Source organism: Rattus norvegicus, chromosome 19, assembly GCF_036323735.1.
Source record: "Rattus norvegicus strain BN/NHsdMcwi chromosome 19, GRCr8, whole genome shotgun sequence".
Taxonomy (NCBI): domain Eukaryota; kingdom Metazoa; phylum Chordata; class Mammalia; order Rodentia; family Muridae; genus Rattus; species Rattus norvegicus.
The window spans coordinates 36958710-37030798 of record NC_086037.1 but is presented as its reverse complement, the minus strand read 5'-3'; the positions used below and the strand labels follow the sequence as shown (position 1 = coordinate 37030798).

The following is a 72089-nucleotide window of genomic DNA, read 5'->3' as shown; positions in this document are numbered from 1 at the left end:
GCTGGATTCTGCACAGACATGTCAGTCAGTGGAGGCTATCTACCTAACTTACTTATCCATGTCTGATCATAGATCATCTAGCTGCTACTCTCCCTCCCAGGAACTGGGCTACAAACCGTTGCCTTGCAGTCTGCCTCCCTGAACAGAATTGATATGAAAGTGTGCTGTGACTTGTAGCTTTCATGACAAATAAACATCTCTCTTCCTATTACCAACACAGCTTTGGGTTATATATAACTACTTTTATTAGGATCTTGTGACTTGTAGCACATAGGCTAGGTCACATTCTATGGACACACACACACACACACACACACACACACACACACACACACACACACACCTGGAAAAACAACAAAACCCACACACATAAGAGCAAGAAATTCCCTTACAGAGTTGAAGTCTCTCTCTCTCTCTCTCTCTCTCTCTCTCTCTCTCTCTCTCTCTCTCTCTCTCTCTCCAAGCTCCTTCATGCAGCCTATGACACAATGTTATAAATCTCCAAATATTATAGGAATTGACGAGTCTGTATCTCCCTCAAGGGCTCCATCATGCTGTTTATGATATGATGCTATAACTATTGTAATATTCCAAAAATGAGGTTTTTTCCCCCTCAGGACCTCTATCATGCTATCCATGGTCACAGGCCCTCCCACTGCAGGGTCTTATGATGCCTATAACTCTCCAAACAAACCTGTTCTGGGATGTGATTCTACTTTAGCTCCCTTTCTATGAATCTGCCCTCTTTAAGGTACAATCCCCTTCTAAGGCTCAGGGTTCAGCAATGAACATTGTCTCAAACTTGCAGTTACCCTAGATTCTGGGAAGAGCAAATCCTACAGGACACACCATCCCTAGGATGAGAGCAGTGTTCTGTGGTGATGAGGGCACACCCAGGGGTAGCTTATTTTGTAGAGACCAGGAATTAACAGATTAGTAATTTGTTAGATATCTTGTGGTGCTGAAGCTGACATAATGATAATTGGGCCATATTTGACTAGCACTACTTAATTATGCATTCTTCTTGTCTCCGTGGGAGGCTTGGAGGTTCTGTGCTCACAGATAAGCACTAGAAGAACCAGGAATGTTAAACACACAGGTCTGTTCCTTCAAAGCGATGGGTACATAACCTGTTATCACCCAGAAGCTTTCTGTTGTTGATGGCTTCCTTTGCTGCTTAATCTTTCCTTTAATTCCTTTTCACAAATTGGAAGCTTAGCTGGCTGGAGTCTTACCCCGAGGGTACCACTCCTTTTACTGTATTTTGAATCAGCCTTTCCTTTAAACTTCTAATCTTCTTGAGCACAGGACTTCACTCCAACACTGCATTTCCTGGTGCTCCTTTTCTCCTCTCACAATACAGTTTATATTTCCCTTTGCTTGACTTTCTCCTTTACATCATAGATCTGCATAAGAGTGATCACGAATAACCATGTGCCGTCATCAATAATAGGCTATCTTAAAATCTACTCTGTCAAGGCCATTAAGCCCAGTCTTCTGTTTAGCCTCAAGCAGTTTCTTAGGACATGGGCAAAATATGTCACATTCTTTGTACAAACACTACAAAAAAATAGTCTATAAAGCCACTTGCTAATATTCTTCCCCTCTGAACTGTATTGAGCCAGGCCTTCCCAGTTCACATTGCCTTTATTACTATAGTATCCTATGCTCCTACTAGGGTGTCCCATTAAGCTCACTTAAAGTGTTCAGCCATTTTTTTTCCTAATCTGAACCCTAAATCTTTCAGAGTTCTCCAAAGAACAGAGAGACACCATGACCAAGGTAACTTTTATAAAAGAAACCATATAAATGGGGGGGGGGGCTCACAATTTTAGAAGGTTAGTCCATGATCACCATAGCAGTAAACTAGAGCAGTAGCTGAGAGCTCACTGTAGGCAGCAGACAGAGCTTGAGACTCTGGGCTGGCATGGGTTTTTTAAAGCCCACCCACAGTGAACTAATCCTCTAATATGGACCCATCTTCTCCAGCAAGGACACACCTCAAATCCTTCCTAAATGGCTCTACTACTTAGGGACCAAGCATTCAAATATATGAGCCTAAAGGGGACATTCTTATTTAAACCACCACAAATAGGACCAGTAATGTCTGCTGGGTGAATGAAGGACAGGTAATACTGACTGAGACCATCATGCCTTAGTCAAATCTTACCTGTGATATGCTTGTTAGTAGGTGGCTCACAGAATGACCTTAGGTAGCATCTAGAATTCATCCACTAAAAATGTAGTTATGAACTTGTTTTACTGTGCTCCAGAAAAACTGCAACCAGGTTTCAAGCCCTCAGTGTCTGCAACCATGTTTCAAGCCTTCAGTGTCCTCTGGCCTCATTCCTTTTCATGAGGCAAAGTGAAAAACAATGAGTTTAACAAAGTGAATTAAATATCATTACAGTTTGTGTATGGGCTTGGAAAAAATTTCAAATGGCCAAAGATGGGGAAATACTGGGCTGGTCTTTGACTTTATCCTTGAGAGTGAAAGTATAATCCTTTGACCGGAGAGGTGGTTCAGTGGTTAGGAGTACTTATTGCTCTTGCAGACAACCCACATGTTGGCTCATAGTGCTTTGCATCACCAGTTCCATGTGCTCATACAAGCATATGATACACATATGATATAATATATAATATAAATAGTATGTATGCGCACATATACAGAAAATTAAACTATAAAGATGTCTAGAGAGTGCTATTTTCTACTCAGAAGAGTAGAGTTGGGCAGAAAAAAAATATCCCGAACTATGCTTCTGCCTGTCTTCCAAGATGCTGTCTGTGGTTTGTTGCAAGTGAGGGATGAGGAACCAGTCCCTCAGAGCACAGTAGCGAGTTCCTTTCACAGCCCAGCTCATCAGCACTTATGCTGATTGTATATTGTGGGCTCTGTACGCCAGTGATGTGTCTTCTGTACACCTCTCTTCCACGGTGTTTGTAAGACACGTGTTTTAAAAGACGGGCCTTTGGCTTGCTTCCCAGCCACAAAGATGCGAGCACTTTAAAAACTGGTATGTATGTCTAGAGCTGACCTCACAGAAGGGTAGGGGCAGGTGACAGGCACGAGGGGCCAATGAGGAGGGAGATACAGCTGGGGACAGGTGGTAGTGCCATTTTAGATCACATAGGACGACTCTTCACTCTACAAAAGGATTAATCACAGCGTTCCCGTTGAATAGAAAGTTCTGTGCATTTTAGAAGGATTTGATTTATAAGAATCTTTTCAGCAATGCAGCTGCTGGGCGAAGCAAGCTACTCACACTGACTTGAAATCTATTTCGTGAGCCAGGAGTCCGGGGTGTTGTGGAGCGATAAAACCCTTTTAGTTTCTAATTGATGAGCATTATTGACTAGCACAGTTAGGAGTCCAAGAATTGGGCCCAAGCCAGTATGTTCCTGTGGTAAATATGCCTGGATATACAGAATGCCTAAGTATTGATTCATTTATGTCCTTATGGCCGCTGTTCTGAAGAGCTTGGTGCTTTACAACTTTAGAGTCAAGATCCCTCCAGAGAAGCTGTTAGAAGGCACCTGGCTTCACGGCCTACAACATGAACCACCTGACTCCACGGTCTCTGGTGAAGACACTTGGCTCCACACATTGCTACAAGGCACAGACTTCATGCATCTGTGGATGGGAAGAACACAGGGTTAAAGGAGCTGCACAAATGAGGTCTAAGATCTTTTTGAAGCCAACCCCTGCCTGAGTTTTCTTTCTGGTGAGATAGCTTTGATTCAGACTGCTGATGGTTATTTCCTTCCCTTCCATGGTCTGTCTCTTCCGTTGGGTTTTTCAATAGGACTTGTAGCCTAGAGAAATTTCCCAAGAGTTATAGGGTCCTTAAGAGCTTTTGCTCCCCAGGTCCCTGCTGTAGTGGCACAATGGCAAACTGTCAAGGTGAGAACTCCCAGAAACACAGTTGCCACACTCCTGAGCCCAGGACCTCTGCCTGGCAAAGAAAACAATGAATGGCATTTGTCTCACAGGTTTGAAGACTCACTATTCATAAAGATAGATAAGACAAAAGCAATCATTACTATTGGCAGGTGTTGACTGGGTGTCTGAAAGAGAAGAGAGAAAATATGGTTTTCTGAGATCACAGTTATGAGAGAAAACATGAGGAGAGTGACCTTGAATTAACCACGAACAGAACAGGATGCCCATTCCCTGTGTGTAGGCAGCAGGCCATGCAATGGCTCAAATGTCGCACCCTCCCCTTCCTTCTCAGCTCTGAGGTTTGCTTTAACCCAGTGGAATGGGAAGAAACATGAAGCACACCAGGACCTTTGCTGACCTCTCTTCTGTGGTCCAGGGGATGGAAAATGGCTCTCTGCTATCTGGATCCCAAGATAGCAGAGATCCCAAGAACAGCAACACAGATGACCGTGCCAAAGGTGACACTGGCGAGAGCCCTAGCCAACCTGTGGTGATACAGAATCCTGGCAGAGGACAGTCTTCTAGAGGATTAGTCTGAATTCCACTCATGATTGCCACTACAGGACGTGTGTGGCTTCTCTCAGAGCAGGTGCCCAGGTTACTCTTTTTCTTAAGCTGACTCACGTTAACTCACCTTCATTTTACAGCAAGTGTCTAAGTATCTGAGAATTGCTAAGGGGACAAGATAAATACAGAATTCGGGGAAGTGAGAGAATTTTCAAGGTCTGTCCAACCCAGGCATTGACATTCTGCTCCAGTTGCTTACTCTTCCTCCTGCCATCAGCCATCGATCAACCCATCGATCCACTGGGAAGTGCACATTTCAAGCAAGTTTCTCCAGCAGCGCTCTGGAGTGGTTAGTGTTTCTACAACTCATTTTGTAACGGACAACAATTGTCCGGTTGGGTTTATGTAGTTGTGAAGCTGGAGTGAGGTAAGGGGGTGAATTGTTAAGAGCAGTGCACAAGGTCGTCCATCTGATAAGTGCTTATTGGGAATGCCAGTGACGGAAGCAATTTGCTTGTTTGCTGAGGTTTTGAGAACATTAACTTTCAAGAGCATCATTTTGGGGATGAAATTGATTTCATTGTTCTGTGTTGTTCATAATCTTAACACATTCCTTTCAAGATCTCTGTGACCATTGTTGATTATTGACATAGATGTAGACACCTGAGCTTGTACCTCTCCTACCAACACCTTCCTTCATAATTCCATGGTCTTTGGTGTTCGCAGCATAAATATGACGCATTTTCTAAGAACACAGTTACGCTCACCCACACAAGTTCACGCTCATGTGAATGCATGGTGTACAGCAGCATTTGAAAGGAACCAATTATTGAAATGATGGCGCGGAAGGGAATGAGTTCTCCCCGATTCCGAGTCTTCAAAACCCATTTGTACTTTAAGGGCCCATTTGGAGAAGTGGGAAGAAAAACCCACTCTTTCCCAGGATGACTCAGGGCTGAAGAGCAAAGCAGTTTTAGGACCAAGAGGCAGAAGAAATACCAGGTTGGGTTAGTGGTATCCATGGCAACTTCAGAGTCTGGTAAAGTTAATAACCCTGTTTTCAGAACTCAGCTGCTCTCCTTGGTGAGGATGGGGCCTGGCTTGGCTTCTCTTAAGGCTTTTATGACTGTCTCAGCTGATGCCTGTGTTGGAGGCACCGATCCCTTCCTATTGCATAACTGAGCAGGGGCGAAGGCAGCTGAAGTGGAATGGGTGGCCATGAGGGGGCCTTAGTGTAGCCTTTGAGTGCCCCTGTGAGATGCAGAGTTATCAGCCCCATTCTAACAGTGCAAGGTAAAGACTTCTTTACTTAGTCACGAGGTCAGTTTTCTGGGGTACTGATCAGCCTTGCCTTCTGTTCTTGCCCTTTCAGTGCATACCTGATGGCTCTGAGTGCCTCAGATACTCCATGTAAGCAATGAATGTTCGAATCCCTGCTCAGCCACTCAACCCTTAATTCTTCCTCTTTGTGATGCAGGATATTTGATCCCATAGTGAGCCCCAAGATTGTGAACTGGAAAAACCTTGTTGTGGTGTGGCTCAGTCCTAGCTCATGGCTTTCACCCAAGAGCTTTCTGTAAACACGAGCTAAATAGAGTCAGAGAGAGGTCAAGAGGCAGAGCAAGCAAACAGTTGACAGGAAGTGAGCCTAAGACAACCCAGGAAAGAGAAAGGAGAGTCTTGGAGTTGAAGGGTATTTAAGACGGGGTGGAGGAGAGAGGGCTTTTTCCTTCTGGGACATCAGTAGTGTAGGAAGGTCAGCTGGGTGCTTTCTCTGCCTCTCTGAACTAGTGGGCTTTCACCCTGATGTCTGGCTTCCGGGCTTTCATTGGTAAATTGAACACTTAGGATTTTGTGTTTTAAAACAACATCTGTGCCTCAGTTTCCTCACTTTTAGGAACGTTAATTGAGAAGAGAATCTTGCTAATATTTACAATGGTGCTTGCTTCTTTTTTATTTTATATTTTTTATTATTTCACTCCTGTTTTTGAGCAAATTTCACTCTAACAAAGGCTAACTTAGAATCCCATTAGCCCAGGCTGGCTTAGAATCAACTCAGTAGCCTAGGCTGCCTCCAATTCCTGATTTTGCTTCCCAAGTGCTTAGGTTACAGGTGGCTGTGACTGTACCAGACCCAGCAGGCATTTTAATTTTAACTGAGGATCAGGGTTGCGTGGGGACTGGAGAGTAGAGGAGGGCTTACGGTTCCTGCTCACAGGAACTGAGGATGATTCAGAGAGATGAGAGGCATAAATAGCTCGTTTATCAGCTCCTCCCTGACTCTACCCAGTCTGCAGACCTGTCCACCCCTTTCCTCCCCCCCAGTCCCAAAGGCATTCTTTTGGCTCATCTGTAAATCCTAACCAAACCCTATAAGCAAGTGTATTAATAATTCCTTCAGTAAATGGGAATTGAGTGTTCCCTGAGTATTAGAGGAGGAGGAACTCCTATTGTGCATACGAAATGGAAAATGGTTAGGGTGTTGTTGAGAGTAACAGGGTTTGCTCAGCTTTTGGGTGGGCTTTTAAATCAAGAGTTAGGATGATCGACACTTGCAGTCACCCAAAACTTCTACAGGGTAAGTGGCCTTCCAGTTCTTGTCTGGCAGAGTTGAAAAATAGAATTATTGTACCACAGAGGTGAGCTTTAAAAAGAGTATTTTGTTATAGAAAGCTTCAGAGACAGAAAGAGGCAGAGCTCGTGCAGCAAGAGCGGGTCCCTGGCAGCGCGTTCCTGGGAGCGGGCACCACAGGTCACTGCATTCCACTTTGTAATGCTTCACACAGATGAGCTGGCCAGTCCAGCTCTCACTCCAGGTGTCTAAGTGCCTCTGGGTTTCAGTCAGTCCCCATTTAGGAGTCCAAGGAAAGGGATTCTCCTTTAGGAGAAAACGATGAAGAAACACCAGAACCCCCTCTTTCCTCCTTTCTAGCACCCCTGGATTCTGGCGGGGGCAGGCCTGAAGACATTCCTAAACACTTCTGGCGTTTCAGGCCTCAGGCCACGATAGAGTTGCCCATAGAGTCAAGGACATTTCCAGCTTTTAGCTAAGGAAAGAATCCATTCCTTTCATAGGGTCCCTGCCTTTGAAATGCCCAACCACTGCAGTCTGCTGTTCTCATTAGATAACACCAGTTAATAAAACTCTAAAACTGGCCTAATCTCCCTGAAGTGGCAAAGTCAAACACAAATGATGTGTATGGTACTGTCAGGACCTCTGCCCCCCACCCGCCAGGAGCACAGGTATTCTTGTACATTGTAATGTAGGGGACAGACTATAGGTTTCCCCCTTTTGGTCTTCGTCATTGCAACCATTATAAACTGACCATGTTCCTGGCGGTCTGTAGACAGTGGGCACTGGCAACACGTAAGGAAATAAAGTGTTACACAAAAAGCAAAGTAAGATATCGGTGTGCTGGATAATCTTAACTTTGCAAGGGTCCATGGTTTGCCAGACAATGATACCCCAGCAGCCTGGAAGAGCTGTTTCAAGCAGAACACAGTTTGTCAGCCACGATTTGACTTTGAGTTGTTTTTTTCGCTGCTCCCAGAGACTTCTCTCAGAACCCATCTCCAAACCGAGGCTGGTCCTTGGCACTGTGGGACTGGAAGATTGCACCTGCAGGCCCGTTTCCTGCAGTCTGGAAGTGGTAGATCCTGGTGGGTTTGGTATGTTAGAAGCTTCCATGGGGGTTACTGGTCAAGTCAGTGTTCCTGTCCAGCACTTCTCTGTCCACCTTTTAGGTCATTAAATCCCCAGGAAGGTAGTCTGTCAGAATGTGACAGTCCCACATGCTAGCTGGGCTGTGTCAAATGTTCACTAATATTTTAATAAGTTAATTCACACGAGGCAGTAGACAACAGCACAGTTTAGAATGATATGGCATCCTGGAGGAGTTGGAGAGTACCCTCATGACACAGAGGATGAAATGGAGCGGAGAGGCCTGTGTCGGCTCTGAGAATCGGGGTTGCTGGGCAGCTTCCCAAGAGCAGCTGGAGGAAAGCACCCAGGTGTGTTTGAACGCCATCACTCTGTTCCCAGCCCTTCCCCCTGTGCGCTCGGAAGCAGCAGCAAGAGGCCCTGGTCCCAACAGAAGAGGCGTCAAGTTGCTCACCAAGCCCACTGATTACACAGTTATGCTAAAGGCAAGGAGGGGGTAGGCTGAGTTTGGAGCACAGTCCCTTGGCCTGTTACTGGATCCAAGGTCCACAGGCTGGGCTTGCCACACGGACACAGTGCACTCCTGTGCACATTGAGTATCTGTGATTGTCCCGAGGTCTCAAAGGGCCTCTCCAAAGTTCTTCCTCCATTGTTCTGAGCCCTCCACTCATCTTTTCTGGGTTGTAAAACCTCTCTAACAAAATTCTATGTATGAATAAAAATTTTACCTTTAAGTCTGGCTCAAATTTGGTCTCTTCCTGGAACTTTTTCCCCCCTCTCCTTCCTCTTCCAGGAGAGTCTCTCATGACGTTTCTTTAGCAGAAAAAGCCAGGAAATAAGGCAGATTTTACAACAGGGAATGCCGTGTCCTGTTCATTGGCTGCCAGCAGACCTCTGCTCAGACTCATTGATTGCATGGAAATGGGGACTTAGTCCCCTACCTCTGTTATGTTTAGGGGAAGCCCCCAAAATGGTTTTGACTGAGGAATGCCCTGTTTTCAATATAGTAAACAAACTCACTTTAGAGGAGACAAAAATGCCATGTGGACTGAGCAAATTATGCCTAGGACTAAACCATGCTGTGACTCTCTTTTCATTCATCTTATTCTCAGGGGTGGCGTCATGGGGAGGAGTCAAACAGACATTTCGAATGGTGACATCACTCCTCGTGGGGATCTGTGTCCCTCACAAGACCCCAGAGTCTTAGCACAGCCACATTAAGCTTTGGGTAGGAGTCTATGGGGAGTATGGGGGCCAGGGCTTGGCACATCTATGGCACAGGAATACGGATGCATCTTCCTGAAGGAAGCCGTCTTGCTTTAACCTGATGGGGCTGTGTGGCCACTTCGGCGCTGTGAAAAGGAGAACTAGAGAACCGGGCCGAAATTTGAAGATTTCTGTTTTGGGATGTAAACTCTCGGTAGATTATTTAATCCTAGCTCATTATCCGAAAGAGTTCGTGGTTTTGTCACAGTAAGCAATAACTCTCAGTCTACACACAGTGGAACATTAAGAACATTGACTAAAATGGGGATGGTGTGGGGTTATCCTACGTCCCTGTCACCGTGGTAAGCAAGGGCAACTAGGAGACTCAATCACAGCCAATCAGGTCCCTGGGATTTTCTGCTGGGATCTTGGCTAGGATAGTGGGGAGGCTAAACTGAAGAAGGGTTAGGACAGGCTGTGGGGAGTTCATCCTCACAGTATTTATCAACAGAGGACCAAGCAAGAAAGAAGCCAGTGTCTACCTAGGGACACCAAGAATTGACTATGAATTCAGAGCCTGAATGCATTGGGCCCAAAGCTAAGTTGCCACAAACCTCTTGGCTGTGGAGACCTCCCCTTCTCCCCTCTCACTCCGGTTATTGTTAGTCGGATTCTTCTACCTGCGTCCTGACTCTCACTATATAACCCTCTCTAAAAAAGGAGCTAAGGGACAAGAAGCCAGCAGGGAGCTATTTCTAAATATCTGTCTGGGAAGTTGGACCGTGAAGCAGAGGCCTGGCTTGTGCTGTTGCTGCTGCTTGTGGAAGGGACACAGAGACTTCCAAGGAGGCCGATACAGGTCACATGAGCGCTCTGGTTTTACAACCAACACAGCTTTCGCGGCCAGCACAAGAAAGCAAAGGCCAGCGAAGTGTGCTCGTGAGAGAGTGGGTGAGGCTGTCTCCAAACATTTCTGACTCAGGAGGCAGGCCTCTGGTTTACAAGATTCATCTGAAGACCAGACGTGACAGAGAATCTGTGATGTGTCTATAACAGGGCCGGGCAGCTGCTGCTGCTCTTGGCGTCTCCGTTCACCATGAAAGACCCGATTCAAGGTACACAGGTGTCCTCCTTCTCTCTCTACCATCAACGCGCACGGTTTCAGAAGCTGTGAGTGACTCAAGACTCTGCAGATATCGCCCTTGCCTGCAGCTCCCCGATACTGTCTGAACCTTCTTCTCACATCTCCACCCTTGGGGCTCCTCCTGGGCTCTGCGGAGGCAGCTAAAATAAGCTTCTGCTTCTAAACCATTCAAGCCCAGCTGGCACAATACCGCAGCAGAGGGATTGGATTAGGCGGGGTGCAGGGAGAGGAAGTATACAGCAAAGCCCTCCTTCTCCGAAAGCGCTTGGCAGGAAGCCCGCGGTTCCGGTTTGTACTGACAATTCCAGATCAGGAAGAATATGGTTGGATCTGTAGAAAGCCTGAGAAACACACTTTTATTATTTCATCAAAAACATTCCTGGGGAGCGGGAATATTGTTGGGGCAGCCTACGTGCCATTCATGATTGGCATCGAGGGAGGAAAGGAGAGAGCTGGTCTGGCCCAGAGGCTGGGGCTTCTATCACAGGTAGAAATGACATTTGCAAGGCTCCTGAGACGACAGATATTCACTGGCCATTTGCTGGGCACAAAACCAGGGAGCCTCTGCCTGTCCTCTCCATTGGCTCTAAGCATTAGGCAAACAACACTCAGAGGAGACAGGTAATATGTGCGGTTGCACAGCGGTGGGCTGCAAGGAGTGTGGGAGATATGGAGGTCCTGGGTTTGAAATAGTTTTCCTGTCTTAGAACACTCACTCCTGTGTCTGAACGGCAGGATACTGTGGCTGCGAAGAGGGTGTGCTCATACATGTAGACACGTAGGCTGTGTACTGGGTGAGACACTCAGCATCTCATTTAATCTTCAAAATCCTGAGGCATAGGGATAGCTAGGGTTAAAAAAAACCTGGAGTACAGAGAGCCTTGGCGATACCCAAGTCTGTATTTCCCATGAGTAGCAGGAGTCGGTGTTCATCCGAGTTTCCTGAGCTAGATTCAGTCCCTTCTGTGTCTACTAACATGGGAGACAGGAAGAACTTGTCCCAATATGGCCTAACTCAATGTTAGATGTGCAGAATTTCCTGCCATTATATCAATTTGTTGGCAAGGTGACGATTTAAACGGTACCTTATGTACGTGTGCTGGGCAAGGACTGCATCCCTTGTCAGTTTTTAGACAAGGTCACTATGTATCATGAGCTAGCCTTTAATATACATTTATAATTTCATACATCCATAACCTACGACATAACTTCAGCCTCCGCCAACTGAATGCTAGAGTCGCAGCCATGTACCACAATTGATATATATATATATATATATATATATATATATATATATATTTAGTTCATAAAGGATTCTCAGGTTCCTCTTTGGAAATGTGCTATGCCAAGAAGGATATTTCTTCAGCTAAAGGTGATTTTCTTGCAAACAGCACTAGAGATGTTAGATATATTGAACAAAGAGAGGTCCATTAGAAAGATGAGCGCTTCATTGTTCTTACTCATCGAATGGCTGTTTATTGAGAATCTCATTGGTGTCAGGTATCATTTCACATGCTCCGATACATCCAAGAACAAAATAAAGATTCTTACATTTAATAGAATTCAGTTTCTCATTAGGAAGGGGGAAGGGTTGGTGAAAAAGGCAGGAAATAAACAATAAAAGAAGTCAGTAAGGTATGTGGTGTTTGAATGAGAAATGTCCCCCAATAGGTTCATGTACCTGAGCACTTGGCCTTGAAGGTCTGAGTAGAGGGGTGGCAGGCTCCAATTTCCAATGGGAAGATGAATTCTGGCTGCTGCAGAAGCAGGACCATGGGAAGAAAATGACTAGAGAAGCCTGCAAGCCACTTGTGAGGCTTGGTCACACATCTTGTAAGATGCCAATAGTAAGGTTAGGGAATTTGGACACAAACTGAGGTGAAAGCCTACAAAGATTCCTCAGTGGTTGCATGAGCCATGAAGGGAGAAGGCATGAAGGAGTCCACAAGACCCAAGCTATTCATCCAAGCAGCTGGAGAATAGACCTGAATGTGATGGGCGGTGAGACCTCTGATTACAAGTCTGAGGGGTCAGGACCGAGCTTAGGAGAGCTGCTGAGTTGTCAAGAAGAAGGTGGACTTGAGCTGAAGCTGAGGAAGAAGACTGAGAAGGAGATAAAGGAAAATTTTTCCCCACCAAATCCAAGGTGATTCCTGGGCTGCCCACTTCCAAATATAGTGGTTAATTTTCTGTTACTGTGATAAAACACCATGTCCAAGGGCAACATAAGGAAGAAGATTTTGGCTTAACAGTTGTAGAGGACTAAATGTCTAGAATGGCTGAAAGGCATGGCTGGAGACCACATCTTATACATAAGAAACAGACGGAGTGGGGAAGGGGGAAAAAAAAGAAACAGACAGAACTGGAAGTGGGAAAAGTCTATAATCTCACAAAGCCACCTCAGTGACATACATGCTCAAGCAAAACTGCATGACCTAAAGATTACACACACACACACACATGCACACATACACACACACACGCACATGCACATGCACACACATACATACACACACACGCACATGCACATACATACATACACACACATACACACAGACATGCACACACATGTACATGCACATGCACACACATACATATACACAGATACACACACGTACATATATATACATACACACAAACACACATGCACACATACACACTCATACATGTACATGGACATGCACACACATACATACACACAGATACACACATACACACACATACGCACATACACACAGATACACATACACACACATACACGCACACACATACACACACATGCACATGCACACACATACACACACACATACATACACACACAGATACACATACACACAGATACACACATACACACACGTGTACACACACACGCACACATACACACTCATACATGTACATGCACATGCACACACATACATACACACAGATACACACATACACACATACGCACATACACACATACACGCACACACATACACACACATGCACATGCACACACATACATACACACACATACATACACACACAGATACACATACACACAGATACACACATACACACACGTGTACACACACACACACACACACACATAACACACCAAGTAGCATCATCGACTGGGGACAAAGTGTTCATTCAAATACATGAGCCTATGGGAGGACACTGCTCATTCAAACCACAACAAAGGCACTGGGAAAGGGCAGGAACTACGACAGCTTTTCAGTAGCTGGATCATCAGGGATTTTCCTCAAAGCAAAATCAGAACAGGGTACTGTGTCTCTAGAGGTGTCCTGGGCAGGGTTTGCCGTGGGCATTGGCAGGGATCCAGAGCAGGGCTAGCTGTGGACATAGCTGATGTTTCGTTCTTAGCCTCCCTGCTGTTGTCAAATCAGGGTAAGTGATGTTCCTGGCAGCCTGCTTTCCATCTGCTCAGAAAAATGTCCGTGTCTATGTGGAGAGTGATAGCGCGTGCGGGCTATCTCATTAAACACTATTTATCTCCTAAAAAGCAGTCGGCAGCAGTTTAATCAAAGTCAGGGCAGATGAGATTTGCAACACCCCGGTCACTTTTCATTCTGTTTTCTCTTCTTTAGAGAACAGCTCCTCCCACTCCCTGCATCTGCAAAGAAAGTGGCCTGTGAATTACAAGGCCCACCTCCATCTGGGGGAGGGACTGGAGGGTCCAGCCCTCACTGCAGCTCTCACTGGCTCTACCAATTCTACCCCTTGTCAACCGTCTCTGATTATTTTGGAAATGGAAAAGAATGGGGGAAATTAGAATGTAAGCAGAATGAAGTCTATATACACGGGGAGGGAGGCTAAACCAGGGAGTGATACGATATTGTCTTTCTCCATTTTAAGTCTTCCCACCACAGTTCATCCCGTGTGGAACGGCAGATTCCATTTCTGGTGGGTTTTCAAGAGATTATAGATTCTATGTTTTCTACTCTAGTCTCTCCCCCTCTCTTCAGTGTGTGTGTGTGTGTGTGTGTGTGTGTGTGTGTGTGTGTGTGTGTGTCTGTCTGTCTGTCTCTTTCTTCCTCTAACCATCATCCTAATAATAGGGATTGAGCCTGGAGCCTGTTGTATGTTAGGTAAGCATTCCACCACTGAGCCCCAGGTTTCATTCTTGAAGAAAAGTATCCAGTGTGTTTGTGATCCTGTGCCTTGCATTCCCACTCATGAATACCTCAGAAAAGAAACTGTATCTTGACATTATGGATTGTCTTCTCCCTGTTTCATATGTTGAAGTCTCAAGTCCTGTAATTCAGAGTGCGGCTATGTTTTTCTTCAAGAGGTAAGTAAGTTAAAGTGTGGACATTGCAGTGGATGCTGTCTAATAGAGCTGAGGACATTACAGTGGATACCATCTAATAGAGCTGGGGTCTGTACAATGAAAGGAACTCGACATAGCTGACAAAGGAACTGAGAGATGATGGCCTTTGTGATGCCGGAATCATGATTGTCAGCTTAAGAATGCTGTATCCCAGGGTGTTTCCAGAGATGGTTACACCAGGAGGGTTCTCAGTGGCTTAATCTCAAATTTGAATAGACTATGGGAGTGTGTGTGTGTGTGTGTGTGTGTGTGTGTGTGTGAGAGAGAGAGAGAGAGAGAGAGAGAGAGAGAGAGAGAGAGAGAGAGAGATGGAACTATGGAAGGTGGAGTCTAGATAGAGAAATTAACTCCCTGGAAATGTGTCTTGGTGCTATGCCCTACCTAGATTTTCTCCTACAGTCTCTCTCCCTCTCCCTATCCCTCTTCCTCCTCCTCCTCCTCTCCCTCCCTCTCCCCCTCCCCCCTCTCTCATGGCTGTACACTACTCAGGTCCCTTCCTGCACCACCACCTCTCAGCTTCATGTCTACTGTAATGTTAGCTACTCCAACCTTCAATACTCCCCCTCCCAGGATGGGCTGAAGCCTGTGGAGGAATGCTTTCAGCCCCTTAGGTTGTTTCAGTCAGGCAACTGGAGATGACAACACATAGAGCAACTGATACAGCCATCCACAGGCCAAGGAGAGGGGCATCAGAAACAAAAGCAAACCAGACCGTCCACCCTCCACCTCATACTTCCTGTTTCCAAAACTGTGGGAAAAAATGAATTTAACAGTGTTTAAGCCACTCACCTGTGGCCTTCATTACGACCTCTCTAGAAAATGAATATATCTGGTTTGAGGATGAAGGATCATCATAATCAACTCCTGAGTGAGGTGTAACCATTACAACTTCTTGACAGAGGTGGTGAACTGAAACACCAAATGTGCTCCTAGTTGGGAGGGTGGGAGGCTGTGCCTTTCTGTCTGGCTACATTGCAGAGAGAGAAAGGCAAAGCCTAGGATTACTAGCAAACACTCTTGCCTTCATGTTTAGAAAGCATTTTCAGGATAAATTTATCTTAATAGCCTAGCTGAGGAAAATATTTATAGATACACCCTGAGTGGGCAAGGCTGTGGGACAGCATTTGCACAGCCCTGCAGTTACAGGGAATGCTTCCCTTTTTTCCAACCATCACCTCATCCACTTTTCTCCAGGAAATATTTGCTGAGGGGAAAAAAATTCTCTCTCCTGGAACTAAATGATTCAGTGTTTGGGAAACCAGCCAATTAAATGTGGTGCCAAGAATGTATTTAACCTTGAAAAACACCTTCATTTAACCAGAGAAGAGCCCAGAGCAAGGAAGCAGCCTTTTGCCTCCAGAAAAGCTGTGATGGTCTATGCTCTGTTCATTCAGTCAAAAAATAGTTATTGAGCTCTTACCACATACCAGACACATGTCAGGCAAGCTGTATCCAATGCCAGGTGACATGAGGTCAAGTGGGAAAGATGGACAATGAACTCTGACAGGAGCCATAGTCATGGGGTCTAAAGGATCAGAGGAGGTGGCAACTGAACGGACTTATGGATGGTTACGAGTTAAGAGGATAAAATGTCATGACGGACAAGAATAGGGACAGGCTTGTTCAGGGGACTCGGTACAGAGCATGTGACTGAGCCAGGCATCTTCAGTAAGTCCTACCTCATTCTGGATGGCAAGACTCCATTGGTGCTCAAGGTCAAGTCTGAATTCCCCAACAAGAAGCTTCTTGCATCTGGGGAACAGCTGACACAAACACTCAGGGCTGTTCCCACACAGCATGTTAGGTATGTGGTTGTAAGAAGTGTCAGCAATCCAGTCTATATCAGAAAGCTCTTCCCAGATGAGCTCAGCTTCCTTTCATCATGCCCTGTTCATTCTCTACTGGGTAAGAGTCTTGAATAAAGATTCTCCTTGCCAAGAAACAGCATCTGGTAAGAATTCTTCCTGCTTCCTTCTTTTCTGTGGCAGAGACGGCTTCCTATGAACATGTGCACACAAAGGACAATGAATATTTCTGGCTGATTTAGGAGCTGTGAGTTTCATTCTCTACATTCAAAATGAGCCATTCACAGCAGGGTCCCCGAGATCCAGCCAGGAGGCTCCAGAAGCATCTAAGGGTAAAGGTGCTGGGAGCTAAAATTAACAGGCTGCACTCACTCTCTAGCAGAATTTTCAAAGCCCTCATTTTCCTTCTCCCCTTTCCTCCCTCCTTCCCACCAGCCTTTTTTTTTAAAGTTTAGATGGGTTAAGTCAAATACAAGAAAGGTGAACATGTTTCAGGAGAGCAGTTTTCACTCTTGAAATCTTTAAACTCCTCCTGGATAGGTGTCTCCAAGCAAGCTGTGGTATTACTTTTCCGTTGGTGGGAAGAGTCTGTTCCTAAAGGGGTTAAAGATCCAGAAATCCTGTCTGTGCTTTCAGAGAGCAAGGTGGGGCTCTTTGCCATACTGTCTTTTTGCAAGGCTGAAGGATAGCACTTCCTGTATTCTTAAAGCTCATTGGTGGGGATGTTGTTTCAGAGTTTTCCTGGGTAAAAGGCGGGGATCCCTGCACACTATTGGTTACTGTGGCACGTTAGCAACAGACCAGCTATGGAGTCAGCCTAGATGTCCAGATGAATGGGTTAACAACAACAACAACAACAACAACAACAACAACAACAACAACAACAACAACAAAATGTAACAAGATCAAGCTAGTCAGCACCCCAGCACTGATGGGGGAAGAAATGAGCTTATTAAGTCCTACCAGCTTAGAAGTTATTGGGAATTGATGACTGTTACGGGAGTGGAAGTTGTTTTTCTCAGGGATGTGGGCACTGGTAGATTGCCCATTGCCTTGGTTACTTTTCTATTGCTGGGGTAAGATTCCCTGACCAAGGCAATTTATAGAAGAAAGGTTTTATTGGGGTCTCCAGTTTCAGAGGAGTAGAGTCCATGATCATCATGGGAGTAGAGGCATGGCAGCTGGCAAGTAGGCACAGCACTGAAGCATTACCTGAGAGCTCACATTTTGATCCACAAGCTCAAAGCAGAGCTAAGTGGGGATGGTATGAGCATCTGAAACTACAAAGCCCACTGCAGTGACACACCTCCTCCAATAAGGCCACACCCTCTGATCCTTCTCAAACAGTTCCACCAACTAGATATCAAGTATCCCAATGTATGAGCTGATGGGGGAGGGTATTTTTACTCAAACCACTCTATGTTCATTCAGATGGCACTTACTGGATTTATTGAGTTATTTTAAAAAGTGGAGGTAGATGAGTTGATAAAAACAGGAGGAAGGCATGTGGAAGAGGTAGGGTTAGGGGACTATGGCTGGGAGGAATGGAGGTGAACATATAAAATATATGGAATTCATTTATGAAATTTTCAAAGAATACATGAAAATACTCAAAAGTTTAAAAGAGGCAAGAAGGAAAATGTTTATTTGCATGTAAAATAATTTTATGGATATATTTGCAAATATAATACTTTTATTTAACCATAAACCAGAGCAATATTATGTCACCTGAATAAGCTAGATAGAACTGGAGATTATATGAAAATAGGTGGTGTCAGAGAGACACGTGCTGTGTATCTTCTCTCAGGCAGAGCCGAGGGTTTTGCTTTTTAAGTCATGGATGGAAATAGAAGGGAGCTACTTGAGAGAGGGAGGGGAACAAGGATGGGTAAGAAGGACAAGAGAGTAATGCGGGTGCATATTATCAAGATATAAATGTATGAAAAAAAAAGAAATATGTGACTATCTGCCACTGATATTTGAGGTTGCTATACTTGGATTCTTTTTTCTATTCTAAATAAATAAAATTTAGCAAGTCAGGAAAATACATTAAAATAGAGATTTCTTTTTTAAAGCAGTTTCCTGGCTGTTAGAGTAGAGGTAGAATAGAAATATTTAAGAGGAAAATTCTATATTTTTTAATTCTTTACATTCCAATCTGTCTAAATTACTTAAGACCAGAGTAAAACATACATAATATGAAGAAATAAATTACAGAACTACAAAGAATTTCAACAGGAAAGTTAGAATTTAACCAGAAAAATTGAGAGAATTCTTTAGGACATTGTTCTTGAGGGATACCTCACTGTTACAGGATATTTATTCATTTATTCAATTTATGTATTTATTCACTTTACATGACGATTCTCCTCTCCTGATCCTCCCTCCCATAGCCCTCCCCCATCCTTCCCTCCCCTTCTCCTCTGAGAGTTTGGAGCCTCCCGGTATCTCCCACTCCAGAACATCAAGTCTCTGTAGGGCTAGGCACATCCTCCCCCATTGAGGCCAGACAAGGCAGCCCAGATAGAACTATTCCACAGACAAGCAACAGCTTTAGAGCCAGCCCAAGCTCCAGTTGTTCCAGATCCACATGAAGACCAAGCTGCACAACTGCTAAATATGTGTGTGGAGGTAGGGGCTGGGGGCTAAGTCCACCTAGTGTATGCTCTTTGACTGGTGGTTCAGTCTCTAAGGATCCAGGTTAGTTGACTCTGTTGGTCTTCCCGTGGAACTTGTATCCCCTTCAAGGCATTCAATCCTTCCCCCAACTCTTCCATTAAGAGTCTCCGAGCTCCATTCAATGTTTGTGTCTCTGCATCTGTGTGAGTCAGGTGCTGGGTGATGCCTGTCAAGGACAGCCATGGTAGGAGGGCTCTTGTCTGCGAGTATAACAGGGTATCATTAATAGAGTTAGGGTTTTGTCATGGAATTGATCTCAAGTTGGTCCAGTTATTGGTTGGCTATTCCCTCAGTCTCTGCTCCATCCCCCATCCCTGCATTTCTTATAGATGGGGTGAATTCCGGGTCAAAAGTTTTGTGGGTGGGTTGGGGTCCCCTGGGGCTCCTTCCTGGCTACAGGAGATAGTATCTTCAAGTTCTACACCCTCACTGCTGTGAGTCTCAGCCAAACTCACCCCCATTGATTCTTGGGCGCCTCCCCTATCTCAGGTCTCTGGCATGTCCTCAAGATGCCCGCTCCTCCCCTCACTTACCAGAGGAAGCTTTCCACTCATTCCCATGGCCATTTCTTCTGACTCTCTGCACACCTGATCCTGACCTCCCTCCCCACTCCTCCCCCCACCCAGCTCCCTCCCTCCATCTGCTTCCTATGATTATTTTATTCCCTCTTCCAAGTGCGATTCAAGCCTTCTCAAGTATGTTTTGCTTCTTGTTTAACTTCTTTGGGTCTTCCGAGTGTAGCATGGGTATTTCCGTATTTTAGGGTTAATATCAACGTATCAGTGACCACATACCATGCACGTCCTTTTGGATGATATTCTCAAGTTCTATTCATTTGCCTGCAAAATTCATGATGCCTTTGTTTTTAATAGCTGAATAGTATTCCATAGCATAGGTGTGCATTTTTGTTATCCGTTCTTCAGTTGAGGGACATCTAGGTTGTTTTCCGTTTCTGGCTATTGAAATAAAGTTGCTATGAAAATAGTTGAGCCCCTGTGGTACAGCGGGGCATCTTTTGTGTATATGCCCAGGAGTGGTATGTTGCAGTAAATATTAAAAAATGGGTTACCTTTTATCCTGTGTTAGCTCCAGCACTGTTGGGCCACACACACTGCAGGGTATCTTTATCTCAGCAGCTCCATGCTGCCCCAAGTACTCTCAGACCCAGGCAGTCTGCAAGCCGTTCCAACATGGCACCTTGCCTTGCCACACTGGTCCCTAGAGTTAGTTCCAGCACCAGAGGGCTATATGGAACTAAACATAATTTATCTCATAATTTATATCTCTCCCAGCAGCTCTCTGCTAATGGTGAACTCTCTGGTTCCAGCTACCTGGTAAAATCAGGACTCAATAACTGTAATTTATCAATCAAATTTATATGTTAAATTCTCAATCCACAATACATCCACACAATAAACTCACAACCAATTGATAAAGATATAAACTGCCCACATAGATAAGATAAATTGACCTGTAGAAATCCATCCCTTAAGAACGTCATAATGTATCCATCCCAGTCATAACGACCTGTATCTATGTAAAGATGCATGGCGAGGATCATTTATGTCTGCCTGCATGTTGTCTCTTCCTCCTTTCTGCTTCTTCCTCTCCTTCTAAAACCTCTGTTCCCACTTCCCTTCCTTCTTATCCAATGACAGGCTTTATTTTATCTTCTGTCTGCCTTCAACTGTGTACACATTAACCTACAGAGGTATAAATGGGTCTTTGGGTAGAACTGTTCTCATTTTTTTGTGAAACTGCTAGGTTGATGTCCAAAGTAGTTGTACAAATTTCACCTCCAACAGCAATGGAGGGGTGCTCCCTTTGTTCAGCATCATTGCCAGCTTGTGCTGTCACCTGAGGTTTTGATTTTAGCCATTCTGATGGATGTAAGATGGGATCTCAGAGTCGTTTTGATTCGAATTTCCATCAGGACTAAGGACTCTGAACTTTTTTTAAGTGCTTCTTGGCCATTCAGATTTCTCTGTTGAGAATCCTCAGGTTAGCTCTGTACCCCATTTTTAATTGGGTTATTTGGGTTATTGGTGTCTAACTTCTTGAGTTCTTTATAAATTTTAGGTATTAGCCCTCTGTCAGAGGTTGGTGAAGATCCTTTCCCAATCTGTGGGCTGCCGATTTGTCCTATTGATAATGTCCTTTGCCTTAGAGCAGCTTTTCAGTTTCATGAGTTTCAGTCTCATTTATCAGTTGTTGATCTTAGAGCCTGAGCCATTGGTATTCTGTTCAGGAACTTGTCTCCTGTACCAATGAGTTCAAGGCTACTTCCCCACTTCCTGTTCTATTAGATTTAGTGTATCTGGTTTTACAGTGAGGTATTGGATCCACTTGGATTTTTATTCAAGGTGATAGATATGGAAAATCCATCAATGTAATCCACCATATAAACAAACTGAAAGAAAACCACATGATCATCACAATAGAAGCTGAAAAGCCTTTGACAAAATCCAATGCCCCTTCATGCTAAAAGTCTTAGAGAGATCAGGGATATAAGGTACATACCTAAACATAATAAAAGCAACATACAACCAATAGCCGACATCAAACTAAATGGAGAGAAACTTAAAGCAATTCCACTAGAATCAGGGAAAGACAAGGTTACCCACTCTCTTCCTATCTAGTCAATATAGTACTTGAAATGCTAGCAAGAGCAATAAGACAACTAAAGGAGATGAAGGGGACACACATTGGAAATGAAGAAGTCAAGGTATCAATCACTATTTGTGGATTATGTTAGTATACTTAAGTGACCCCAAAAATTATACCAGAGAATTCCTACAGCTGATAAACACCTTCAGCAAAGTGACTAGATATACAATCAACTCAAAAAACAAAACAAAACAAACAAACAAAAAACCAAAACTGTCAGTAGCCCTCCTTAAACAAATGATAAGTGGGCTGAGAAAGAAATTAGGGAAACAACACCCTTTAGAATAGCCACAAATAATATAAAATATCTTGGTGTAACTCTAACCAAGCAAATGAAAGACCCATATGACAAGAACTTCAAGTCACTGAAGAAGATAGCTGAAGAAGTTGAAGAAGTATCTGAAGATGGAAAGATCTCCCATGTTCATGGATTAACCTAGTGAAAATGGCCATCTTACCAAAAGCAATTTACAGATTCAATGAAATTCCCATCAAAATTCCAACATGATTCTTTATAGACCTTGAAAGAGCAATTCAACTTCATATGGAAAAACAAACAATCATCAAACAAAAACCAGGATAGTTAAAACAATACTGAACAATAAAAGAGCTTCTGGGGAATCACAATCCTTGACCCCATGCTGTACTGAAGAGCAGTAGTAATAAATAATGAATGCTATCAACAGGCAGGTTGATCTATGGAATTGAATCAAAGACCCTGAAATAAACCCACACACCTCTTGCCACTTGACTTTTGACAAAGAAGCCAAAACCATGCAATGGGAAAAAGAAAGCATCATTAACAAATGGTGCTGGTCTAACTGGATGTCTGCATGTAGAAGAATGCAAATAGATCCATATCTATCACTGTGTTGCAGGATATTTGATTACCCTGTGATTATTTGTGTTATATACTAGAAAAATCTGTTTTGGTTGTGGTATGGATCAGCCTTAACACACACCTTTAGTCCAAGAGCTCTCTGCTTGAATATTGTAAACAGGATTAAAGTAAGTCAACCATAGGTCAAGAGGCAAAGCAAGGAACCAGTTGACAGGAAGTGAACATAGGATTACTAGGAAAAAAAACAGAGAGAATAAGAAAGACTCAGGAGGAAGGATAGAGAGATACACAGGAAGTAGAATAGAAGAACATTCCATTTGAAGGTTCTAGAAGGTATGAGAGAGGGGCTTTTCTTCTGGGACATTGGCTCAAGAGGAAGGTCAGCTGGGTGCTTTCTTGGCTTCTCTGACTAGCAAGCTTTCATCCCAGTACCTGGCTCCTGAGTCTTCATTGGTAAAATTGAACGATTAAGATGTTGATTAAACAAACAAACAAAAAACCCTTGCCTGGCTAAATAGTGCCTAATTACTTGAAAGATAAACTCTGAAGTCCAAGTACTCATTCTATAAAATGTGCTAAGTACCTATTTCATACACTTGTTTGCAGGTGATTCCCAGAAAATCCAAGGGAATTCAAGTAGTTATTACTTCTAATTCTAATAGTAATTGGGATTATTAAACTGAAAAACTGTTAGTAAACATATGACCAACATCAATTGGAAACCCATGAGAAAGAATGTCATGTTTCACAGGAATATCAAAATAAGACACAAAACTATGCAGGACAGCACTGAAATTGTCTGATGAACAATGAGGTCAAGGTAGAGACACATATGGCAATCTTATATTAATTCATCTCACATAAGCTATAGGTTTCTAATTATAAATTCTTTATTACAATCATAAAAAAGTCAGGTGTGGTGGCACACACTTATAATCCCAGAATTCAGGATGTTGAGGCAAGAGGATTGTAAATTTTTAGCCAGTTTTATCTACAAAGTGAGACTCTGTCCCCAAGCAAGTTAAATAGTCACAACAGAAAACCCAAGATGTCTTATACGTCTTGCATGCAGAAGAGGAAAATACCTCAAAGTAGCCAAATAAAGAAAGATGGAGAGGGAAAAAATGATTTGGCATATAAAATGGCTAATGTTACAAGTCATTCATTTACAAAATTCCTTTAATCGCATTTTCATTTATTTTGCATGTGTGCCCACGGGTGCTACAGCACATGTGAGGAGGTCAGAGGACAACTTGCAGGAATCAGTTCTCTTCTTCCAACACATGGATCTCAAGGGTCAAACTCAGGTCACCAGACTTGGTGTGCCACCTCTTGCACTCTACAAGCCACCCTTAATGAATGATGATAAAAGCACCACATGTCAAAACCAATAGGACAGAGCCAAAGGAGCATTTAGAGGAACATGTTTAGTGGTCAGGGCAAGGTCCAACTCGTTCAGAAGAGAAGTTTGAGGCTAGCTGAGGTCAGTGCCCAAGGTTTGAGGAAAGAGCAAGAGTGAAGAGGGGATGCTGTTGCAGTTTCTCCAGAAGATCCAGCTGAGGAACCTCACGAAAGTGGACACACTGAGCAACACACTTCCAACAGAGTGGAAAAGTCTTGCACTGGAAGGACATGCCATTTAGGACTAGAATATTTAGTGAGAGCAATGCTTGGCTTCAACATTCAAAGGGAGGGGCAATGAGGCTGAGAGCTTGAAGTGGAAGCCAGTGACCATTTAGTACTCCAACCAGTTCACAGGCTAAAGAATACTAGTAATTCTCCACTCTGCAAGCAGTCCAGAGTCTATGTTTGTCACATGGTTTTGTGCCTGCTGTGAGGACTCGATTCTCAGAAAAACAAGCAAACCAACACACCTCCCCTCCAAGCCACTCCCATCCCTCCCCTTCCTCTCGCTTTCTCCTGCCACTTCCTTCTCCCCAATTCCATGAAAACTCTTACTGTTCACCAACAGAACCCCTGGTCATACAAGCTAACACAACAGCCATTCTACAGCACACAGGAGTCATTGGCTTTCAAGTTTTGTTATTTCAGAAAGACATTTTTATATCCTTTATAAATTGCCTAATCTGTAGAGTTCAGTTACAGCGACAGAAAATGAATCAGGAAACTCACCTTTAACACAGGAAACTAGAACGACAACAAACCAATTCCCCCCAAAAGTTAAAAGTCTATATAGATAATGAAAATTAAATTCTGTTAATAAGCAAAGAATTAATTAAACTTGGTTAAAGATAAACTTAATTTGAGTTTAATAAAACTGTGGCAGGTCGTGCTTCCTCTGCTGAATCAGGAAACTGAATTACGAAGCTTCTGGAAAGATTTATATTCTAGAGGCTATTAAGAACTTTCTTGGTTCGTGAAAGGAGGTCAAAATATCAGCAAAAGCAAGTGATTCCAACTTTCCTGGATGACTTTGAGGAGTTCAAGGTCCCAGTGGAGGAAGTCACCACAGAATGGTAGAAACAGGATACATTGGACATGGGTTGGGGGCTAAGATTAGAGGTGGAGCTTTGCAGCCATGGTGTGGTTCAATCAACAGAGCCTAGTATAAACAAAGCTGGGCATGTTGGGCCACACTTCTAATCCAGCTCTGGAGTTAAAAGCAGTTGGCTCTTGCATTGACTGTTTTTTTAAGTTAATTTTTTTGCACAATAAATTTTGATCATGTTTTCCCCTCCCCCAACTTGATCCTCCCCCACCTTCCATACCCACCCAAATTCATGTTCTTTTCTCAACCTCCTGAAAACAAACATTTTAAAATACAAAAAGAAAAAAAAAAGGAAAGTCTAAAACAAATAAGAAAAAAGAGAAAATCCAAAATGAAACAAAACTTGCACAAAAACACCTCAACATGATGTAACTTCTGCCTGGCATTGGAGATTTTACCTGGTGGCATAAAATATTCTGTTGGGGTATTTTCCCCCACTATATGATATTACTTGAATTCATTTCACATATGCATATATTTTAGGAAGTTCTATAGTAGTAAGTTCCTATATAGCTTTTCAAAAGGTTTTAGTGTTAGTTGTCCTTATCCCCTCCCATATCCATATCCCATATCCCCTCCTTTATCCTTCTCTCCAATCCTCCACCCTATTTAATCCTCCTAGTCTCAGATCCCCTTTGTTGCTCTGTAGTATTAAATTCTATTTCTCCTTTGGGAGAGCCTCTCCCACCCTCCTGGTTCCTTACTAGGTACCTAACCTCTGTGGCTATGTGGATTGTATGCTGGCTACTTTTTTATGACCACGTGACACTAGCTAAGTCGTCAGAGAGGAGGGGACTTCAACTGAAAAATTGCTTCTATAAGATCAGTCTGTAGGCAAACATGTAGAGCATTTTCTTAATCAGTGATTGATGAAGGAAGACCCAGCCCGTCATGAGTGGTGCCATCCCTGTGCAGGCGGTCTTGGGTGTTATAAGAAAGCAAGCTGAGCAAGCTGTGAAGAACAAGTCACTAAGAAGCACTCGTCCATGGCCTCTGCATCCGCTCCTCGTCCATGGCCTCTGCATCCGCTCCTGCTTCCAAGTTCCATCAATGTTCGAATTCCTGTCCTGACTTCCTTCGATAATGGACTGTGATGTGGAAGTGTAGAAGGAAAAAGAAGAGGGAAAGGAGGAAAAAGAAGAGGGAAAGGAGGAAAAAGAGGAGGAGGAGGAGGAAGAGGAGTAGGAGGAGGAGGAGGAGGAAGAAGAGGAGGAGGAAGAGGAGGAGGAGGAGGAAAAGGAGGAAGAGGAGGAGGAAAGTCCTGTTTGCCCCAAGTTACTTTTTGATTGTGGTGTTTTATCACAGCAGTAGGAACCCTAACTAAAATAGATCTGGAGGTCACCATCATCCATGGCTACATAGCAAGTTTGAGGTTAACCCCCTAAAGATGTGACTGAATTGCTGAAATCACAAGATGAAACTGATGGTTAAGAAATTGCTTCTTACAGATGAACAAAGAATCTGGGAACAGATGACAACAGAAAAATCAGAATGAGGCAGACTTAATTGATAAGGCATCAAGCTTTGAGAGGATAGGCTCTGATTTTTAAAGCCTACAGTAGATAAAATGTTATCAAATAGTATCAGATGTTATAGACAAATGTCTCCTGAAAGAAAGAGTAAATTAATATGACAAGTCTCACTCATGCTTTACTTTAAGAAATTGCCACAGCTAGCTTAGACGGCAGAGACAGGCAGAATTTTGTGAGTTAGAGACCACCCTGGTTTACATACTAGGTTCCACAACAGCCAAAGCTACATAGTAAGATCCTATATCAAAAAGAAAATAATAACAGTAATAACAGCAATAATAATTGTAGGCTTATTATTTTTCAAAACCTACTTTAATAAGGGTTCTTAAATGCTTCAACCTCCCTTATAGCCCACTGACCAAAGGTGTGGGAGGAAGATGGCTGATAAGGGGGCATGGACCTGTTTAGAAGTAGTTCCTTGGGGGTGATTCCAATCTTTGTTGTCTACAGTTCAGTCTACTAGAAAAACACCAAACACAAATCAGCAGTAATGGCTCAATCTAGAAGATTGTCTGTTCTCAGCAAAACATCCTCCCACAGGTCTGCTTCTGCAAAACAACCTGTTATGAGACAGCTTCCAGAAAAACATCACATGACACAATTGAGTCTCCAATTAAACCAGAAATTCCCACTTTGAATAATAATAATAATAATAATAATAATAATAATAATAATAAATTGCCACAGCTCTCCTAACCTTCATTAGTCTTCATCCTGATCAGTCAGTACTCATCAACATTGAGGCAAAGCCAGCCACCAGCATTAAAATTGACTTGCTTAAGATTCAGGTAATATCATTTTTAGTAAAAAAATATTTTAAAATCAAGTCTATGTACCTTTTCAGGCATAATACTATTGCATAATTAATAACTACAGTCTAAGCACAATTATATATATATATGTATATGGAATTTTACAAAATGTATAATCTATTGTGACTTTTTAGCTTCATTCTGCCAGTCTATAACCAACCCTACAATGTCTGAACAGTATGTTCTGTTAAAAGGAAAGAAAGAAAGAAAGGAACAAAGGAAGAAAGAAAGAAAGGCATGTCAATACAGAAATGACTCCTCCATGGAAACAAGCATTGAATGGAAGCAATCATGATCAAGTGTGATCTGAGAATGTCCTGGAATATCTATGTATTTTTGGTGTGTGTGTGTGTGTGTGTGTGTGTGTGTGTGTGTGTGTGTGTGTGTGTGTGTAATAACATGGAGACAAGAGGTTGATATTAAGTATCTTTCTCAGTTGCTCTCTACCTGGCATTTTGAGATAAGATCCCTCAGTGAATCTAGAATTCACAGATTCAACTAAGGTGGTTGACTAGAATGCCCCAGAGATGAACTTATCTGTGCCCCTCCAGCTCTGGGATTACAGATGTACACCACTGTGCTGGGCTCTTACATGAGTAATAGGGGTCCAAACTCGACTACTCATACTTGCATGGCAAATACTTTATTAAATAAACCATCTCTTCATCCACTGGAATATCTATCTGTATCATTAACATATTAAAATAAACACCATTTATAAACAAAAAAGGCAAGGTGTCATGAATACTTAACACACAGTATTTACTCATTAATAAAGAACAGAATCCTGTCATTGAGACAATGTGGAGAGAATTGGAGGTCATCGTGTTAAGTAAAATGAGCTAGGCACAGAAAGACAGGCACTGTGAGACCTCATTCACACATGGAATCTAAGAAGTTAAATTCACAGGAATTAAGACTTTAATGGTGGTTACCAGCACTGGGCATAAAGGACTTGAGGGGTGGGGGTAGGGAAAGGCTGATTAATTAATAAAATTGTAGTCAGCAGGAAGCAAGTAGTTCTGGTAGCTGTGTGCAGGGGGCTCTCTACAGATGACAGTAGTCAGTAGAGCTGCACCACTGTCGAAAGAATTCTGAAAATCACTCTGAAGAAATGATACATGTTTGAGGAGACAGCCGAGTTTAACTTGATATAAACATTATACAAAGTATACATATATCAAAGGGATATGTTCCCTAATTAGCATGTATAATGTTTATGGATTTTACAAATCAGCTAGAAATTAACTCATACATAAGATCAATATTCTTCAAACAAAATAATGTTGGGTTCTAGATGGATGCCACTGCACCACGAAGGCTCTTACCTAGAACCAATTCTTTGTTAAACGGTGACATTAGCAAGCATCCCAAGCAGTGATGACAGCTTTCCTTCTTGATTTAACCAGATATGGTGACAAGCTAGTTAGAATAAAGTGACTTTATCCTTTGTGATTTAGCTTTGTTTAAGGAGTAATTTGGTCCGCCTTCAAAGCATCTCAGGTATGATTAGTGGGTGAGCTCACTTCCTGCTTCAGAGAAATTGAAACACTGTGGAGAGTGCATGGGGCACGTCAAAGTAGACCCTGGATTCCATGAGCTGCTGAGGGTACTGGGGGACCTCTTAGAACAGTTTTGGGTTAAGCACTGCGTTGGGGATTGGTAACAGAGGTAATTTTGGGTCAGAAGACATGAAAGTTAACAGTGGGTCTGTGGGACAGAAGTAGAGTAGCTGGCTGTCTTAACCAGGGCTCATAAAGACTATTTATATCTTCCTTTTACCAAGACACTCTATTGGCAACCTCTGCCCCTTGTTGTTTGTGACTTTGGCTTTGTCATCTATGGCTTTAATTGGTGCATGGTCCTGGCATAGAAGGCATTTGGCCAGCTAAATTCTCATGCAGTTTGTTCCAAAACGTAATGAGTTTTGGCTTTGGGGATTACTTGACTCCAATAATTTCCTTGGCTGAAACAACTGGTTGGGTCTTCACAGAAACTCCCAAACTACGGTGAGTCAGATGTCATGATTTTTGCCAGGTCCAACATAGGCCAATATTTAGTTACAAGATAACGGAATCGATTCACTTAAAGAGGGAACCAGAGTGACTTTACAGCTATTGCATTTAAGTGTCACAGATGCAACCCAGCATCGTTGACCACAAACATGACATAACGTTCTGTAGTAGATGCATACCTCTCAGAATGATGCACCGTGTAAAACCTTGTTGATAATTTATGTCACTTTAGGAAAACACTGGGCTAGAGAGATGAGGCAGACCTATTTTTATTTAAGTGGGGAGACTCAGAGCCATAGGTTTTCTTGGTGTCCTGATAGTGGTTCGCAAGCTTTTACTCACACTACCGATGGCCTATGTCATTTTCTCTCACGTTTTCTTCAGCTGGAAAGATTAATAAAGTAGCAAAGGGTCACTCTGGCTATGTCCTCATATAGATTGTCCTTTGTTTCTTTGTGGAAATGCAAGGTCTCCCTCAAACCAACCTGGACATCCTCTTCCTGACTCTTGAGCCCTGCTCGTCCCCTTCTATAGAGATGCTGAAGTGATCTTAGCTTCCCCATAAGCAGCCATGAGCAGGCAGAAACATATCAGAGGCCAAGTAGAGGAGAGTAGGCTATGGAGAACTTGCTGTGCTTTGTAATCTCAACATCATCTCAACATTGGTGAGGACCTGTTGCGGTAAAAAAGAAAAAGCACTGAGACTGAGTCCCACGTGTACCCGGGAGATTGCTTTCTTTCTAGTTCCCACTCTGGAGGGCCATAGGAACTAGTGCTAATTTATCTCAGCATCTCCACACTGCCCCCATGGTACTTTCTAACCCTGGCAGTCTGTGAGCTGTTCCAGCATGGCACCTTGCCACACTGCTTTGCTTTTACTCACAGTTCCCTTGGTGGGTTGTTACCAGGCCAAGCATACACATCCCCGTTCTGTAGCAGGCTCAGTGTATCCGGCCACCTCATCCCCTCTTGAACTCAATTAAGTCGCCACATGAAAGAACACACCACATAATAACCTCCGATCCAATTGATAAGAGATAATTTGCCCAAAGCCAATAGCACAAAGTCCTATACGCACCCTTAGAAATGTTCATTACAACCTGTACCTATGCGCAGAGAAGAATCTTAACATAGCCACCATGTTCTCCCAGCTCCTCTTCTCCTGCTTCTCCCTCACCTTCTAAAACTTCTGTTCCCTTCCTTCTCCCAATCACAGGCCTCGTTTTATCTTGTCTGCCTTCACTTGCATAATGACATCAACTTACAAGGACCCAAGGCTTGGATTCTCTGGTGATAAAGGCTGCAATTAACACCACATTAGCCACAGCTTTCAGCCCTCAAGGGTCTCTGCTGGCTTCCATGCCAAGCACTGGGCAGGTTCTAAAGAGCAGGCTATTGTTTCTCTTCACACAAGCATTCATGCCTCAACTCTTCCACACTGACCCACAGTCACCCTGACAGTCCTTTCTTAAATAATATTTGTTTTTCTTTCTCCTGAACATGAGAGCTTACCAAGGAGTTCATGATGTGAACTCAACCTTGCTTGTCTAGCTCAAACATAGCTTTCCAAAAAAAAAGTATAAATCTCAGGTGGGCTGGGGCAATTCTTGAATCATTGTCCAGCTATGGTTAGGCAGGGATTTTGTTGAGTCCTCAGAACTAACTGGATTGACTCGTGTAGCCCAGGTGGGCCTAGACTCAGTACGAAGTCAGTGATGACTTTGAACTTCTGATCTTCCAGCCTCCTTCCGGAGTGCTGGGTTACAGGAGTGCTTTATGTCAGTGCTGGGGCTAGAACTCAGGGCCTTGGGCATCCTAGACAAATACTCTAGTAACTAAGCTACATCCTTGCTTCCAGCTCATAGGATGTGGTGAGGACCACATATGGAGTGGGCATGAAGTCATTGCAAGCCCAATGGGTTGTAGCAATCAGGCCTAATGCTTGCTAGGAATCTGCAAATCCTCCCTAAGACACCAAATCATTTCCCTAGTGAAAATATTCTGAAAATTGGTTGAATTCCCCTAACTCCCCAGACCTCCAAGTGCCAGCAAATGATTGTATATAGGTGATGGATAAAGAAATGTTTATGCAAATTGAATCCTGATTAGCTACCAAAAAAAGTGGTCTGTTTTGAATGTGTTCATTTTTATTTGAGGGCTTTGTTTGCACATTAGCTGCACACAATGTGATTTACATCATTGGCCTCACCCTGCCTTATTTGCTTTAATGTAATTGTCTGTTCAGATCCACTGATGGTGAAAATTGCATTTGTCCTTATCAACGAAGATTCTAAAAATGAGAGGTTCAAAGGAGGCAAAAGCTTTAAATGCAGGAAAAGTGTGTTTATTATCTTTTTAGGTCCTTTGAAATAGTCTTATCCCCTAGAATAGGATAATCTCTTTGCAGAACATCAAAATGAATGGCTCACTGTGACCCCCCAATCAGGGAAGTTGCTAAAAAAGAAAAAGAGAAAAAAAACAGCAAAAGAAAAAAAGTGGATTGACTCAGAAAATCTCTGTCAGTTTCAGTTTTAGCTAACGGTGTTCTTGGATAACCTTGGAAGATTTGGGGATTTTCCGAGAAATCAACACTGTGCTTTGGCTTGAATAAAAATGGACCTGGAACTCTTCCACTGCCAGAATGCTGATGGCAAGAAACACCTCTTGGTTGAAGGATAGATAGTATACAGGACCGCATGTGGGACGCACAGGAAGACAGACAACAGATTTGGAGATAAGAAAGGAAGTTGTCCCAATGTGGAAAGAACTTGCCCAACTAAAGCTCAACGTTGAAAATCCATGTTTGTAAGGCTCTTGGGTTTATTTTCTATGTAGGACAAAGTTTCAGCCACGTGTTCTCTTCCAACAGATTCGACATAGGTTCATGTATAGTTTTGGACTGTCAGGTAAGTGTAGCTTTGGCTGTATATATAATTGTTGGGGTACAGTGTGGGAAGATGTGTCTCTGTATTTTCAATTGTTAATTCTGTACTGGCAGAGAGCTAAATGCTGGCAGGATCTTGGTATGTTATTTCTATGATCACCCTTCTCATAGTTTGTAAATACTTGTTCTTCCTTACCTGCCCAAGGCAGCCTAATATTGTATCTGACTGACTCTAATAAAGATCTGATGGCCAATAGCTGGGCAGGACGCAAAGAGTGGATCTACGAGCAGAGAGGGGGCACTTTGGGAGAAGAATTGAGAGGCTGGAGTTCAGCCAGTGGACACAGAGGTGGATGGATGGACCAGAGCAGGCCAGAGAGCTACAGCTGGCCATATGGAGGGACGTAATGCCAGGATTAGTCTGCATAGAGTAGTCAGGAGACTGCTCAGCTAAGGCCTAAGCTTTAAAACATTAATAAGCCTCTGTGTTATTATTTGTATCACTGGCAGGTCAAAGATAGTTCTACTATTTATAGTCAAAACAGCTTGACATCCATATTAGCTTTGTAACAAACATCATGGTGCAGGTCCACTTAATCTGTCTGGACAGTGTCTCGTCAAGTCCCCAGAGGTTCTTTGAAGCAGGGTCTGTTGAAATTATCTCTAGAAACATGAATCAGATGACTAATGACTAAGATCTTAATACCACCAACCAACCCACCATCCAATGGACAAACCAAACATCCAATGGACCAACCCACTCTCCAACAGACAACTTCCAAAATCACCCATGCAAGTAGTTTACAGGCTGACTTGACTCCCAGAATAATCGAAAGGCACTTGTCATAATATGCAGGTCCTCTGGTTTCACTTTAAAAAGTCAGAATAACTTAAGGGAAAGAGAAAGAGGGCTGGGGGTGCAGCTCAGATGCTAGGATGCTTGCCTAGTACACATGGAGCTCTGGTTTGGCTCACCAGCAATATAAAAATTGGGCACGATGACGCATACCTGCAATCCTAGCCTTTGGGAGGTAGAATTAGGAAGATTATAAGTCCAAGATCATCTTTGGATATTTAATGAGGTTGAAGCTAGCCTGCAGTACACTGGACCTTGGCATAAAGCAAATATAAAATACAAAAGACTGAAAGTAAACAACAGAAATCCCAGACATCTAGAGAGAAAGTCGAATAGAAAACATAATAGTAGTTTTGGGAAAGTAGGATGGTGGAGGAAGGAAGTAGGATGGTGGAGGGAGGGCAGATCTAAGCCAGGCATGGCAGTCATGCAGGCCTGTGATCCAGAGTGCTTAGGAGGCTAAGGTAAGAGGACCAGGACAGAGTTGACTACACTGCAGCTTCCAGGCATGCAAAGTCGGGTCTGAGCTATATAAGACTGTATGGAAATACCAGTGACTCATTAACATACACAATTAATATGCCAATAATAAAAATAAAAGTATTTAGAAATATTACTTGAGGAAAGTGCTTGTCCTGCGTCTTTACCCATGCCCCACAGATCCAAAGGTACTCGTGGGAACTTACTGAACGAACTAACAATTCATGGGAAAGTTATCTGTGATTCATTGTGGAGCGGACTTTAGGCTAAGCCTCAGAATCCCCTCTGTTTCCTTTCTTCAGTTGGACAATTCCTAACAAGTCATTTTCTTTCTTAGGACTTTGGTTTACACAAAAGAAGTGAAAAATGGCTAAAATGACCCTTTCTTGACATCACAACTTTGGTTAGCATGAATATACAATGGGTGTATCTTTCATTTTGTGTATATGGGTGTTTTGCCTGCATGTATGTCTGTACAACTTGCTTGCCTGGTGCCTGATGAGGCCAGAAGAAGGCATAGTATCCCCTAGAACAGTTGTATGTCGTGCCAGGAATCGAACCTGGATCCTCTGGAATAGCAGTCAATGCTCGTAACCACAGAACTATCTCCCTAGTCTGGGTGCATCTTTCCAAGACCCATCTAAACATAGGGCTGCAGGCTGTGATTTAGATAGCCCAATACTAAGACAAAACACCTTGCTTTTTTGCGAAACAGTGCATCTTTGTAGTTGGGAGTCTATTTTGGTCTAGCTTCTGAGAAAGCACTCCCTTGCCCAGGTTTAACTTTCCGGTTAAAAGTGCATCTGGAAGGCACAGTAGTTTCTTCTCACTTGACAAGGAGGTGGACCAGGCCAGTGAGAACCCATGGCCTAGCTTGATGGCTGCCTCAATTTTCCCATTCATTCTATAGCCATGGATTCATCTGATCTTGACACAGATCAGTAAAGGTGGGCAGGTTGGGGACACTGCAGCTACTTCTGGTTTCCAACTTGGATGTTGGTGTCCTTGAATGGAGTGTAAGTAGCACATAAGGAAGCCTGCCAGTCTTGTTAAGCCCCATCAGCTAACACTGTGCCTGGCATACAGCAGGCGCCAGTAATTATTCATTGAGTGAATAAATAAATGTATGAGTCTGGTCCTCATTGCCTGACCATTCTCTGGAAGTTAAAAGTGGAGAATTACTTTCACAGCCAAAGTCATTTTTAGAACTCATGTGACTCCATTAACTCCATCTTTTTAGGATGCATTGATAGGTCTTGAGAATGGGATTTTCTACTGTGAGAGAGCTTTTAGAGAAATATCAACTAACAATTGCCGTCTATCTGAGAGAAATTTCCATCTCTGATTGGCAGGTGAAAAGAGGAGAAATTCTTGTCTCCAGAAGCCGAAGACATGAGTTCACTCCTACACTCCTTTCTGTGGAGAGGTAGCAGGTCACAAAATCATTGTTTCTGTTGGCAGAAAAAAATGGTCAGAACTTATGTCAAAAGCTAGCATGGTACCATCAGCAAACTCCTTCATTTGAATTATGTCTTTCAGCAAAACCATGCTGGGGGATGGTTTTGGACACTGTGTATTCAGATCCTGAATTTGATACCCAGAATCTGAGTGTGATCCAGAGGATGGTATGATCAACCATATCCAGTCTCTATGTAAAAATTGTTTTCCATCACTCCTGATTGAATAAAAATGAGCTGATCAGCCAATAGCCGGGCAAAAGAGAATGAGGTGGGACTTCCAATCCAAGTCAGGGGGTCCCAGTAGAAAGCAGGGAAAGATGGACCATGGGGGAGGAAGTTGTAGACAGACCTTGAGGAGTTACCATGAGCAAGCCACCAAGGGAGTTTCCACAGGCCACATGGATCAGAGTGAGCCAGGCTGAGACTCGGACTGAGGGTAAAGGACCACATGGCTGGGAAACAGGCAGCCTCAGAGAGTTAGAAAAGCTCAGAGCCTGCCCAGCTTGGGCTTACTGCTTGTTAGTAAACTTAATAGGGTTTTTGTGTAAATTATTTGGGAACAGATAAGGCTCTCATCCTTAAACTACTGCCTACAGGGCCAATTTCGAGGTATATTTTATAACCTCCCTCTTTCAGAAAGTATGTTTTTCATGAGATGTGATGAATAATTTGGGAGGTGACAGAAGAGGTAAAAAATAACTTAAAGGAAGGAACAAGTGTGTAGGAGGGGCGAGGCATGTATGCAATCACAGTCCTCAGAAGGCAGAGGTGGGCAGGTGGATGGTCTCATCTGAACCACAGAGTAAGACCCTGTCACAAAGAACAATAAACAAATAAGTGAGTTAACTCAAATAAATGAAAAAGAGACAAATGAAAGTATAGTTCTGCTGTAGCAGAAAATAAAAACTGAAACAGGTATGCAGGCTTTGTAGTTTTTCATTTTTCAGTTGGTTACCATGATGGTTAGTTTTAATTGCCAACATGATCTAGAATCACCTGAGAAGAGAGCTGCAATAAGAGATCATCTATATTGCCCTTAGTGGCATTGTCTTAATTAAATAATTGATGTAGGAAGACTTAGCCCACTGTGAGCGGCATCATTCCCTATGCTGGAGTCCTGAATGGCATAAATATGGAGAAATAGAGTGAGCCCAAGCAAGCAAGTAGTGTGTATTTCTCTCTGTTCTTGATTGAATTTGATGTGACTAACTGATGTTCCTACCTTGACTTCCCAACAGTGATCAGTGGCAATCTGGAAGCATAAGCTGAAATAAAACCGTCTCCCCAAAGTAGCTTTTTGTCGGTATATTTTATTGTAGCAAAGGAAATGACACTAGGACAGTAATGACATATTTGAAAATCTAAAGTTCAGTAAAACTTGATATTTAGTTCTGCTTAAGCACTGGGACTGTTTCCTTACATGACCAATAGCTGACTGGAGACCAACAGATGTTGCAGTTTCTTATTCTCAGAAAACATTTCCTGTATCTTTAACGTACACATGCACGCACACATGCACGCACGCCATGCACACTCTAGGATATACCTCCGGGCATATCCAGCCCCTAAGCATCCCAGCTGTAGGACTTCAGCCTGCAATCACCCGGGTCTTTTCCTATGAGGCTGCCTGGGAATTCTCAGCTTCCTCACTGGATAGGTAAGAGATTCAGGGAGGTGCCCATGGAACCAGCCCCCACACATACCCCAAAGGGAAGGATAGGATCTGTGGACAAATATCAACCATAATACAGTCCAAGTAGAGTTCAGAAAGTCCTCAACAGCGCCAAACCCCATGTCCTAGTCAGTGTTCTATTACTATGAGGAGACGATACACCACTGCAACTCTTATAAAGAAGAGCGTTTAGTTGGGGCTGGTTTACAGTTCTTGAGGTTTAGTCTCTTTTCACAGTGGCAGGAACCATGACATGTCAAAAAGTATGGTGCTAGAGAACTAGCTCAGAGTTCTCTATCTCGATCTGCAGGCAAAAGGGAGAGAGTGCCTCTAGGTCTGGATTAGGCCCTTGGAAACTTAAAGCCCACCCCCAGTGGCATATTTTTCTCCAACAAGGTGTCTCCCAATCCTTTCAGATAATGCCTCCTGGTGACCAAGCATAAGTGTTTATGAGGGCCATTCTTACTCAAATCACCACACCCCAGTTGCCCAGAGTAACAACCAATCCATAAGTTCTCTTTGGACTAGGACCCTTCCCTTCCCCTTTACTTTTCTGGTACCATCTTCCAAATATATAATCTGCAGTCAAAGCATTGTCACATGGGGCTGGTAGGATGTACAGTTGGTAAATAGCCCTGTGCGTAGAGATGAGGACCTAAGTTCAGACATCCAGCACTCATGTAAAAAAGCCATGTACAGCAGTGGGCATCTGTAATCCTAGCACAAGGGGAGCAGAGACAGGCAGATCCTTGGAGCTTACAGCCAATCAATCCAGTCAGTTAATGTGTGTTGTTTGAGTGAGTGTCTCAAAGGGGAAACTGTATAGTGAAAAAGGGGGAGAGCAGATGTTAACCCCTGACCTTCACATGTACACACACACACACACACACACACACACACACACACACACACACACTTGCATGCCATTGTTTCAGGATTTGCTTCCAGAGAAGTCATAAGACAATTCCTTTAATTATATCCTAAGAGGAGAATAAAAATAGCCTTATAGCTGACTTGACTTGCTTGACATTTCCTAGTCCTGTGTCAGGAAACAAACCACTGTCCTCAGTGAACCAGAGGCCCCAGACACCCCTGAGAGGAGTGTGGCTGGCCATTCTTTTCCTGTAGGTGGTGTGTTCTCATTCCTAGTATCCCTAGATTATCACCTCCAGATGGTGTGTCTAGACCATTCGCCAGTCTCCTGTGTCTCAGTGGGGACTGTGATGAAGGAAGTTGTGTCATGTGTAAGTGACACCTTCGGGGATGAGTCTATCCTTTCTCCCAGCATCCCTCTTCCATGGCCTCCGCCCCCCATCTTTGACATGGGGTTTTGTTGTGTACACCAGGCTGGCCCCAAACTCACGGTGAAGTCCAAGCTGGTCTTGAAATTTGGTCTTCCTGCCTCTGCCTCCCATGTGCTGGAGTTATAGCCCTAAAATTTTCTCTTTTTGTCAAAGGGCCTATCACTCTTTCTGAAGGATCATTTCTTACCTGGCCTCATCCTGAGGAGCCTCAGGAATGGGATTCAAGCTCTACTTCCTGTTGCTAACACTGCCCATAATGCCCTTGTTCTATGGCTGTGGGATAGGTAGCCACTTGGGGTGTGGAAAGTGTGACATGTTTCAAAATTCAGGAACATGTCTTACCAGCTGAGGTGGGGTAAGCGCTAGTCACTTTTCAACATTCACAATTCTTTCCTCATGGTTTTGTCGTGGAAACGTAGTAGAATAGTCAGAAGGTCTAATAACTCTGGGCTCACTGAGAGTGTTCAGTGAATAGTAATTACTAATATTTAAATTATTAAGATTCTAGTTGACTGAGGAAAGGTGACAGGAACGTTTATATAAATCTGATGACTTTGGACCCCCATAGCTGTGTGTCTGAGCTCAGTGGCCTTCTGCCAGATCCCCCACTCATTCTCCAACTGCTTGGCACACCACCTTCGGCTGCAGCATCAGGATGGAAAAGGTCATCTATTTTATCAAGGACATCTTGGCCAGGGGTATGACCACCTCCCAGATGGCCCTGGCCTAGGTCCAATGAAACAGGTGGCTTCTGCAGGTACAGCCTGGCAGAACACAGATCACACACAGACAGTAAAAAGGCATGGGGGGCCCCACTATCTACTTGCAAGGAACATCATGGGCTGTCCTTCTGGAGTGGCATCTAGTCAGTGATATGCCTGACTTCTTCCCCAAACCCTTAGTCAGTTTCAGATCAGCCTGGGATGCACAGTTAAGCCCTGTCTCAAAAAGCCAACAGAAGGAAGATGAGGAGGGAGGCCAATGGGAGAAAGAGCAGGTTCATCCCAGGGTAAGTGCAAGCAGATGTTCCTTCCTAAAGCTCTGAGGGCATTCTGACTATGCCTGGGCCTCTCCGGGGGGACAGCGGGGTCACCTCTGTTTGTGTAGTCCACCTGCTGTACCTGCCAACCCTTGCTTAAGCAGTGAGTTGAGGGAATTCAGCTTGAGCACAGGTTCAGAGGCCTGGGAGGCTGAATCAAGATCTCTGTATGGGGCATTGCCACCTACTGGAGGCTTAATTGGTATGCTAGACCCAGCCAAAGCCCTGATTCCTAACTTCTGCACAGCATGACTGCAGATCCCCGTGTGAGCGGCTGAAATCAAGTATATCCCAGTATGGATTATTGAAAGAAGACTTGTGAAGATGACAGACAGTGCTTGTCAAGAGTGTATGGCCTGTTGTCCCCAAAGGCTTGGAAGAGCCTTGTGCTAGTCTTGTGCGTTGAACTGAAGAAAGAGAGTGAATCTGTTTCCTGCCTAGACAGTGGAACCCAGAGAATTGTGTAGGATTTATAACTTCTTCCTGACAACTGGCCTTCTAGGATTCAGTCATTCTTGTTCTGTCCAGATGGAGCTGGGGAAGGCTCCTGAAAAGGGTCTCATATCAATCAGGTTTGATGATGGGCACCCCAATTCCATGTGTTGACTGGGGTTAAAGATAAGGCCCTGTCATTCCAAAGGTGAGGCAGTTGCACTATCCACTGTGAGGATTCAATATATGTTTAAACATTTATGTCTCTCATTTGTCTGTAAGCATCAATTCCTCTATCATGCAAATACTCTGTGTTCCATGTTTATTATGCTGATGCAAAACAATAAAGTAGGACAGTGCTAATGTGGAAGGAAGCAGGATCAGGACAGAGGGAAGCAGGATCAGGACAGGTGGAAGCAGGATCAGGACAGAGGGAAGCAGGATCAGGACAGAGGGAAGCAGGATCAGGACAGAGGGAAGCAGCACCATGAGAGAGGGAAGCAGGATCAGGACAGAAGGAAGCAGGATCAGGACAGAGGGAAGCACGACCAGGACAGAGGGAAGCACGATCAGGTCAGAGGGAAGCAGCACCATGAGAGAGGGAAGCAGGATCAGGACAGAAGGAAGCAGGATCAGGACAGAGGGAAGCACGACCAGGACAGAGGGAAGCACGATCAGGTCAGAGGGAAGCAGCACCATGAGAGAGGGAAGCAGGATCAGGACAATGGGAAGTAGCATCAGGACAGTGGGAAGCAGCATCAGGACTTGGGAAGCAGGATCAGGACAGAGGGAAGCAGGATCAGGACAGGTGGAAGCAGGATCAGGACAGAGGGAAGCAGGATCAGGACAGAGGGAAGCAGGATCAGGACAGAGGGAAGCACGATCAGGACAGAGGGAAGCAGGATCAGGACAGAGGGAAGCAGCACCATGAGAGAGGGAAGCAGGATCAGGACAGTGGGAAGCGGCATCAGGACAGAGGGAAGCAGGATCAGGACAGAGGGAAGCAGGAATAGGACAGAGGGAAGCATGCTTCTCTGGGGGGAGGACTAACTCCCTTTGACCCTGCCTCCGTATCCGCATTGTGAGTATATATAAGCATGTGTACAATTCACAACCCAGTGAGCATGCTTTCTGAAGCATAGCTAAGTGCTCTCCGCCAGGAAGTTATGCACGGCCAACCAGGAACTGAGGCATCAAACAATACTTAATTTCATTTCTCTCTAAATATTATTGAATTCCATTCTCAGCAACTCTTCTTTCTGACGCACTCCTTTTGAGGCAGTTCAAGTGGAAAAAAGCGCTTAGCTGCAAGTGTAAAACCCTCACTCGACAACAGTAAAGCCCGTAGTTTAATGCAAAGGCCTAGGCGAGCTTTGTTTTTCACGTACATTATTTAGCACAATCATTATCTTCTATGTTTGTTCTCTCTCTCTCTTTCTCTCTCTCTCTCTCTCTCTCTCTCTCTCTCTCTCTCTCTCTCTCTCTCATCTTGTTTTAGAGACTCTTTCTACCAGCCTCCTCAGGAAATGTTTTAGCTCTGTAGAGCATTCGTGGTTTGTTTGTTTGTTTGTTACTCATTTCATAATTATTAGCTATAAAAAAATCCCCTTGGGCAAGGGGTTCCACCTTTATTGGTTCCTTCAATGAGCAATTTTCTGTAAATGTTACATAAACGTATTCAGGGAGAAGTGATGCTCTTGTCTCTGAATTCTTGGTAGCCTGCCTTGACGACACCCCATGATGCATCCCGCACCAAACTGATACAGATTCCAGCCATCTGAACACACCTCCCTTGTTCCAACTTCCTTCCTTTCTTTTTTCCTTAGTGGGATTTTCTACATGACCTTGGAGCCAGACTCTGACACGTAGTATCTATCTGACCTGGAATAAGATACTTATCTCTGGCTTATTTTCTGTCTATAAACTAAAACTAAGAATAGGACCTGCCTCATAAGGCTGTGGTAAAGTCCAAATGAGCAAACACAAGAGATACCAAGAGATACCATGAGAGTCCTGACTGAGTACCAAGCACTCCGTGTGTCAGCTTCTCCTCTTCATCTTTCCTGAAGTAAAGTGGTTTCACCATATGCTTCCAAGGGATGACCTAAAACCAGCCTCTTTGTATGCAGTGCTTCTAAAGAGGGTGCTCGCTCATGGAAAGTGCAGTCTGGTACCTACATCATGCCGAGGAAGCAGCCTACCAGTTATGTTACAGAGAAGATGCAGCCCAGTGCTTACATCCTGGAGAAGGTGTAGCCCCGTGTCATAGTGGTGGGAGAGTTGGCAGAGCGGATGAACACGGTAGGGAATGATCATGCTGAATGTTTTACTAGATCCTTTGCTTTCAATTTGGATCTTTAAGGAGGTTTAAAGACACAAAGAAAAGCAACAACAAAACAACACGTTCATTCCTTTATACTTTAATATATATTGGTTGTCGTCTCAGCATTGGAGAGAAAGAACAGGGCAAAAGAGAGCAAAGTTGTCCATGACAAAAGTGATGTTAAAATGGCTAGAGTGACCTAGGATAGCTCTCCATTGGGGTGATAACAGGTAGATGTCTGATGGATGTTAGGCCACAAGCAAAGACACCAAGGCACCTGCTTGAGATAGCAACATTCTTTTCTTTTTACCACTGTTTCCTCAGTGTTTTCTCCAGCCTTGGGACAGATATCCACAAAGGCTGGTTAGTCTTTTTGTCAACTTGACACAAACTAGAATCACCTGGGAAGAGGAAATCTCAACTGAGAAAATGTTTCCTTCAAATGAACCTGTAAGTCTGTGGGAACATTTTTGATAACAATGGATGTTAACAATTGATTAACAATTGATGGTCTGGGAAGGCCCATTCCATTGTGGATGGTGCCACCCAGGCAAGTGGGCCTGGGTTATATAAGAAAGCAGGCGTGAGGAGCTAGCCAGTAAGCCACACTTCTCCACAGTTTCTGCTCAAGTTTCTGCCCCCAGGTTCCTGCCTTAATGTCCCTTCCTGATAGATTGTAAACTGTGAGATAAATACTTTTTCCCCCAAGTTGATTTTAGTCTTGGTGTTTATCACAACAACAGAAAACAAACTAAGACACTCCTAAACTTTCCCATGTGACCTATTGCTTAAGAGAGTCACCTATGGGAACAGCTACACTTCTCATTGATCTTCTTTCTAGTTTAGAACTTCTGCTCTCTGTGTGTGTGTGTGTGTGTGTGTGTGTGTGTGTGTGTGTGTGTGTGTGTGTATTTTAAAGGTAACTATCAAACCTTATAAACTTCCAATACAGCAGCCGTCTAATTAAATTACCACATGCTGCTGTTTGCAAGGCTAAAGTCTAGGGAGAGCTTTGTTATTATTCTCCTGGAGAATAATTTGTGGGCAAATATTATTAGGTTTGATTTTTTTTTCTAAAATGTTAGAGGTGAAGCTATTTAGATCAGAGCAGAGATCGCTCCATTTCCCCTTTGGTCCTTTCCATTTCAAATGAAACTTCATGCTAGGAATGTAGAAAAACTGGCTTGTCTTCATGACTGCCAAAGCAGGAGTTCCATGCTGTCACTGAGTTGCCATTCCATGCCATGCCTGCTGCCAGAGCTCTTTAGGCAGGGGAAACCCGGTCCAACACAATCCACAGGAAGCTGTAGTTGAACATCATTATATGGTACAAACCCAAGGACAGCCCAGGGTCGTGACTCAGGGAAAATCTCTTTCATTTTAGCAGCTTACTCATTCTAGGTCGCGTATGTAACAGGCACTAGTGTAACTGCAATGGGAAAAGCTACTGGTATCATTCCTTAAATGATGTGCTCTGAGCTGGATATGGTGGTGTATAATCCCTGTACTCAGAAGGCAGCGACAGACACGTCTCTGTGATCCATGAGTTAGAGGCCAGCCTGGCCTAAAGAGCATTTTCCAGGACAGGGCTGTTAGACAGCAAAACTCCTCTCAACAAAAAGGAGGGGGGTGGTTCTGACTTTAGTATGTTCACCCTGATCCTCCATCAGTCTATCTAGCACCCACCCTAACTCTTCAGCAACATTTGTGTCTCCATCCTTTACCGTCCAACCACCCAGCTACCACAGCTTTGCTTCTCTAAGTATGTGTGTCTCACTACATTGTCCAGGATATATATATATATATATATATATATATATATATATATATATATATATATATATATATATATTAAACTCCAGGACTCAAATAATCCTCCTGTCTCAGCCTTCAGAGTAGCTGAAACTGTAGGCATGTGCCACTGTGCCTGGCAAAGTCTACAGGTTCAACATGCATTTATTTCACAGGCAACTGCTATGATTTAGATGCATCGTAAATCAAAGACCCGTGGGTTGGAAGCTTAATCACTAGCCTGTGGCACTACTGGGAAGTAATGGGATGTTCCAGAAGCAGGGCCTAGCGGAAGGGCTGTAGATCGTTGGAGCATACACCTTCGAAGAGGACACTGAGATCCCGGAAAGTCAGTCAGTCCCACCCTGGCCTCTCTCCCTCCATTTCCTTTTCCAATGGCTATGAGGTGAGCAACTTCTTTTCCTGTGCCCTCCCTTACCAGGTCACCTCAGACCCCAAAGTGATGAGACCAAGCAACCATGGAGCTTGGAAATCATAAGCCTGAATAAACCTTTCTTCTTGATTATCTCGTGTGTTCTGCTCACTGACATATCAATATTAACATGCCAAAGTGGCAAGAGGCTATCAACCAAACAAGCAGGGTTGCCATAGTTGGCTGGCTTGACATTCGCTATCTACCACACCCAGATGCCTCTTGTGCTCAGAAGGCAGAGGAGTCATCAAAGCAACTCCTGGGCGGCAGACATCATGCAGCAATTGGATGGAGAATGAAATCTCCATCTACCTTCTAATGTTTAGCAGTCAATGTGTATCTATAAGCCACTTAATTTGCCTTAACCAGTTACGTTTTAACAGCAGTTTATGCAAATAAATTGTTATATTATAAGAATACAAATGCACAGCTCATAACTGTTCTGTTATCGTTAGTCACAAACAAGAGAACATGACACAAAGTAGGTATTTTGTCTCTCGGAAACAAAAAGAGCTTTGAAAGAACAAAAGATTACACATCAGTTCTTCGGGGAGGAAAATGCCTGCCAAACGGAGGGTACAGAATGGAAGACAAGGCCAGCTAGTCTCACTCCACAGCCCTGCTCACACAATGAAACCACGCATTTGTTATTTGGAAAGAGAATCCTATTTGCATGTTTACTTGAGAGGAAAAGAAGCCGTAGCTGATACATGAGAACACAAGCCAGAAAGAAAACAAAAGCAGGTCTCATATTATTCCTTGGATCTGATTATTAGTTATAATAATGCTGGAGGGGAAGGCTCAGAGGTAGTTTGTTGCACTGTTGTTCTTCCTTTAAGAATTGAAAAGCTGTTACAATGTAACTGTGCCCATATACACACATGCCATTGTGCATATGTGGAGGCCAAAGGACAACTCTTGGGAGCTGGATCTTGCCTTTACTTTATTGAGGCAGGATTTCTCTTGTCCTTGCTAGTCTGTATACCCCAGGCTAGTTAGTCTGAGAGCTTCCCCACGGTTTGCCTGTCTCCACGTCCATCTCACCACAGAAGTGTTGGAATTGCAATTGTGAGCCAGTGCATTCGCAAGCTTGTGTGTGCATGTGTGTGCCTGTGTGTGTGTGTGTGTGTGTGTGTGTGTGTGTGTGTGCCTGTGTGTGTGTATGTGTGTGTGTTTACACGTATGTGCAGGTACCCTGGAGGCTGGAAAAGAGCATCAAATCGCCAGAAATATAGGTGATTGTGAACCTTTTTTATAAGTTCTAGGAATCAAACTCAGGCTATCAGTCTTGAATAGAAAATGGTTTTACCTGTTGGCCATTTTGTGAGCCTCCCGCTTTAAAATTAGTTTTTCCAGTGCTTTGAACTCAGGCCTCACACCCATGTGAGGCAAGTGCTCTACCACTGGGTCACAGTACAGACTCACACAGTCATTCTAAGAGGTGGGACAAAATGGCTATTCCAAGCTGGAAGAACGCAAAAGAAGTCAAAATAAGTTCAGAGGGGAAAGGTAAGCGCTTAATTGTTACTCTGTGACTCAAACACTTCGAAATGAATCCATTGCTAAAGTCTCTTTTTCTGAAGGGGTTGTAGAAAACCAGGGAATTAATTGTTCTTTCCTATGTGGTCATTTGCTCTTTTGGCTGAATATGGTTGTGTTTAGAGAAGACCTGAACTCTCACATCCTAGCAAGAGGCCTGAAGCCACCAAAAGTGGCTGATGAGAATGAATGGAGCCATGGTGTCTGTCCTCTCCCTAGGGCTGGAGCTTCTTAAGTAAAGTTAGTTATTCCTTGTTCCGGGGGGAACACCATCTTGTTCCTCTTAAGACTCCCTCTCTCAGCAGAGCAGGAGAGCTACAAAACAGGCGAGTCAAGCAACAATGGCTCTGAGACAGAGACTAAGTCCTGGTTCTGCTGTGAGACCTTGGCTAAGACAGTTAACTTCTCTGTGTCACAGTTTCTTCGTCTATACCTAAGGCGGATAATATTCATTCGTCCTTCAGAAGGCTCCTTGAGCATCATCTGAATCTACCAGTTCACAAAACAAGCAAAACAAAGCACCGACTCCCAGTGTAGTCCCAAGCCTGGAATCAATGCCCGACCAGGGCTAACAGTTGTTACTCTTGGCAGCAGCCTGCCTTCCTGCACAGCTTCTCCTAGGAGACAGATTTTTAAAATCATTTTTTTAATTCTCTATTAATTTTCAGAGCCAGCATTATTCATGTTTTCTTATTCGGATCCCAAATATTGGCTTTCCTTTTCACATTCTTTTCTCAGCCACTGTTTGAGAGCGAGCCGGTTTTCTTTATAGTCTACTGTGATCTTGTTCATCAGTGTCTTCCCAACAAGCAAGCTCATTTCTCATGTAAGACAAGGTCTCACTATGCAGATTAACCAGCATTGAACTTCCCACTCCTTCTGCCTTAGCCTCCCAGGCCTGGGCCACGTACACAACTCCATTTTCTTTTCCCTCAGCAGACCTCCATGTCTCTCAGCTTTCCCTGTCAGTTTGTATTTCGGAGTGTCTTCTAGCTCGGCGCCTGCCGCCTTCTGCTGAACTATTATTCATCCAAGGAGACCGACATCTTTGCATCCGTCTATGGATGTGTGATTCTTGCTCTGCACAGGGTTGCCCACCCCTGAACCAGCACTAAGGTATTGATTTTTTTTCTCCTCGTCATTTAACATTCTCACAGACGCCCTGAAAGAGCAATTTACAAATGATTGTGAAAGTGCTTTGGAGAATCTGAGAATGTGTTTGACTGACAATTCCACACCTTCCACCAGGGCTCCAGTCACACGCACATTCTCTCCTGAGGAGGTTTTGAATTCCCACTGAAAATCCTGTTTGCCAGGCAGCCACAGCGCTGCCTGTGTCTGTGTCGCTGCCTTGTTCCTTTTTTGATCTCTCTCAGTGGGTGGCTGGAAATGGTTTTTGCCAAAGCCTTGCTCCAGGCTAGCCCTGCTCCTGGAGAAGAGACTAAGACACCATCCTGAAGCCAACACCGGGCGTTTCTTTGTAGGTCATCAACACAGTGGGTAGACTCGGTTCTCCTGACTCCACCTGACAGGCCCAGCAATTCATGAGCCTTCTAGGGCAGAAGCCAGGAGGCTCAGAGCAAAGCTGCCGTCAGACTGTGTATTTCAAGGTTATTTATTAGTTCTTTGCTTGCAAACCCAGCCAGCTCTCCAACAGGCAATTTGCCTTATGCAGCCTGCCACTGAGGTGCAATTTGGAGACGCAGAGACGTCTGAGTGATTTTCCATTCTCTGGTGACAGTGTTATCATGGAGAAGAGAGAGGAGGGCAGCTCACTGTGTTAATGACTGTTTCCCATTTTCAGAGGTTCTGGGGGAGCCCCAGCGTGCACAGCACAGACTGTTGCCAGATTCTAGGGAACTTGCCTAGGGTCCTCCTTTAGAGAAAGCAACTCTAATGGTTTTCTTTGCAAATTCTTCTTCCCACCCCTCACCTGTCAGTGTTGCAGAGTAATGCTCAGCCCTGATACTCTATGCACTGGACACTGCCTAGTGTAAGATCTCCCTAGTCAACACCACACAGTGAAGGGGTGAGAACGGCATCCGTTCAGATCATCCCCCCAAGTCTCTGGCTACCACCCTGATCCCTATTTCTTGTCTCATCCAAGTCTCCTGAACTCTTCATTCTATCCTTTTTGGGGCCCTAAGGAACTTCCTAGCCCAGGATACCCCTCCTTTGCTCTTTGCTGTGGAAGTGGTGCTGAGACTCAAACCTAACTCCCTGCCCATTTTAGGAAATGTTTGAGCCCAGAGCCACACCCATAGCCCTTGGAAATTGTTTGTTTTGTTTATTTGTTTTAAAGACAGAGCTCTTGGATCCCAGGAGGGCTGTGTAGCCAATGCATTCAAATTCCTGGTCCTACTCTCTCTACCTCTCAAGTACTAAGACAGAAGACATACATCATCATGCCCAGACAGCCCTTGATTTTATGAAGCAGGGCCTCTTGCTTCATACTCAGTATTCTCTGGTCTTCACCTCAAAAGTTCTGAGAGATTCCAGGTGCATGCTATTCACCATGCCTGTCTCCTCTTCCTCTTTATGCTGTGTCCTCAGAGGAACTGGCTTCTAACCCAGACTAGAAGCCCTCAGAATACCCATTTGCTTCCTTCATAGCTTTCTCATGCTCTGGGTTTGTGACAGAGCTTAGTCCCTTGTTCCCCTCAGTGACCTCACAAGCCTGTGAGGCAGGTAGGGTTACCTCTGACAGAAAGAGTTTGCAAGGGCCGTTCTTTGTTCATTCTGACTATAAGTGACTGCCCTAAGGGCTGAGGAGGAGGCACACACATGCGCTCGCTCGCTTGAAGATGATCTTTCTTTTTCCAGGTCACCTCAGAAAGCATGCGGAAGGGAGTTACTCCCTGTGGGTCTGAAGACTTGGGAAGGAGAAACAACACAATCCCTTCCTAGTTTTAGTTTTGCTTCTTGGCATGGTGTGTGTGTGTGTGTGTGTGTGTGTGAGAGAGAGAGAGAGAGAGAGAGAGAGAGGGAGAGAGAGAGAGAGAGAGAGAGAGAGAGAGACTTTTAGTGCTCGCCATTTCCATAGGTCCTCAGACTGAAGAGCAAGCTGATTGTTTCAGAGATGAAGTGTGTAAACTGAAGAAAATTTGAAATAGCAAATGGGGTAAAATCTAAAAGTCTGAAAAGTAGTCACCCTCCACCCCTGAGGAGGATGTTACTAAAAACACAGACCTAAACATTTTAATTTTTTTTTAATTTGCCTTTTGATTGAAAGAATCCCTTGACTCTCAATATCTTCTCCTCTCTGATCCAAACACCAGGCATCTGGAGCCTGGAAGGGTTTGAGCTGATTCTAACGCATTCCTTTAGAAGTCAGTCAGGCACAGGGCAGCAGCCACAAGCTCAAGGGCATGAGTCACATAAGAGCCAGACTGCGTCCTCAGAGCGTGGAATTGTGTGAAAGGTTGCATTTGGAATCCTGTCCAAGTTGGAATCTGTTTATGGTGATTGCTCCATGAATACGGACAAGAAGTTTAATGTCTCCAAGCCCTGGTTCCTATATGAGCAGCTGAGGTGAATGCTGCTCATCTCTTAAGGTTCTTTTGAGGGTGAAATAGAATGCAGCTGTCCACTGAGTGGATTAGATCATTGCAGGCCTTCATTCAAAACAGTACGAAAGGCTGCTAGGAGTCTTAGTTGTTTTCTATTGCTGTGCTAAAACATCATGACCAAAACAACTCATTTTTTTAAAGGATTTATTTGGAGCTTATTAATTCAGAGGGATAGAGTCCAAGACAATTACCATGGGGAAATAGCAGCAGTCTGAGTCTGGCCGATGTGGCTCACATCTTGATCCATATCATGAGGCAGAAAAAGAGGGACAGATTGGGAAAGGCCAGAGTATTTTGAAACCTCAAAGCCTGGCCTTCTCCAACAGGCTGTACCTCTTAATTCTTCCCAAACAGTTCTATAAACCGGGGACCAAGCATTTAGTTGATGAGCCTTTGGCGGGAGTAGGGGATGGGATAGGGGTGAGTAGACTCATTCAAGCCACTAGGAAATTTGGAAGAGGTTAAAGTCTTCAGTAGAGACATGGGGCCTGGCCTCTGTCTACCTCTCTGCCCACCCCTGTGTTCCACACAACTGCTGTGTCCCTGTTCTCCCAGCCCTTGTCCTCACGTCTTGCCACCAAAGGCCTATCCACTCTGATTGAAACACTTCCTCCAATCTGTCTTTAGCCTTAAGGCCACATCCTTCTGTTTCAGGTTCACTTCCCCAGGAACCTTTTGTCCCAAGCCTGAACTGTCTCCCTCGTTCTGATTTTTGTAACCAATATGGTTTCTCTTTCTGACCTTAATTGCCACCCTGAGTTCTGTGACATGTTTGCTTGCTTCCAGTGTGTCTTCATTTGAAGTGGGAAATCCATGATGGCCAATATGTTTTCTTCACTGCTGTCTTCTCGACTGGCCCTCAAACAATTGCTGAGTAAGTTACCAGAGTTTTCCTACCCAGTGCTTGGAACACAGTATGGTCTCAATAAATAGCACTTCTTCCTCCAACCTTCTTGGCAAGGAGACTGAAGTATAGAGCTGAAGATAAGACAGTCTGAGGGTGGTGGCTGCTGTTATGGAAGCTGCTTCCTCTTCCCTCCCTCCCTCCTTCTCTTCCCTCCTCCTCCCTCTCTCTCCCCTTCCTCCTCCTCCTTCCTCCCCTTCTTTTAGCTCCTTGAATCTTTATACACCCCAATAACTATATTCCACAGAGCCTAACAAAGTAAATCCTCATTTTATATTTTAATCAATTTGTTCCACATAAAGTATATCCAGGGCGATAAGAGCAAGTGTTAGGAAAAAATAAAACACTAGACAATTCACAGAATTTGCCCACTAGTCCTTGTCTTCTAGCACTGTTTGACTTGAGAAAAGGAGCCAGGGAAAGAGAAAAGGCCACACTGTCTCTGCAGGGGTGAGCATCAGGATTAATTAGAGAAGCTTCCCATAATGAACCTTGCTATTGAAAAATGCATGAATGGAAGCCATTTCTGCCCTCCGCTTTGTGAATGAAGCGAATAGAGGAGTTCAGGGGAGTGAAATCATCCCCCACGGTGCAATGCTCCATCCACCCTTCCTGGGTGACTCATGTGCTTGTGGAGCTCGTGGAGCCCAGACTGTGTGGCCTGTGCAGTGGGAGGAGGAGAAGGCAGTGGGAAAGACACATTGGCAGGTTCTCTGCAAGTGTGTTAGCAGCTCTGATCCACTGGGAACCAGGTGGCTCAGGGAGGCTATGAGGGAGGGGGATGCTTGAGCCTCACTAGAGCTAAGCTGACTAGATTAACTAGAGGCGTGGGCATGTGGAGAGGACGGTGCAGAAGTTCCTAGGTAGAGGGCTGGGCATTTTGCAAAGCTGAATCTCAGGTTTGTGATCTATTTCTACCTCTTCTGTGCCTCAGTTTCTCCAAATGTAATGAACTCGGATTAAATGCTTGTTCCAAAACTCCATCAGGATAAGAATTTGTTTGGCTCATGTGAAGTCATCTTTGTCTCTCACCCCTCCTAGGTCCATCTGGCCCCTAAGTTCACTCATGTTTACTATTTCCTTTCTTCCTCGACACCCTCCCCCAACACACACCCTCCCCACATCGCCAAGGCTAACAACTGAAAGTTTATTTAGTGCCTCTGGGAATATCTGTTGGGGCAGAAGAAATGACAAGTTGCTATATTGGCATTTGCTCCTCACTTTAAGAACAATAAGAAGGTTAGAGATGGACTAATGCAGACACTAAATACCAAGATTGCCCAAGAAATATTGAATCCTATAGAGGCAACATTTTGGTAAAGAGAATTTGTTTCTAACCAACTGGATAGTCACTTTGATTAATCACCATGACTGTGCAATCAATAGCAGGCATAGAAAATCAGGATGCCCAAACCATGCCACTTTGGTGTAAGTTGGCTTTGAGCTGAAGACAATTGCAAAGAATAAATGGAAGACGAGTCCCTGCGTCCTCCTTTCTGCTCCTAATCTGGGTATGAATTTCCCTTGGTAAAGATACCCATGCTGCCTCAGCCCACAGCCTGAAGGGAGATAACTTTGTCACTGGTGAGTCTCCATAGATAACCCTTACTACTGAGATAACCCTTATCTTTCATTAGTTTCCTATGTAGACTCATCTCACTACAATTTGCCAAACCTTAAATCTCAAACACCATTCTTTCGTCTTGTTATTTCTACACAAACTGTTGCTGGTTCATAGCTCTCAGGCTTAACTCTCTTTGGGGGTCTACCTCCTTTTCTGGGGAACTCTTAGGTGTACACAGACATTGAAATACTACATTTTGTGTGTCCCTTTCCATCATCAATCTGTCTTTCGTCAGTTTATTGCCTGGCCTGTTGCTGGCCCTACATGATGGACAGAAAGGCCTTTGACTCACAGCACATGTTAATAACATCAACCCTTTGTATGACAAGAGGGTGGCTCTGAGGCTCCAAGGAGACACAGAGACAGAACCTTACTTGGGTCCCTGGTAGCTCCAGAGTTTGTGCACAGCCCCCCCACCACCACAAGTGTGCATGCACACAGACACAGAAACACACACAGACAGACAGACAGACAGACAGACACACACACACACACACACACACACACACACACAAAACGGTTGCCCTCAGGGTTGCTACACTGTCACTCTGTGTCCTTGGTCCAGTAGCTTTTCCTCTGGGCTTTGATTTCTTCTACTTATCTCTCCATTCCCTTCACCAGCTCTTTTCTGATGTGGCCACCAGCTTCAGTTCTTCCCCTGTAGCTGACGTCATCACTAGACAAGGGAAGAGAGCATAGAATAGTTGGCTTTGTTGGAGATACTCTGAATTATTTCAGTGACTAAAACATCTTCAAATCAAGGCAGAAGAAAGGACAGTTGAGTGTCAGCACCTAGGGATACTTAGACAAGAGAGTCAATTTGGAGTGTTTGACAACAGGACTTCAAGAGAATACAATAAAATTCAGAGTTACAGAGGAAGAAAAAAAATCTACTTTCACCTGGGCCACATTTATATGCCTGAGGAATTTTGACATGGAGAACATTGGTTTGTTAAATATTAACCCAAACCAACTGACAAGCAAAATGTCACATTCATTCTCCAAGTCTGTCTTTGGTGATACAAAATTCACACACACACACACACACACACACACACACACACACACACACACACACACACGATTCTCTGAGTAATGCTGACATTTGGTTCTAGGAGAATTTATTTTATAGGCAAGGCTAAGCCTCCAAAAGATTTAGAGAAAGTAGGCTGGTAAGCACTGTGTGTGTGTGGGGGCGGGTGGCAACAAGGAATGCCTGAGTGTTTTGTTTTCTTAGAGAACAGAATCAGAAGTCCTTCTCTCCCCACGACCTTGACCCTTAGAAGACGTGAGCTATGCCTCAAGAATGTGGTTGTTGCTTTGAGGTTTCAGGGCAGGGCTCTCCTTAAGAAGGAAGGCGGTGCTACCCTAAAGTCCTGTGTGACAAAGGGGCATAGTAGGACCAGTGGGAAGGACACTTGCTCAAGGCAGTGAAATCTGGTTGAACTGTGGCATGAGGGTAGCTGGATGTTTCTCCAGCTGTGAGGCTGGAGCACTGTGAAGAGATTGGAGAGCTTTGGGAGCCTTTCCTGGTCCCCAGTGCAAACACACCAATAACCTCCACCACATTCACAGCAGCACACCTCGTGTTACTCAGTGTCCCCTCAAGACGAGACTTAACTGTAACCCGATCATTGTCTGTTCTCCATGTCTTACAAGAATGCTTAAAAATATCCCCAAACAAAGATCTCTTGCTGACACTTTAAAAGACATAGCAAATAAAGTGGCGGGGCACCAAGAGCACTCCAAACAATGCCTGCACTTCAAGAGCCCCAGTGTACGCACTCATTTCAAGTACATTCGAGAAAATAATTTACTCCCAGTCTGTTTTGAATAATCGTACAAAAATGGTTCATAAGCATAATAAATCTTTAGCAAGACCTGTTCTTGCATAACACTCACGAAAGCCTCAATCTGAAGATTACACTTAATAGAATTGCCTGTCAATCCCCATCATAATCGATGGGGGCAGATGGCTCTTTGATTGTGCTTTTTATATTCAGAGGAACTACATACCTCTCTCGCTTTCAAGTCAGCCTCCTGGCAGCTCACATTATGATCAGGGGCTTTCTTTATGGAGAACTGTTTTCTTTAAATACCAGACTTTTTGTATCATTATAAATAGATGTGTTCGGAGAGCAGTTTTTCATCTATAATTTGCTCATCTGCCATGTTCGCATCTGAAATGAAGCTCATTGGGAGCTTGTGGTACAGATGCTAACAGAGAAGAACATGGACATAGGCTAGAGGAAGCTAGAACCACCAAGGACTCATAGGGACAAGAGTTTACCATGGCCCTGGCCTTTCTCTTGAGATGTAGGGTAGAGTCCTGGCATATACCTCTTCCTAGTTGGGGTCGGGGCTTCCCCCAGTGATTGGCTACCCCTTTACTTCATCTGAATCCATCATGTGTCATGTAAGTGGTGTACAAGAAGAGCTCAGTTACAATCCTCATTCGTGAAGGGCACTGGGCCAAGAGAGGCCTTCATTAAGAAGGAGTAGAGATCTGGTTATGTCCTGAGCATGCCGCCAGCTCTAACTCCTTGCATAGGCAGATCCAGTACACGCTACCTGTGCCTCTTGGGTAACACTGCGGCAAAACCAGATTTTGGAACCAAAGGTTTGAGTTCTACTCCTCGTTTCTGTGCTGTGTGACTTAATCTGTAAACTTGACCTCTCCACGTTTCTGCCTCTTCATCTATAAAGTAGACAGAATAAGGTTATTATAAGGCTCCTCTGACATAAGGTGGTTAACACAAAGAGATGTCCAAAGAATACCAAGAAAACTAATGCATACAACATATAAAATAAATATCACACACTCTTCTCCTTCAGATGAGGAGTAGTCTGCATCACGTGCGTGCCCTTCCTGGTACTCACTTTTACATTCTGCAACCATTCCTCACAGACAACTAAGGGAGTGAAGACTTATTCACAGAGACTGCCTAAGGGAGGAGAAGTTTCAGAGATCTCAGTCCACCATGGGGGGAAAGGCATGGTAGGGCTCAGACCATGATGGTAAGAGTGTAGGGCAGAGGTCATTCATATCACGGCCAACCAGAAGCAAGGAGAGTGTCAAGAGCTACAGGCAGATATAACCTTCAAAGGCCCACCCCTGATGGCCCACTTCTGACAGTTAGGCTCCACAGACTCCCAAAATAGAACAACTGCCTGGGGCACAGCCATTCCAAGTATGAGCCCAAGGGGCACATTTTGGTTTCAAGCTGTAATGCAGTTCCTATGATAAATTCAGGTGGCCTGGATGCATGACCCTCACAATTTACTTTTTCTCTCAGCCTAGACTTCACAGTTAGAAAAAATGACAATCGTGGTATGGCTTACTTTGACTGGCTATTAATGCTGGCGCAGCACATATAATACTTCCGAGGATTGCTAAACTGAGCAATTGACTAGATACTACTAAAAAAAAGTCTTGCTTGCCCAAAACTCCGTGTATATGGCTCACTCACAAAATAATTCTCTCTTGTGGGTATTTACCTGTGGACATCAACCATCTGTCAGTGAGGGAAGGTAGCCACGAGAGAAACCCACAAAGGGTTTTCCAAATGAAGCTGTTATTTTTAGACATCGAGTGAATCCAGAAGAGAGTACTGTTTGATTCACAAAACTTTCGTTTGCACGCACTGTTTTCTTACCGCATGGAGCCATCCATAAAGTGTTAAGCAGTGGTGCCCGTGTAAACCACACACTGGGCTGTAGAGGCATCTTCATTAGGGACCAGCATGGTACTAGAAATGGGTAAATTGGATCACTTAATATCATTGCTCTTACCTCCAGAACAAAATAAATTGAAGCATTTTCCCCATTAGAGTTAATAAGACTTGAAAGGCTAAATTTTCATTAGAAGGCAGAAGTCTTTTTAAAAATCTCGTCTCTGAGGAAAGCAGAGGGTGGAGAGGTGGGAAGCCATTGCCACCATCTTCAGGGGTAAGTGCTCATTCACATAACGTAGTAGTGATCTTTGGGGGTTGAGACATCATATCCCAGAAGGGCTGCCTTTGAGCTTAGAATCCATACTCCTTTCTTCTGAAAATAAAAACAAACAAAACCAATCCTTGCACCTCCCCTAACACTGTGTGTTCATTCCCTCAGGAGGTCTGGCTTATCTGCCACAGCCTGGTCCTGCTTAGATACAGCTGCTCAATATTTCCTCAAAGGCAGAGGCTGGGCCAGGGACTTGAAACATGACTGTACTGGAGAGGATCCCAGGAAGCAGGCCATGATACTGGGAAGATGGGAGAAGTGAGGAGGAAACGTCTCCTCAGGGATGTGCTACTGGGGTCAGTATCCTGTGACCTGAAGGCCTGGAGTCTGCAGCCTACAGAACTAGCTGTCTGTCTGGGACAGATGGAGCAATGGCAGCTCCTACCCGCACAAGTTGTAGGATCCCCTAGTGACCTGAACAGCACACGGAAAGACAACAGTTTGGTTTAGATCTAGTGGAATTCTAGGACATCAGGGAAAATCCTGGGGAGGAAGCAAATCTTCTTGAGATGAGAGCCAACCAAACAGTAAGGGATTACAGCTGTTCTGGGCCATGACACTCCCTCCAGCGTCTCTGAAATCAGAAGCAAGCTGGGTAAGAAGGAAACCTGTAATCATGAAGGCAACGATCATTTGTTGAGTACTTGTCTGTTATTCATTCACTAATAAATATTTGCTAAGAGTCCATCATTAGTCAGCTGTTTTCCTAAGTTCTGGAAACATCACGGCATAATATCATTTAAGGTGGGGGTATTCTGTGAAAAAGGTAAAGCAAGACTGGGGAAGACCAAGAATGATACAAACTAGTCCAGATACAGTTGCGAGAAGATGGCCTGTGTCAGGTGAGTGAAGGCACTGCTGGAGGAACATCGTGAGGGCAGTGGAGCAGTGTGGATGGGAGAGTAGCATGAGTCCTAGGGTGAGAGAAATGTCTCCACATCTGAGCAAAGAGGTGCGTGTGGCTGGAGCTGAGCAATGGAGGGGGTGGGTGGTGGAAGAGAGACTTCGAGATAGGCAAGGGTGTCTGTAGGGGAGGGTGGATCTTACCCTTTCTGGGCTAGAGCTACTGAGGACAGCCAAATGGTTTCCTTTTCCCCCTTTCATGTATTATTGTACATTATTGTTGTTATTATGGTCTGAGCCTTATGTGTTCAAGGCTGGTCTCAAACTTGCTTTGTAACCAAGGATGATGTTGAGCTTCTGACCTTCCTGCTTTCCTCTCCCAGGGGCAGAGATCACAAACAAGAACTACCACGCCAGTTTATGCAGTGCTGGGAATGGGAGTCAGGGTTTTGTGCATGTTAGCCAATCATCCTACCAATCAAATTACATTTTCAGTCTTGGAATGGATTCTAGAAGAATACTAAAGTCGAGGGACCAGGAACATGGCTCAGTTGGTAAAGGTACTTGGTGTCCAGGCAATCCCATGACCCTACCTGGTGGAAGGAGAGAACTGACTCTTACAAGTTGTCCTGACTGCCACACATGAGCTATGGCATGTGTGTACAACAGATTGCAAGTGCCGTGTACACAGACGAACAAATAAATAAATGTAACAATAACTTTAAAATCCATGAGCTTGTGAAATAAAATATTTTCATTGGGTGGCGGTGGTGCATGCCTTTAATCCCAGTGCTTGCAGAAGCAAGCAGATCTCTAAATTGGAGGCTAGTCTGATCTACATAATGAGTTCTAGGACATCCAGCACAATACAAAAAAAAAAAAAAAAAAAAAAAAAAAAAAACTCTGTGTTGCGGGAGGAGGGCTATGAGAAAGTCTCTCATTTTACACAGCCATCACTGAAGGCCTTGGGCCTGCTAAGCTACTGCTGAATTACATACAGTACCAGCCATCATTAGCAGAGAGGTGGTGTCATACACCTCTAATCCCAGCACCTCCGAGGCACAGGCAGGTTTGGGGTCAGCCTGGTCTACAGAGTGAGTTCCAGGACAGCCAGGGCTATACAGAAACCCTGTCTTAAAACAAAAAGAAAGGAAGGAAGGAAGGAAGGAAGGAAGGAAGGAAGGAAGGGAGGGAGGGAGGGAGGAAGGAAGGAAGAAAGGAAGGAAGGAAAGAAGGAGGATAAAGACTGAAACAAAGAAAGAAAAAGAAAAATTAAAATCTTGTTTACATGTTGTGGGTTTCACATGAGGAAGGTAGGCATCCCCCTGGTCTCACAATCATCATACAGAGTCAGGATTGAAACTCAGGAACTTGGGCTCCAAGGCTCTAAATGTCAAGTTAATTTTGCCTTTATTATCTGCAGTTATTCATCCAGAACCTTTTCCTGCAGTCCCCAGCCCCAGTCGCAGCTGAAGCCCAGCCCCTATGGCACTGTCCTAGGTCAGCAGCATCTACAGCAGCCAGGATGCTCTCCTCTGCTGCGGCTGAGCATTGGCTGACCTGAGACTACACAGCCTGGGGTCAGAGAGGCTCAGGTGCTGATGAAGACAAAGGGCTACTCACCCCCCTGCCTTCATAATGCCTCCTTGACTTCTCTGGATGAAAATGGTTTTGCTATGTCAGTAGGGCCCAGCCCTGTCTGCTGGGGTGCACAAACAGGTTCATGACAGAAAACACTGAAGCTCCAAGGACGTGCCCTTGGTAGAGGGAGAGATGTGGCCGAGGGAGGAAGTAGAAAGGATTGGCATCGTCCAGTCTTCCCATCTATAAAAATAAACTTGAAAGACTCCAGCAATTTGATTTGAGCCAATCTTCTGACCCATCGGTGGCCTCTTCCATCCAGTGTCTGAAAGCGAAGTGTTAATTTTTCTACTGCATTTAGAAGCTTCTCTGACCACAAGGACATCGGGTCAGCTTACCCTTTAAAGGTGGCAATTCCAATTTAGAAGATTTAAGTCTGAGAAAATGTGCTCTCTCCTTAAAGCCCGGGAGCACAGTCATTAAACCTTGCTCACTGGTTCTGCAGGCAATGGTTTGTGTGAGTTAATTCTAAAGGTATCAAAAGAGATAACCAAGGGGGTAGCCATTCTACTACCCACTGGCAGTGTGGCACCTCCTGCTGGCCATGGAGGTAAGTGTGTACTTTCCCTGAGCTGTTTTGGTTTGGAAATCAGTAGCTGGGAGAACAAAAGGACAGAGGCTGGGATGGCTCCCCATAATCCAGGGTTCAGGAATGTAAAGGGAAGACTCTGAGTCCTACTTGGTAAATTCCACAGTAGCAATCAATAGTAGCCTTCCCTGGCCCACACTTAGAACCAACATAGCTTCACCCAGTGCTTTCACTCAAAAGGACACAGTGCCCCAAGACAGAAGTTCTGACTAAAGCAAATACCACACAAGAGTGTTAAAATGAGGAGATGGGAAGCATCCTCCTCCCTGGCCTTAGACTTCCAGGCAGAACAGCATGACCCAAATTCTCCTTAGTTACCCCATCAGGACCAGCTTAAGAGAGAAGGGGGGGTCTCTAATATTTGCTGTGGATTTAGATTGCTTTTTCTAGCTCTTTGCAGCAGACTGTGGCAATCTGACAGGATTCCTAACAGGGGGGCGACCCAGAGAACAATGGTAGCAATGGTCAGTGTGTTTTAAGCATTCCAGATAAGGCCTGAATGAGCCTGTCTGCTGTCTCCCACGTAGACTCCTCGAAGTATCTCTTGGAAGCGGGTTTGACTCCCAAGCCTTTTGACAGCTGCAGGTATAAATACGTGGGCAATGAAGTTTGCCCTAGATGGAGCTAGGATTTGATAGCAGGAGTCTGATATCATAGTATGTCTCCATAGCCTAAGGGAATGTCAGCCAAGATCAGATCAGTGTCACAGGGAGCAAAGGCAACAACCACACTAGACAGACAGAACCGGTAGTGGCCATATCACCCTGGCCAACTGCTCTGTCTGCCAGCCTGGGAAGGGCAATGTTGGGATTAGCATCAGACTGAACATGAACACGAGGAGGGTCAGGATCTTCTCTGAGTTACAACATTCTTCTAGGCACAGCTTTGACTCTTTCCTGTCTACGAGGATTAGGTTGTTCTGGAAACTCGAGTTTATTCCATCCAGAAACAAGAAGGGGGAGGGTAGAATGAGCAGGTGGCTCTGTGGACTGCTCTTGCCGAGGATGGGGTTTAGCTCCCAGGGTGGCTCAACTGTCTGTGACTCCAGGCCCATTGGAACCAATGCCTCTGGTCTATACAGGACCTGCACTCGTACACACACACCCCTTCCCCCGCACACCACATGTCTAAAAACAAAGTCTTTTTATTTCCTAAGGAAAAGAAACCAACTCTGGTGGGTATAGGGCGGGCAGTGCAAAAGGAAAACCAGGAAATAAAAGGGGAGAAGAAAACTAATGACCTGGTCAATAGCCAGCTGCCCAGGGTCTAGATATTAGCAGTCAGACAGGCACAAATCCTTCTGTACTTCTTCAAAATTCCAAGTCAAGAGTGAGTTCCAGTCTTTTGTAGAATCTGCCCTTCAGGTTAGAGCTGTCTGGGGAACAGAAGGGTCTAGATAATTTCTTCACATTTGAGAAAAATGATAATTTGATTAAGACATTTCATATGTCTGGAAGCAGCAGTTCATCTGTGTAAATGATTTGAGGTCTGAAGAAAATTGCTGCATCAAAAAGAGAGACTCTGCGCTGTTGAAAAGGACAACGCACGCAAAACTTAATTAGGAGTACAGGCTAATGGAACTGAGAGGGAGGGAAGATGAATTCATTATATTAATAATAATAAAAAAAAAACCCTGAGCTTAGGCAAGGGAAAGCAGATGGAAAGAAAACACATAACGCGATGTTTCATTTCTTCTCGATAAAGTGAAGCGAGCAGAAATGTAACGAGATTACCCACCCTCTCCATCTGCCTTTGTCTAAATAAATTCAAAGTTTGCAAAATGTAATGAATTTTCAGCTTGTAATTTGCTGTCTTTAGTGTGTGCGGCAGTCAGAAGACCAAAGACACCCCCTTTAAAGTTCATCTGTACCAGCCCCAGGCCCGGGACCGCCATTAAACACCGGGGGGTTGCAGAGATCAGTGTGAGGGTTCCAAGTCATGCCCCTGTCGGCGTGCGTGGGAAGCCCTTCCAACAGCCTGCCTGGAGCTGGCATGGCCCAGGGTGGTAGACAGGCACAACGGTCTGGATTTGGGAGTCAGTGCGCAAGAGGAAGACGAATCCCTGGAATCCTCCTGTCTCACTCACCCTCCACTTACCTCTGTCTTCATTTCTTCCCTGTCACCAGGTCTCTCTCCCACTTCTCCAAATGCTGCTGCTTGATAGAACGCACTTATTTCTCAATGCTTGCTTTGGGTTTTAGAAGACATGGGGACCTCCCTCCTCCTGTTGTCCCGCGTTTGGTGAGTTCACCCCGCAGTAGTGACAGGACTGCAGCATGAGATCTTCTGGGTTTGCCCAACAGGCACTGTCCCTCCACAGTTACTGTCAGTTCCTCTTTCCTTCCCGTAACCGCTGTAGACCAGGGTCCTGTAGACAGGCACTGAGGACTCAATGGTAAGGAAGTACATTCAGTCCTCCGTGAACCAGGAATACATGTTGAATAGAAGTCACCAAATAAATGATTGTTTCTATTTTAATGATCATTTGTGTGGTGAGTGTGTATATGTAAAACATGTGTGCATGTAACACATGTGTAACTATATGTTCATCTGGTTCTTGCCTTCTGTTTTATTTGAGGCAGGGTGTAGCTGGGCTTTGGTACTTTGTGGGTTCTTTTTCCTATCCTGTATGCCCCTATCAACAGATGATACACACACACACACACACACACACACACACACACACACACACACACACACACACCAGATGAGGGGAGAGGGCAGAGGGGAGAGGGCAGAGGGGAGAGGGGAGAGGGCAGAGGGGAGAGGGGAGAGGGGAGAGGGGAGAGGGGAGAGGGGAGAGGGGAGAGGGGAGAGGGGAGAGGGATCTGGCTCAGGTGAAAGAAACTGATTTAGGAAGGGAAGGCAGAAGAGAAAGCCTTCTAGAGAGATGAAAGGTTCTGTGTCTACACAGGACAGTGGCCACACAGGAGCTGAAGTTTGTCAAGTCATTGATCTGTACACTGACAACATTCTTTCTTGAGTATGTCATTTTGTGTGCATGTATGTATGTGCAGTGTGTGCATGCAGTGAATTAAACGGATGGCTGTGGAGTTACCATGGAGATACTGGGAATTGAACTTGGGTCCTCTTAACACACTGAGCCATCTTTCACCCCTCTCTGTGTCTGTGTGTCTGTGTCTGTGTGTCTGTGTGTCTGTGTCCATGTGTGTCTCTGTCTCTGTCTCTGTCTCTCTGTCTCTCTCTGTCTCTCTGTCTCTTTCTCTCTCTCTCTCTCTCTCTCTCTCTCTCTCTCTCTCTCTCTCTCTCTCTCTCTTCACCTAGTCAGTAAAATGTCAGGTTCTGTGATGCTTTGGTATAGAACTCTTTCCTCCACCCCCCCACCCGCCTTCCTGTCTACCTCCCTTTCTCCTTCCTTCTTTCCCGGTGCTGAAGAGAACTGAGAGTCTCCAATATTTGGTGTGCATTTTTGTTTCCATCCATAAATCTCTGCTCACACTTGCCAAGACGATGGAATTTCAGGCCAGCCCTCAGGTGTGCTTTTGTCTTACCGAGCACATACAAGGTTATACCACAATTTGTTATCAGTTTGCTGGTTAACGGGCAGCAGGTTGTTTACAGCTGTTGGCTGTTGTGAGTGAATGTTGTGCTGGTTAGTTTTTTATCATCCTGATACAGAGTAGAGTCATTGGGGAACTGCCTCTATCAGACTGACGTATGAGGCATGGATTGATGTGGGAAGGTTTGATCCCTCATGGCTGCCACCACAGAGCAGATGGCCTTGGGTTGTGTTAAAAAGGAATAAAGGTAGATGAGCAAGCCAGGGGCTGTGGGGGCAAACCAGTAATCAGCACTATCCCCTGGCCTCGGCTTCAGTTCCTGCCTCCAGTTTCCTGCCTAGAGTTCCTGCCCTGGCTTCCCTTAGTAACGGAGTGTGATTGGGATGTTACTGTTGGTCATGGTGTTTTCCACAGCAATAGAAAGAAAGCAACTGGAATAAAGACGTTAGGTAAATTTGTGTTCATGCGTTTCACTAACATATTGCTTTATTTTTTATAAATATCTCCGAATGGAATGCCCAGCTCATGTAGAAAGTGTGTGTCTAACTCTGTAAGGTAAAAGTGTCTAGCACACTTTTACCACCAGCATCAGGGAGGAGGTCCAGTTGCTTCATGTCTTCAGTGGTGCTTTCTAGATTTATTGCCTTTACAATTATCATTCAAAAGGCTGTGAAGTAATAGCTCTATACAGTCCCTTTGTTTGTAGGTGAGATATTGTCTTTCTATATCACTCAGATTGGTCTCAAACTCTCCATCCCCCTGCTTCAGCCTCCTTGTTCAGGGACACAGATGCACAACATGTCTGGCCTTCATTGCCGTTTTGGTTTGTTCTCACCAAGGACTCATGGTGCTGAGTACTTTTTCCACACAGTTATTGACTCTTTTCTATCATCCTTTACAAAGTGTCCATTTGATCCCTTAATGATTTTGAAAGATAATTCATCAAGATCAGCTGAGCTTTATCCCAGGAGTGCAAAAACAGATTTACACTTCTCAATCAATTCCACAATCAATCTGCAATTCTCTGTGCCAACAAAATGAAGAGGGGAAATGACTGGATTATTTCAATAAATGAAATAAAAGTATTTGATAAAATTCAACATTCACTATGTGTGCGTGTGTTTTTAAAAACCCTATTAGACTCAGATAGAAATTTATGTCTCATGAATATTGCACACCTTTCCAACATCGCTTTTCAATTTCCTTGGAAATGTATTTTTATTATACAGGCCTTGTGCATATTTTGTCAAACTCATTCCTAAGTTTTTCATATTTTGATGCTACTATAAATTGCTTTATCAATTTCGCTTTTCAGTTCTGTTCTTTAAGTGAACACAGTTGGAAGATGCAGGCTTGTGACTTGAGGACTTTACTGTTAAGTTGGAGAAGACAGTGTGCTACTGGTCTGAGACACGTGTCAATGAGACAAAATAGACCATAGGAGAGGCTATATGCATGCTCCATTGGTTTTAGACAAAGATGCCAAGGAAATTCAAAGAAAAGAAAACTTGTGCTGAAAATCCTGGGGAAATAGCTCATTATCCTCATTTTACCTCATAACTCTAAGGTAATTCTAGTGAATTATGAACTTAGACTTAAGACTAGAACTATGAAATCTCTACACAAAAATAGAAAAAGGCTTTCGGAACAGAAAGACCTGTTTTTCCATGGGTTTGCTTTTACAAGAAAGAATTATGTAAAAATTTTAAGAACTGGATTCTATCACAATTTGGCAGGCCTGTCCTTCAAAAAAAAGCTAAAAACATCATAAATATTTTGAGAAAAATGGATCTATACTATTAAAAAAAACAGGTGGAAGCTGGGTTTGGTGGCCCAGCTCTACCACCAACCAACAACCTGCAACATATTTAGCAAAGGAGTTTTATCTAAATATAAGATTTTACCCACACACATATACACACTCACACATACACACACTCACACATATTCACTCACGCATGCACTAACACACACACACACACACACACACACACACACGAACTCAATAAGAAAGAAACATAGTAAAAAGTGTAAAAGCGGTCAAACTTTGAACAAACTCTTTGGGAAATGCACTTCCCTTTACTTGGCTGTTCTAGTACTGACAGTCATGGAACCGCAGGATTGAAGATTTGGAATGTGGTCTGACCATGTTGGGAAACAGTCCATTCCTTGTAAAAACCTGAACACTTACAATATGGCCCTGGAAGCTACTCTCAAATAAGCATCCGTGCAAGCCAAATACACATTGCCCTTCAAAGCATCAGCTGTAAATATTTGGAACAGCTCACCTTACTGTATGCTCCAAGGGGACCCTGTCTGCACTCAGGGGGTTAACAAAGAAATCACAGGGCGCTGGGATGTATTTAGCAACAAAGGGAGAGACCATTAACAATCTTAAGGGAATGTCACAGCTCCTATGACAAATGAGAAAAGACACACAGCATTGTTCAGTTCATTGCCTTAAATCAGGGGCACCAGGGTACCAGGAATTGCAGAGCATCTAAATTGCAAAGATGTTTCTACTCCACAAAACATCCTTTCAGATGAAGCCGAAGAAAGGGGGAAGGTTGTCTAGAGCTGTGGGTAGGAAGAGGTTAGTTGTAGAAAGGGACAAGGAAATTGCAGTCCCCGTGTTTTCTATTTTGATGGCTCTGGTTGTGTGGCAGGTAATGGTATCTTTTCTGAAGTTATGGGGCATGAACATTTAATAGATGTGTGCTCTGGCTTTTGAAACAGGGTCTTTTAGAGCCCAGATGGGCACCGAACTTGAGATCCTGACACCGCAGTCTCTCGAGCGCTGTGAGCCACCATGCCCAGTGCTGTAATGAATCTATAGAGGATATTACACTGACGACAACTGAAGAAGGTATAGTCAAGATAACTGTTTATGAGTAACTTGTCTCTTTCTGGTATGAAAATGAGCTCAACATGGGTATTTGCCCTCTGGGGAGTCTTTCTCTCCCTTGAGAGCATGTTAGAAGCTGCTGGGCTGCTGTGATCCAGTTCTGCATTGTGCTGCAGAAAATTAAACAGGGTGCAGATTCTACACAATATTTGCGTTTATTAGGAGAGAAAGAATGGATCTGCTAAGAGTAGTGGCACCCCATTGTGCGGATGTCACTTCTCATTGTCAACTTGCAGAAAACATTCAGCTAAGTCCTCGGCTTGTTAAACCGGAAAGGCTGTTTATGAGTTTTGTGTTTTCCTCCTGTGAACTATTAAGCATTCTGTTTAATTTGCAATGGCAGAGCAGGTTTTCTCGATGGCTTGGCTCCATCGGGATGATTGCTGAGAGCCGTGCTCAATATTAGAACCCATGGATCTGAGCCTCTCTATTAAGACGATTGGAGTCTCAAATTGGGATACTCAAGAGAACCAGGAATTGCAGAACATCTGAGTTACAGTGATGTTTCTAACTCACAGAAATGTCCACTCATATCTCTTCTCAGAGAGGTCAGAAGACAGCTCACACGCCTTCTTCTGAGAGATACTTCACTGAGAGTAGAATGGTTTCCATGACCACAGACATTCCTTTGTCCGGGTAGCACAGCTGAACCCACAGAAGGGCAAAGAGAAGCTTCCTAAAGGGTTGCGCTCACCATCAGTGACTGAGTATTGTAAAGGTTTTGCTTTGGTTTGGTTTTTTGGTTTCTTTACATAGAGAAATGAACAGCACAGTACTCTACTGAATATCCTAGTTTCTTGTAGGGCAGAAAGCTCTACCTCATAGCTAATTTTCATGATCAGAGCACAGAAGGGTTTACCCTTAGCTTTCTGCATAACTCTGATCAAAATATCAGACATAGACAATTTAGAAGACAGAACTTATTTTGATGCACAGTTACGGAGATGTCACTTTATTATAGACGAGAAGGTACTGCAGGACACTGCAGCTCACGACCTGGTAGGCTGGAAACACAAAAAGGGACAGGAATAGAGTCAGAGACAAGACCATTTCAAGGACCCTGGTGACCTACCTCCTCCCCTTCAGTTCCCAAACACTCTGGCACCTTTCAAACCAGTGCGGCAGCTAAGCTTTAACCACAAGTGTGTTGCGGGTCATTTCATGTTCAATCATAACAGAGTCTAAGACCAAGAACAATGGGACTCCGTGTGTTGTACATTGTAGCTGAGATTAAGGGAGGATGCTTAGCCCCGCTATCACCTGTTTCCTTCCTGGTTCCTGCCACTTTCCCATCCTTCGGTTCAGCAGCGAGAGGAGAGACAAAGAATCCTATCACATAAAGAAACAGTGAGACCTTTTTTTAAACCAAGAACCTGATATGAAGGAGGAAGGAAGCGTCGTTGGACATCCTGCTTCTAAGGAATATCCCATAGGGGCTGTGTCTGAGTAACTAGACCATTGTGTGTCTGCATGTGTGTGTGTGTGCATGAGCGTGTATGTGTGTATAGAAGTGTGAGCACCTGTGCATACAGAAGTATCTGAGTTCCTGTGTGTATGTGTGCATGCTTATGTGTGTGAGTATATTCATGTGTGGGGGAGTGTTTAAAGGTTCTGGTTCTTCCTTTGTGTAAAACCTAGAATTTACACTTCTATTCCTCCTCAGGGTATCCCTCTCAGAATTTCTACACATCTCTATTGTCCACTAATAATAAACAGTGGTTCTGCCTTCTCCTCCACCCCTCAGCTTGTACAATGATGCTCAACTAGGTGTTGAGCCAACCAAATGGCATCTGGCAATAAGACTTGTCCTTTAGACAATGGCTTGTGATCATCCTTTGTAGTCAAACCTGATTCAGTACCCCTCCCTTGCATGTAAAACTTCTCTCAGACACACTTCAGTGTTAGATAAACCCTAAGAGCTTCTTGGGTCCCAACATCTCTGAAATTAGCATGTGACTTATAAAAGAAGGTATTTTACAATTATAAGTTTTGATTAAATATGACACTTCTAGTTGAATACAAGGCTGAAGAAGTTATTACTGGTACAACCTTCTCTGTTTCACGACAAAAAGCACGTCAAAGTCTGTGACACTCTAACAAATAATTAAGAAGCTATGGATATAAATATATCCCTTTTGATGCATTGTAATTTCATGTTAGAGACCCAGGCAGCTAGGACTAAGAAGCTGTCTCCTTGTCTATGGTACAAAGGGTTTGCCAGGTTAGAGACAGTTGTCAGTGGAATTAAGACTGGTCTAGTGAAGAGATGATTCTTAAGAGTTTGATCCAGAGACCACATTAGCCTCTCCCCAGGGCCTGACTTTAGATCCTGAATTGCAATCTTTATCTGTTCTGATAGTGTCCACATCTTTTTACTTCCTATGGAAATATAAACAAGTCGGGGTCTCCAAGGCAAAACTTTCACTGGCTTCTATTCTAATGTTAATACATCCTTATAGTTTACAGGCTGGCTTAATTCCACGGTTCTGTTTTGTTTTGTTTTGTTTGTCTTGTATAAACAAGTGTCTCTCACTTCCTATTGTTCCTTCCTCATTAACACTCAGAAAATTTAAAGTTTAGCAGAGTGTCATTGATTCTATCTCTGGGGTTTTCGTTTGTTTGTCTTGTTTATTCCTCTTTGCTTTATAAACATTTTCTTCAAGGTGCGATTAGATCTTTCTGTAGCTACTTGTCGTGTGTTTGAACAATTGGCACAACCTGAGGTTATTTTTATGACATATATCAATACCTTCCCCAGGAGTATCTACCACTTCATCCCTTATTTTAGGGACTGTCTCTGGTATTGAAGGGATATTAATCTGAGTTCCCCACTGTTGTAAAAAAAAAAAACAAAATCCCTTCCCTATAGATTAATGGGAATGTCAGCCACATAAGGCTTTAACTTTCCTATTACATCTTCTAGTCCCACACATTTTTACCTATCATACACTTTGCTTTATCTGAGATATTTTCCAATTCCTAGAAACCGGGTATAAACTTTTTTAAGTGACCATTCTGAATTCTAAGAATTTTTGTGAAATAATAGTTACATCAGCTCCTGTGTGTACCAAATCTTCTATTTCAATACCGTTTACTTGCAATTTTAATTTTGGCCTCTAATCATTAACAACTGTTTGCCCAAATACACATTTTCCTGTATTTCCAACCCCTCCCGTCCTCTCTACTGGAGCAGCTTTGCCTTTGATGTAGGGAAACAGCAACAGCTGAGCAATCCTGTCACCTGTGTTAAATTGCTTCTCTCTTTCTACAGAAGTCATTTTAATTTATCCTTTGAAATATCCATCTATAATTCCTGGATACACAATGAAAGTCAATCCTCTTCTTCCCAAGACCATCCCTGCTGTCCCTGAGGGCAGAGCACCATAACCTCCAGTAGTTATTGGATTTGGGGGCACAGAGTAAGATGTTTATCTGTGGCAAATCAAGAACTACCTGCAGCAGTAAGTGGAGGTTTTCCAATCTGCATGTTAATCCTTGTAATTATGGCTTGTAATATTTGCTGCAGGGCTCTGAGCCAATCCCTGCCCCCCTCCGACCTCCCCCCACCCCAACCAAGGCTGTTTTCCCAATGGTAAGAAATAATCTTGAATATCTCTTTGATCTGCACTCCTGAACCCAACGGTGGCCTCTGGCATTCTGTTTGTGTGAGAGTTAGTAAAAACCATTGATTCTAGAAAAGGCCTATTCATTTTTCCAGCACTAAGTACTATTTTTCTTGCAGTTAACACATTGGGCATTTTGAGATCTGAGGCTTTTGGTTTGGTCACAGTCTCTTTGCAAATGACTGTTTCCTGAAATTGAAGCACTTTGATATTGGAGACCTCCAGCTATAGCTTGACCTATTATAGCATGATAAGCATTAGAACCAATACTGGTCATATCCCTCATCTACTCCTACTTTTAATGTTCTAATAACATTTTTACACTCAGTATTTTCAAACACCAGGGTATCTATCAACACCTACTTCATGTCGGGGTCTGATACAGCTTTGTTCACAGCTGAGACTAATCTTCGATTTATTAAAAAAAATGATGACAGCTTCTCCAGAGCCTTATATAATCTTGGTAGATGAGGTGGACTTTTTCTTCAACTTTGTCCCAAGCTCTTAAAGCCACTAAATGACACTGTTCTATAATAACATCACCATGTTGAATCTTTTCTTGTATATCAGAGTGCCAGCCTTCACCCAGCAATTCATCTTTTAATTCATTCATTCCCTTGATCTATTTTGTGCTTCAATATTCACAGCTTCTTCCCTCCACCATGTTAACCCTGGCAACTGCAGACCAATTCCTTCTAGTCTTGGGAAATAATGCTATTTTGAGTAGCCAAATTATTTAGAATTTGTTTCACATAAGGCAAGTGCATCTCATATGAAATCACAGACTCTTTAAAAGGCCTTAGAGCTATCATTTCTATAGGACACCATCTTATCTCCCCATAACTTTGTTCCACCCTGTTAGCAAGCATAGGCTGTACCACTACTGGGAAAGCTGACAGTGATCTCATAACCCTGGGCCAGCTTTCCTCTGACCGGACTGCCCTCTCTGGCAGAATGTCTTTCTCTTTCTTCCTATAGGAAACTCATTCTCACTATGACTGAGCATTTTTGCTCTTTTTCCCGGTGTTCCTTGCCTCCCAAGCACTTCCACCTCTACCTACAAATCTTTCAACTTCTTTTAAAAATAAAATTTATGAAAACAAAACAAAACAGAAAATCCCTTTTGGGAGCAAAGCAGGAAACATCCTAACAGTAGCAGCCATAATAAATTCTTGCTGTTGTCATGAAAAAAAATCCACTTCTTCATCCCTTTATGCCATTTGAAATAAAATTTCCCATTCTGCTTTGCCCCACATTGGGCACCGCCTATAATTGGTCTTTGCTACTTTGTAGGTTCTCCTTTTTCCTACCCTTTATCCCCTCAGATTCACTCCCGAACACTAGATAGGAGAGAAGGAAGGATGGAGGAGAAAAAGGGAGAACTCCCTGAATCTAATCTCATTTTCTTTGTTTCTTCATTGCCTGACTCTTTGCTAACAAACTGCAAATACCACCACCAAACAACAACAACAACAACAACAACAACAAAAACCCACTTATCAGGGTCCAAGCATTTATATAACCCCTGAAAGGTTCCCAGAATTCCAAACATCACACAGTTGCTGAAACTATTGGCAGCTGGCAAAACCACATCTCTACTAGAGCACTGGGCAAATCATACTCAGCTACTGAGAACAGTCTAAAGCAGCCCCACACCCCCACATATAGAGTTAAAGTGAAAGTATATTCTTACATTTCTGTGTTTTTTAAAGAAACCAAAATTCCAAAATTGTCACTACATAGATACATGTGTGCACACAGGCATATACACATATGCACTTATATGCACAGACACATATCATAAACATTCACAGACAAAAATACATACACATTCATACAAACTCTGCCATAATATTTTTTTTATTTTATTAAAATACTGAGTTTATTTCACATCTATATTTGTCTCCCTACCATTTCCACATCTGACCACCACTACTATGTCCTATTATAGCATTCCATACATACTTAAAACCAAGTAAAGGGTGGAGTTCCATCCTTGAAAACTAAACAGGCATTTTAGACAACACATTCTTGGCAATTGAACCTGGACAACATTTATCAAACACAGTAGGGAAAGTTCTCACTTTGCATTATAAAAAGGACAGCCAGATAGCAACTATTATAGAAGTGAAATAAGACAGAATTATTTCAAACTGTTTAAACCATTTTCTTAAAGAGACTTCCTCCACTGCCAGAGATCTTGAATAGCCTCCTGGTCAGTCATCCAGAAACAATTCTTCACATAATTAATGAACTTGGCTTCCACTTTGGGAAGAGAACCACCTTTTTCTATACTTGCTTGCATTTTTGCCTTATTGTCTTCTACAGAACCAGGTCCTTTGGGTGTTTTGGGAGTTTTTTCCTGTTTTTTGAAGGACTCTTGATCCTTTGACCTTGGTGTTGATGGTTTTAAATCTTTCCCATTTTGGTTTGATTTTTGTGCATTTTTGGCTGGGGTATCTCATACAGATTTCTTCACTGGAACCTTTTCTTCAGTTTCCTCTTCATCAAAATCATCATCATCTTCTTCTTCATCATCCTCATCATCCTCATCCTCATCTTCATCAAGTTTTACTTTTTTCTGTGGGACTTTGTTACCACCTCCGGGAGCAGATCTCTTTCCAGACATGCCTAACAGTTTTACATCTTCCTCATCTTCATCTTCTGACTCTGCATCTTCCTCTACAGCTACTAGGTGCTGTCCACTTATGTGCACAAGCCCAGAACCACACTTCAACCTCAAGACCACAGGTGGTGTAATTTCGAAGCCCCCAAGGGAAACTGTGGTTGTACAGACATTTTCACAGTAGCCAGTGTTACTTTAATTGGGCTGCCTTCATAGTTCATTGCTTCTGCCTCTACGATGTGTAACTCATCTTTTGCCCCTGCTCCTAAACTGACCGTTCTTAATGATAACTCATTAAGAGTGCTCATTTTCATCATTATCCACTTTAAAGTGATAGTCTTTGTCAGCCTTTAGTTCACAACCAAAAAGGTA

General features: G+C 43.8%; 1 long non-coding RNA gene and 1 pseudogene across 1 annotated transcript; one reads left to right on the top strand and one right to left on the bottom strand.

Moving 5' to 3' along the window:
• The first annotated feature begins 49618 nt into the window (after positions 1-49618).
• Positions 49619-56654, top strand: LOC120098533 (uncharacterized). The gene is made up of 2 exons (XR_005496817.2): positions 49619-50310; positions 56078-56654. It is a non-coding gene; the product is annotated as an uncharacterized LOC120098533 (long non-coding RNA).
• Positions 56655-70981: 14327 nt separating this feature from the next.
• Positions 70982-72089, bottom strand: part of Npm1-ps18 (nucleophosmin 1, pseudogene 18) — a 1246-nt pseudogene continuing 138 nt past the window's right edge.